Source organism: Pyxicephalus adspersus, chromosome 4 (assembly GCF_032062135.1).
Source record: "Pyxicephalus adspersus chromosome 4, UCB_Pads_2.0, whole genome shotgun sequence".
Classification (NCBI taxonomy): Eukaryota; Metazoa; Chordata; class Amphibia; order Anura; family Pyxicephalidae; genus Pyxicephalus; species Pyxicephalus adspersus.
This window is the reverse complement of record NC_092861.1, coordinates 123,753,098-123,825,186: the sequence shown is the minus strand read 5'-3', so window position 1 is coordinate 123,825,186 and position 72,089 is coordinate 123,753,098. Positions and strand designations below refer to the sequence as shown.

The window sequence follows — 72,089 nt, the reverse complement described above, 5'->3', positions numbered from 1 at the left end:
TGTCCCTGCTGAGGAAATTCCCTCTCACTATGTGTCCTGGTGACCCCTCACTTTGACTGTAAGGGGAAATCCCAAATTTTGTGTTGTCACCAGAACAGGAACAGGGGGGAAATCATTCAAATGGGGACAATTGCAATGATGACAGCTAAGAGAGAATTTCTCACTTTTAGCATCTCTATTCTGGGACTGGATTAAAAGACAAATCTCTCTAATGAAACACAGGCAGCCCCCCATATAAAAAAAAAATAAAAAATGCTTGAAATGTTAAACTTTTTGTTTAGGTTTGTATAAAGTGGCGAAGGGAGAGAACCTTTGTCAGTTTTTTTTCCCTTTTTATGTCCTGGTTGGGAAGATTCACTCTCTCTGTCACTCTTTCTCCCAGGAATGAAAGTGGGGGTACATCCAAAATTTAAAGATAATCTCCAAATCTCTACATAGGAAATATATCCCTTCACATCCTGTGCAGGAATAGAAGTGAAATCTCCCTATTGAGACAAAGAAAACAGAATAAAAAAAGTTTTCCCCCCACCACCCCTTTCCATTCTAAATAAAACGTTTTGGCTTTAGATCTTTGGATTTATTATGCATATTTGATGTCCTCTCTTCTTCTATAATGTAGAAAAATAGGAATATAGCGGGCACTTACCTGCCATGGTTTCTGCTGAAATTGTCTCCCTATGATGGGACAGGTAAATCACTGAACAGACAGGGATCTGATAGGTCCTGCAATGGTATCCTGATCAGTGTAGTCCTGCTCAGTGTTCTTCTACAGGGTGTTATGTCCAGCACTGACCTTGGATGGTCCTAAGGTACAGAAGACCTTCTTAGCAGTGTGTTCTCCATATAGGAAAGTCCCCCTTCATATAGACAGAGGAAAAAACCCCTTCTGTTCAGCCTTTTTGTACTGACATAGAGGCAGGGCTGCCTGCAGGGAGGAGTTGCTGCTATTGGGTGTATACAACAGCAAACTGGAAAGTCCCACCACAACCTATAATAGACAACACTCTGACATCACCTTACACACACTGACGTACAGTGGTCACTATCAGCACACCTTCATGCCCACTTTGATTTCACCTAGGAGTGATTCTTTCGGTGACGTTGTAGATATTAACCCTCAGCTGTCCTTTGGGAGGGAGAGCCTCATTCTTGTATCTACAATTCTCCCCCTCCAATTAGGTCTCATAGAGTATAATAAAGATTTGTTTTAATAACTTAAATAAAAGTTATAATAAAGCTGCCAATAAATATTGCAATTTTCAAGCAATTTTAATTGCACAGCAACTACATGAATTGAGGCAGCCTAAAAGATGTGTCAGAATATTAGGAGCAAATATGCAAGGTATGGTGGTCATTTTCGATGAACAACGTTGGGGGAATGCTGTACACATGCTGAGCACGACCGCCTATCTTGGGTGACAATCATCTGGTGGGTGTATGTAGCTTTACAGAGGAGAGAGGTCAAAACCCTAAAAAATTGAAAACACTTCAAGGCAGCCTAAAGCCGGTGCATTATTATTAATATTGTAATATATACACAATGTTTATATAGCGCCAACATATTACGTGCTGAACATTAAATAGTGGTTGCATATAACAGACAGATACAGTGACACAGGAGGAGGAGTGGACCCTGCCCAGAAAAGCTTACAATCTAATGCATGATTCTTAGGCTGCATACACAATACTGCACAATGCATGAACAAGTGTTGTACATACAGAACCATTCTGCTCTATGGAGAGGGGAGGGGGAGAATGACGGAGCGGCACTCCGCTGCACGCTCTCCCTCCTTATGTCCATTAAGATCGTTTGTCGTACGTTTATCCGCCAGGACGGTCATTCAGACGATTGACGACGGGCGCTGTACATGCACCAGATATTGGAAGCGGATTATCGGACAAGAACCATTGCAAGTGTGTACGTAGCCTTAGTGTGGGCTCAGACCTGCTTTAGGATTAAGAGATCTCGCGTGCCTCCCTCCCGCGGCTGGCACCTTATCATTCGCTCACTCACACTGCAGCACTGTTTTTTTAAAAACAGCATCTGCATATTTGACAGACATCCACCAGAATAAATACTGACCGATAGTGCGGCCACATGGATGTACATTGTTTTGTGAGTTGGTGGGGACAGCAGCCCATTCATTGTGCTCACAGTAGTACACACAGTGCAGGCACTTCCTTTTGTTTATATTTGCTCTGAATTTCATGGTACAGGAGGTAATGTGCGTTTGTGGTGTAATGCGCAACAGGTCGTAAGGCAAGGTAGACTGCGGTGCCATCAGGCCCATATCTGAAAAGATCACCCAGGCTGCGGCCCATGGCGGCAATGACCGCTAAAGAGCTCACTCAGACCTTCCAATTGCACTGTTCTGGCAGGTACAAAGGCAGCGGTTTCCTGGCATGAGGAAGCAATAAATGCACTGCAACTTCACCACCAGTCTGAACATAGTCTTAACAGCCTTCTTTCAAGACGGCTGGGGGGTCACATGGTTGCCGGCCTAGGGGAGAAAAAAGTCCAAATCCAGCCCTGGGTGTCATTCAGAATGAATTGAAGCTCTGTGCGCCAATGCTTGCCAGACGTGTTACTTCATTGTGCGGTAACATGAGTGGGGTGGGGTGTGCTTCCTCATGCCAGTGAACCACTGCCCTAGGGAAGACACTATACAAGTAGAATATACACATGGAAGCCCCATGGAGAAAGAATGGGAGCAGTGAGCAGTATAGTACCACTGACTGCTGTCCGCTATCATATTTAATGTACAGCGCTGCATAATATGTCAATAATAATAATATCTACAGACATTAATTCTTTAGGAATCAGCTCTGTGGTGTGAGAAACCGAGCATCTGAAATGACACACAGGATCGCTTGATACCGAGACAGGTCTGAACCTAGCCTAAGGCTGCATACACACATCCAATCATTGTTGATGAGATGAACGGTTGCGCTTGTCTGTGGCAAAAATCTGACATATGTACAGTGGTTCAACCACAAATGTGAGCGACGATACCCCCAACAAAGGTAAAAGACATAACAAAGTAAGGGAACGGAGATGACAGCCTAATGGAAGATCCGTACTACTAAGATCAACTTGATATATAAAGGTAAGACAATGATTGGCTGACAGCTTTCCATCCAAATATACAGCTGTCAATCACACATTGAGTGGTAATAATTTCTCAGCCTGACAGAATCTTCCCATAAACAGCAGTTTTTAGAATCTTCCTTTAGTAATGCCCTGCACAGACATCAGAAAGACATCACATTGCTGGAAATGATCTTTTGTGATTGTTTCCAGTGACAAATGTAGTAGCGCTGTACACACATAGTTGTTCTGTTCTTTGGAGAGGGAAGGGGGAAGAATGAGCAGGTGGCGCCACAAGGTGCTCCTTCCACAAGAGTGCACACCAGTCGATCCCACCGGTTGTTCAACAACCTGCTAGGGCACATTGATATAATACATGGGGCTGATTAATGAACAGGAAATGGTTGGACCAGTGTTTCCCAACCTTTTAACATGGAGGAACCCTTGAAATAACTTTCAGGTCTTCAAGGACCCCTTCTATAATTATTACAATTCACAGAATGTCTCTTACATTGCTGACTAATAGGAAGAATGTCACCCTTACAGATCAATGGTGTCAGTTAAACTAAAATGAGAGGGACAGACTTTGCTCATTGCTCAAGGAACCACCAGCAATCTCCGGAGAAACCCCAGTTGGAAAATATTGGGTTGGACCATAATCTATTCAAATAGAGAGCTGTACATATAGGGAAAAAAGAATTTTGTTTTTGCCATCAGTTCATCTGTCACTGGCACTTGTTCCCCACATCAAAAAACACATTCCCCCTCACAGCCAGAATCTTGATTCCACTCCTAGTGCCATTCTGTTTCATGGAGAAGGAGAGGCGAGGAAGAATGAATGGTACCCTGCTTTGCTCTTCTTCACAGGAATGCACAGCAGTGCTTACCAACCAGTTGCTCATCAACCTGCCATGGTGATCTAATAAACGACACGGGTGGACTACTATACGCATGCAGAGTTTTATCCATGTGTGTGTACGGTTTTTAGAGGAAAGAAATCAAAACCTGGAAAATTACAAAGAAAGAGTCAGCAGAGAGCTTCGACATAAAAACTTTAAAAGCAAAACAACTCTTTATCACCCTTATAGAAACAAGGGTTGTGCATGAGGAGGTGGTAATCCCATGGGGATACTTATTTAGTTTCTTGTCCCTAACATAATTTGGGATGAGTGATGAAGTATTTTATGTATTGTTTGCATTTATTGTTCTTTTTATTGTTTGCTACTTTGTGTATATGAATAATATTTGTATTTTGAAGCTTAAATACATTAATCTTACATTTTTTATTCATTTATTTTTTTTTTGTGTGTGAAGAAACATAAAGAAATGAGGCTCATCAGGTTGTTTTGGCAATATTTAGCCTTTCAGTTGCATGGCGTACTACCTACACGTTTATGCAAACTTTTCCTTAAAGCTACACTAGATGATTGTCACCCAAGATGGTTGCAGTCACTTCCGGTGAAAATTTTGTGTGTCTACAGCAGTTCCAAGTGTCGTTTATCAATCCATCCTAGTGGACTGATGAATGACCAAGCTGGAATGACCACTGTGTTTCCTAGGAAGTAGGGCACAGCAGGGATCCACTTTCTTGTCCTCCATCCTCCCTTCTCCATAGAACAGAATGGTGCTGGATATTCATTCATCTGTCGCGGGAAACAACCACGAAAGATTGTTTCCTGCAACAGAAATCTGGAATCTGAAGTCCATACAGGGCTTCTTCTTTCTCCCTCCATGATTCACCTCTCTCATGTCCTTTAAAACATCTGCCATGCCAGCATGCTTTTTATTTTTTGGATGGCTACTAAAGATGTAACTCCTGCATGCTGGAGTTAAATTGACTCAACACTCAACACTTTCAGAATCTTGAATTGTTTGCGTAATGGAAATTTTTGGGAAGAACAGACATGCAAAGTTTCTATTACTATTAACAGTACCTGCTACCAATATTTCAGTCTCACTTCCATGGTGTGGGCAGACACTACTGGCATTCATATTCGTTAAAATGGTAGTTCTTGCAAAAAAGTTTGGTTGAAGGTATTTGAAAATGCAAAATCATTGCACTGTGTGCCCAGAATTAGGTTCAAATGGGCAAAGGGAACAGCAGCTTCTGGGTGGCGGCTTGTACCTTGCAAACTGTTAGCTGCTCCCAACCACTGTTCTAGTTCTTATTCCACCATATTTCAACATTTGGCACCAGGCATTATTCACTACTGACCCTATTCATTCCCTTCATGTAATGTTTCACCCAAAGGCACATTTCACAGTTATGAAGAGTGTAGAAACCATTTGCTAGGCAGAAGTATCCCTAATTCAAATGTTGTCATATCTGTATACCTGAAGACAACTGAGGGTGCCATATGCGAATAACAGGGTGAATCTGTGCAGTGGGAGTGATCCCACCAGGGTCTTAGGCTATGTACACACGTGCAAAAATTGTCACTGTAAAAGATCTTTAAGGATCCTTTCCAACGACTACTGACTGCACGATGCATGAACCAGTGCTGTACATACAGCACCATTCTGCTCTATGGAGAGGGGAGGGGGGAGAATGACTGTGCTCTCTCCCCTTTCACGTCCATTACGATCGTTCGTCATCCATCATCCATTGATCCGCCAGGATGGTTGTTCGGACGATGAACAACGAGTACTGTACATACACGCGCAAGATTCTGGTCCGATATCAGCCCTGAGCCAATTATCATTTAAGAGCCATTGCATGTGTGAACCCAGCCTTAGGCTGTGAACCCATGTTGCCTAGTTTGGGCCTGCTTAGAGAGTTCCTAGATTTCGTCTGCTGAAATTGGGGCCAGGCTAGAGAATTCTATTCTAGGGACACTGAGGGTTATGGCACCAAGAGTCAGGCCTTTCCCCTCCAGAAGATTCAGATACTAAGACTTGGGGTGTCAGAGCTATGTCCCAGCACGAGGCATTTTGGGTATCAGTGGAAAAAAAAAGTGTTGCTTTGATGAACGAAGTCTGGATGGCTGAATTCACTAATGTGTGGAATAAGCAAAAGAGATAGAGAGGAAAAATGTGTACCCCTGCCAAACATAAGATTTCCAGGTTCTTGAAGTTCTTGGGCATGCTGCACCCTTTCAACTTCTCTCCCATAAACAACATATCATTATTAAATCCTGTTTATTTTCCTCATTTAAGTACAGGAGATGAGAACCTTCTTCAAAGCTGCAATGATGACATTAGTGCAAAGGGATCAGCTATAGTAGGAACTTCCACAGTGCCAGATTCCTGACCCCTGCATCTAAAACACTGATGTCAGGAAAAGTGGCAGTGCACATAAGTATGCTTCACAAATTAAAATAACAAAAGAACACTGAACAGGTGAGCAGAGGAAGGAGAGTGACAATCTGCCAGATAAATAGCATAATAATAGTACAGATATGTACCCTCGGTACCATCACATTGTTTTGTCCAACGTATGTGCATATTATGTCCTTCTCACACAAGTGCATGCATCTATATAATGTCCCCATGCAAGTGAACTAATAATATTATTACATAGTATTTATACAGTATAGTGCCAACATATTACACAGTGCTGTACAAAGCTCATGTCACTAGCTGTCCCTCAAAGATGCTCACAATCTAAAGTCCCTACTGTCATTACAGTTTAGGGTAAATTTAGAGGGGAAGGTAATTAACCTAACTGCATGTTTTTGGAATGTGGAAGGAAACTGGAGTACCCGGAGGAAACCCATGCAGGCACGGGGAGAACCTGCAAACTCCATGCAGATAATGTCCTGGCCGAGATTCAAACCTGGGACTCAGCACTGCAAAGGCCAGAGTGCTAACTACTGAGCCCCTATGCTTTAAACATTGGATGCATGGAAGACTTGTATGTAGCTCTTGTGCAAGTGCAATAGTTAAATCAATATGGTGCGGAAGCAATCTTAGTAATCTAAGATTGATCAATAGCACGCTTGCATGGGATGTTGCCACCATATTGAAGTAGGGAGTCCGGGAATTCCAAATTAGGCAAAACTGCCCTGACTTGATGTTAATTATTTTTCTTGCCGCATCTACCAAAAAAAGGACCATGCATGACCTCTCCACTGTACTGATGACACCAAATTACAACCCTAAAAAGCAACAGCCACCCAATACAAAGTCAGAAAATATAATTCTCATGTCCCTACTCTAACACCCTAACCATAGAGTGGAAAATAGAATGGTGAGTCCAGGCATGGTGCATAATGGTTCACTTCTTGGCATCACTGCAACAATGCACAATTATACACTCCCCAATATTGCACAAATGCACACTTCTACATTTGTGGGCAATACACCAATGCACAATTAGGCAGACACCGCCACTGTCACACTACAGCTGCTGCCACACACCGTAACAGATTCAGCTTGTTCAATGGAGGGGCACAGTTTTGCGAACATGTTACATTTTCATAAAAATACAGGGACAACATAATTTAAACAACATAGGATACAACTTACATGTATTTGAGATATAAAGCATTGCAATAAATGTGCACATATATGAAGCAGTATACTCTTAAAGTATTATACCTCAGATTTCTGTTTTACCTCAAATGGTTTTTTATTAGTTAAGTGCTAGATAAATGTCAAGAGAAAGCAAAGACACTTTGTATGGTGTCACCTACACTGAATATGACGAGAGTTTACATCACTGAGTGTATATTACGCTCACCACACATCCATCAACCCACACACGTGTCTTCTGCACGCAGCAAAAGGTGACGGGGTAGACCTATAGCAGACCTCACAATTCTTTGTAGATTATGCTCTATTTGAGCACCAAATCTAAGAAATAAAACATGCCAAGCAAAGAATTAAAAGATTAAAGTTTATTTAAAAGAAAACTAGAATACGTTTATAATGAAGCATACATGTGGGCTGGCATGGTAGGAAAACAAAATGTACATTGTTCCCTTTTCCTTCTAGCTGCCCACTCCTGAACTTTTGTGGGTAGACCCAGCACAAAAAGGGAAGAAAAGAAGATAAAAAAAAGTTTGTAGATTTGTGGGGAGTAAATGTTAGGTGTAAATTACACTTACATATGAATTGCCTTTGGTAGATCAGATGTTTAAAAAATTCTGTCATCGGCCAACAGCCTTCTTAGCCTTCTCTACAGCAGTGTTTCTCAACCTATTTATAATGGGGGAACCCTGATATAATACCTATATCCTGCTATAATTTCTATATCCTCAGCTCACAATACATTAGTGTAGTGGTCAGTGGAAAGAATGTCTCCATTACAGATAGCCAAGAAGATCATTGGTGTCAGTGGTAACTAACCTCAGAGGCACAAACTGCTAAATGTTCAAGGAACCTCTGGAGGAACCCTGGTTGAGAAACACTGCTTTACAGCATGCATATCCCCAGATTACCTGGAGGTAACATTTATGGTTCCTAAGCTCCACTATAAAATCAAGATAACCTTTAAAAGACTTGTTTTCCCCTCAAGATAAAGTAGAGTTAAGGTGCGTACACACTTCCAATTTTTATCGTTCCAATCGAACGACGAACGATCGATTGGGCAAAAAATCGTTCGTAAAAAAGTAACCAACGACGCCCAGAATACTCAGGTATCTAGGGGGGTGGTCGTAACAAACGGCAATATTCCTCAGTAGTGATAAAGTGGATCAGTGGTACCAAGTCTGTGCAAATTTTTCCGCTTTCTTAGCGTCAGTGGATATCATATCCTCCATGTGATATATATCAGGAACCCTTTGCAACCAATGTACTACCGTCGGGGGGGCAGTATTCTTCCACAAGGCTGGGATACAGGCCTTAGCTGCATTGAGAAGGTGTTACGTTTTGAGAGAAGTACTTAGTGACCACTTTCAAGGTCTCGCCAATCAATGGATGGGTATACATTGCCATCCTGGCCGCTGGTGTCGACCAGGCCAATGCGGCAATGGGGGCAGTAGAGCATGCATCCTCCAACCCAACCCACAGTTATTAGTGCACCAATCCAGCAGCCTAGGAAAGTGCACTGCCTGATGGTATAAAACTGGGTCAGGGAATGCAATTCCTCGGTTGGCTTTGGGGAGTCTCAGTAATGTCATCCTAAGCCTGGGCGCCCCATTAAGCCAGATAAATTTTACAAATTCCGAACGGAATTTTCGAAGGATAAAAAGTGGGATGTGAATTGGGAGTGCTTGCAGCATATACAACAGTCTAGGCATAACATTCATTTTCAGCACATTGCATCTCCCAAACCATGTAAATGCCATCTGTCTCCACCTCTGTAGATCACTTTGGATTTTATTTAAGCGAGGGATAAAATTGAGATCTACAATTCCCGTTAGATTAGCAGGAATCTGTATGCCCAGGTAAGAGATAGCTAAGTTAGACCACTTGAAGGGGAAAGAAGAGGCCAAGGCCTCTCTAATTTTTCTGGGAAGAGTAACACTCAGTGCCTCCGACTTTTGCAGGTTTATTTTGTAATTAGAGAGCGAGGCATATCTGTCTAGCTCTCGCATAAGAACCGGCAAAGTAGTTACCGATGTTGCAACATAAAATAAAAGGTCATCCGCAGAAGCAGCTACCTTATGTTCAGTGGGGCCAATCTGGACTCCCCTGATATCTCCATTGGCACGAATTATTCATAGGAGGGGCTCCAGGGTCAACACAAAAGGCAAGGGAGATAATAAGCATCCCTGTCTCGTCCCATTGGTAATACAAAAGGAGTGAGAGAGATTTTACCATTAACCCGTACTCTGGCGCTGGGGGAGGAATACAACATTTCTATCCAGCGCAGAATACGAGGGGGAAGACCCAAATGTGTCAATGTGGAGAGCAGAAACGTCCAGTCCACCCGATCAAATGCCTTCTCAGCATCAGTGGAGAGGAGCATTAGAGGGGTGTTGTGAGTATGTGCATAGTTAATAATATTCAGGGTACGGATTGTGTTGTCCCTGGCTTCCCTCATCAGGAGAATACTGCTTTGGTCAGGATGCACAATATCATTCAGTATTGGAGTCAGCCTATGTGCTAATATGCTGGCAAAAAGTTTCAAATCACAATTAAGCAACCATATTGGTCCATAATTGGAGCATAGGAGAGGGTCCTTGTCTGGTTTGAGTATCACTGATATGGCCCACATTTATACTGACATGAATTAGACAGATGCAACCTATAGTAATCCAAGATTCAAGATATAGTAATTAAAGATTCACTGGCCAAAATCTTTTTTACCCTGGCCTAGCCTGCACAGTCACTTTCAATAGACATCTTTGGTCTATCTTCTAAGCATCACTTGTATCAAGAGAAGGCCTCATAGAAGTATTTGGGGATTGACTGAGTAAAGCTGGGTACACACGTGCAATAATTGTCATTGGAAAGGATCTTTCACAATCCTTTCCAACGATTAAGGACTGCACGATGCATGGACAAGTGCTGTACATACAGCACTGGTCTGCTCTATGGGAGGGGAGGGGGAGAACGACGGAGCGGCACCCTGCTGCCCGCTCTCTCCCTTCACTTCAATTACGATCGTTCGTCATTCATCAACCAAGGATCCGTAAGGACGGACGTTCAGACGATGGACGACGGGCGATGTACACACGCTATTATCGACGATTATCTGACCAGAAGCATTGGATGTGTGTACGTAGCTTAAGTGTGGCCAACAGGAATGAAGACTTTATCCTGGAAGCTCTGACTACAGATAGTGGTTATCAGACTGAAGTAAATATATGCGACAGCTTACTGATAGGAAAAGGGCTTCAAAATGTTCATAGAAAACCATCAACAAGGTTTCCAGCACATTCTGCTGAAGAATTGTTTTTGCTCCTTCAAAGAGTTTCATTGTACAAATGGCATGGATAAAATGCATAATCCTCAAAGACACAAGATGAATAATTTCTAAGAATATGCCCTTGATGGGGGTGAATTGCGTCAATTGAAGAGACATATTTGGCTAAGAATGATACTTTGTATAGTAGTTCCAGAAGCTGAGTTGCTCGTTGTAACCAATCAAAATTCAGTTGTCTTTTATTAGAGCAGCCTTTCTCAACCTTTTAAATATAGCAGAACCTTTGAAATTAACTTTCAGGTCATGAATTAACCCCCGCTATAATGACTATATTCTCAGTATGATGGTGTGGTGGTCAAAAGGGAGAATGACTTTTATGTTGCTGGCTGGTTGGAAGAACGTCACCCTACATATAGCTAAAAAGACTAATGGTGTCATTGTCATTAAACTGGCTTGAGAGGTCTAAATTGCTCATGGCTCAAGGAACCTCTGGAGGAACTCTAGGGTTGCAAGCAACCTTGCTTGAGAAACACTGTTCTAAAGAAATCTAAAAACCAAGGATGTGAGTGGTTGATAAAAGACAATTAATCCTCTCAGAGTGGAATAAAAAAGTAGTAAGCGTTAAAACGTTTTGTAATGAAAGATTAGTTTTTTTTAAGACTAGGAGGATTGGACATTCCACAATTCATCTGCATTTTCATGTTTTCAACCTGATCCATGATCAATAGTATGCGATAAATAGGCACCATAGTATGAGAAACATCCCCATATCCTGATTTGTGCACCACCATGCTTCACTGTCTACACAGTATACTGTGGCTTAAATTCTGTGTTTGGGGATTGTTTGACAATTGTTTGGAGCACCTAGACTCAAAAAGAACAATCTTGCTTTCTTTAGACCACAGAATGTTCCACCATTTTTCTTTAAACCAGTCAATGTGTTCTTAACTGTAAACTGTAAACTCTTATGTCTTTTTTTCAACGTTGGGACTTCTTGTCGATAGCTTGGCTTCACATAGGTGTCTCCTAATTATAACCATACTCACAGGTACTTTTAGATTTTCTTTTATCTTCCTGTAGTTGATCGTTGGCTGAGTCTTTGCCATTCAGCTGGTTTTTTTGAACGTCTTTCAGGTTTTGGTTGCCATTTTAAAGCATTTGATATCATTTTAGCTGAACAGCTTATCACTTTCTGCACTTTTTTATATGTTTTCCACTCTCCAATGAGTTTTTTTTTTAATCAAAGTAGTCTGTTCTTCTGAACAATGTCTGGAACGACCCATGTTACAGAGAGAAATGCACTATAACACACATGTACAACATTTGCTGCCTTCCTTACAAAAGGTCATATAAACAAAATATTTTTTGTTACAAAATGAATGACCTCACTAATTGAACTCCTCACTGCTATAATGTTTAACTTTCTGTAAAGGAATAACACAAATTTGATCTTTTCTGGTGATTTTCTATGATTTGATTTGGAAAAGAATGTGCAGTGTTCTCATTTCATTTGTGTGTATGGTCATAAAAGCTAATAAAAGGGTTTTGAGCTTTATTCACTTTAAACACTGCCATTATTCTGAAAACAAGTATATGTATGCTTTAAAAAAGGTTTCTGTTTGTGGGATAAAAAGTTCCCATTGTCAGGAAATCCCCATGACTTTATTAAATAAATGATTTATAAATATTTGAACAAGGAAGTTTCTACGTACAATTAAAAAAAAATGTAATAGACATTCAAAAAGAAGGCCAAGAGCAATAAATATCATAGACAACTGACGCCTTCCTAGATCAACAGGAATTGAATACTTTGATATTTTTTTCAGCATGTTAGCTTGATTATGAAACAGTAGCCCAGTGTTTATTGGAGGACCAGGCCACGGACACAGAGAAGTGTGAAACACGCTAAGGAGTCTTTGACAGTCGTAGATCTTCAGCAAAGTAATGGCCTGAGTCTGCCCATGGCAGAGGTGGTAAATGTGATTACTGTGTGTTGGACATCTATGCACTACAGTTTATTGTGAAAGAAAAAAGCAAAACTATTATGGGCCTATTCAACTTACACATATGCATCACTAGACATACAACAGTCAAGCACTTATAAGATGCCTTTGTGATATACTTATATTTAGGAGACATTTGTTTAACAAAGCTTTAAACACAAGCCTGAGGGACTATTTTTTTTTCTTAAAAATTAAGCTGTGTACACACTTGCAATTATTGTCGTTGGAAAGGATCTTTCACGATCCTTTCCAACGACAAGGGACTGCACGATGCATGAACGGTGCTGTACATACAGCACCGTTCATGCTCTATGGAGAGGGGAGGGGGAGAGCGACGGAGCGGCACCCTGCTGCCCGCCTTCCCCCTCTCTTTTTATTAGGATCGGTTGTCGTCCATCGTCCGTGGATCCGGCAGGACGGTCGTTCGGACGATGGCCGACACCGACTGTACACACGGCAGATTTTCACCCGATATTTGGCCGATGCCGATTATCGGGCGATAAAAATCTGCCGTGTGTACGTAGCTTTAGAATCCTTATCCCTGGGTGTTAGCTTTGTGAATTGAGCCTATGGTATCCCAATTGGTTGCTGTTCACTAAACAAATTATTTTTGTCTTTGTTTTGAGTGCCATACTTGCGCAGGTGTATGCTTAATTTCTCCTTATCGTTCCATTAATAGTATATGCCCTGCCAAAGCGAGGCCTTTTGACATTTATTTACATACACTTATACACACCAGAAAGCACTGTTCTGCAGTAGCTGGAAAACAAAGTCCTATTTTCAAGTGACAGTAGGTTTTGAGAACACACACAGTGGCACATTCCTGGTTTTCTGCTGCAAGGTTAGTTAATATTCCCATTGCAAGAGGCATTTTACCAATTGTGAGCTCTATTTAAATCATTAAGTGTTCAAATAAAGAACAGACTATCTAGAAATCTTATTCGCCATTCCAGCTTGAAGGGGAAGGGTTCAGCTTTCCAGTAACCCAGCCAGTCACCCCCCTATACAGCTTGCTTTATTTGTGCAATTTGCATTAATGCCCAATTGAAATTAGGAATTCCCCAGATGAAGTCTCAATTTCACTTATACAGGCTGGAATAGAATACCTGTGAAGAAGTCCAGCAGAAATGGGGAGCACAGAGAGCAGCCCTGGAGTGAAAACATTTTTGAATTCAACCCAGAAAGGATGTACAGAACAATATACGGGTAGTCCCTGGGTTAAGGACATCCGACATACAGAGGACTCCTGTGCAAGATGGAGGCTTGGAGGGGGCGGTTTTCAAGACTTGCAGAAGAAAAATTTTGCTAAACACAGCTGAGGTTGTGGGTGATCTTAATGACAAACTCTGCAGTTGTTTCTTTTTGCATATCAAACACAGCTTGCTCCAGCAGTTAATGAATGTCTGGGCTCCATAAATGTTTTTTTTTTTTTTTTTTTTGTTTGTGATTAACGCACAGTGAGGATTTTATACAGTAATTGATACCAACACTGCCCAATATGTTGAGACAAACATCTGTCCTAATTACATTTATTAAAATAATTTACTTGTTCCAACTTGCATACAAATTTAACTTAAGAACAAACCTACAGTCCCTATCTCGCACGTAACCCGGGGACTACTTTTACTGGAAGTGGAGTGAGTGGCGAGAAAATATGCTTCACTGCAAAAAATGCCAGTTACAGCCATATTGCTACCCAGCCTTCCCTGCTTTTACTAAAGGCCTCTTAGCCAGCAAATCTGCAAATATTTTTAGGTCAGAAGGCAGACAAACCCATCTGCATATATTTTTGGTATAATAAAAAGGAACTTCCAGCACCTCCCCTAGCTTAAAGATAAGCAAGGATTTTAACATGACTTTTAAAGATGTCCTCCTATAAAACAGTAAAATATATAAATATCCTATAAAATCTGCCTTTTACCGTAATAAATGAGACTCCCAATGGATATATATATTCCAGATTCTAATGCTTCTAGACAAGATGTTAAACTATACCAATTATACAACTGTAATAGTAATATTACAATATACTTGCACAGTGTTATATATCTGTACTTTTACATTTCCCAAGCTATTTAACAAAAAAAGCAAACATTGGAGTTGGGGGTAGATACTTTTATTGCCATGTTTGGAAAATGATATACAAAATAAAACAGTCTGAATATATAGCTTACATTACAGTTGGATTTATTCAGCAGTACATTAATTTACAACAAATACACAAACCTATGTGAAAAATCCCTAAAAATAATGAAGTATAAAAAAAAGTAATCCTTACAATTTAGTTTTTACTTTGTTCCTGAGGCAATCATGTAAAAATACTTTTGCTCTGCTGATATGGAATGAGCATAGCAGCTGTTAGATAAAAAAAAAAAAGGTGTAATTGTTTCCAAATACCTTCTTGGTGAAAATTCTTCCTAATTGAAAATGACAAGCCAGGGGTTAACTTTCCACACCCTGCTTGTTTTGTGAATTAAAAGCCACCTTAAAGTCATTTACATAGTGGCCCGGCCATCAAATGATTCTTCTGGCACAAAGGCGAACCTGCAGGTTAGAGGAGACATCTAGAACTTTTATTTTCTGAAAATTATAAGAATATTTGTTTCCCCAATGGTTGTTTTAGTGGTTTTAGTTTTTCCTGACAAAAAGACAGTGGAAAATGTGTGGATTTTGTAAGAAAGGCGCAGACATGGACATAAGAAACAGACAGATAGTAATAGGATGATAGAGAATGCATAGCAACTTGAAATTACAATTAGAATTTCCTGATAAATTAAGGGGAGCTGGGGATATATCCAAATATTGTCCCGAATATAAATGTTAATTTACGCTATAAATCTCCACGGGAGACAGTTATACTTTTGTATTCCAGATTGAAATTAAAATTTTTGTCTGCATTGAAAGCAGATTATGAAGTGTCGGCAAGCCCACTGATAGCAAAGGCTTCAGTTTACCATCTAGTAAAAATCTACCAACCTAGATGGTAAATGAGGTAAAGTAAAGCAATACACGTTGGAATACTATTAAAGGGATCCTGTAAGGAAAAACAAAACAAAAGCACACAAAACAGAGGCTTTTAAGAGCTCTGTATACAAATAAGACTTTTTTTGTTAGTTTTTAAATTTTAAACAAATTTGGGAATACACTGACCGAAAAGCACAAAACCATACAAAAAAAAAATAAAAATAAAAAACTTTTTTTAAGCTTTTTAAAGATTTTTGCAAAGAAAAAAAAAGTGAAAAGGATTTTAAAAATACTATAAAATTGTGTGCAGAAAATGATGGCAGTAGACAGCATGAGGCTGGAAACGAGAGAAGGTTCACATTCTGACACAATTAATAGAAACCAGCAGCCATTTAGAGATCCACCACTAAATACTTGAGCTGCATTGTTATTGCTTGAGTCTTCCATAATAGTGAAGTTATCGGTTTAATGTAAGTCTAATTGAATTTTTAGTGACCCGTATTCTACTAGTTGGTATAGGTGAAGACGCATCAGGCAGCTCATTACTGGGTAGCCGCTACAAAATGAGGAAAGAAAAAAAGTTAACAGAGGTATCAGTGAAATACTATACACGGCATATTACAGTACCACCATTGTATGAGTTGTTTTTCGCACAAGAGCTGAAATTGTAGAGTCTACAAGTAAAACATGCTTGTTCAACACACCTGTTTCTTTTGGATTGTATACGGTTACAATACTTTTTTTGGAAGGCAATAAACTACACTAAATGATCAAAAGTGAGAAGAAAAGTGACCATCATTTCTACAGGTGCTTGTTATATTTTATTCAAATCCCATAGGGATTAACAAACATCTCTCTAATATAAACAAAATCTTAAAGTGGAGGGAGTAAAGGTGGAGCTGGCATACCAATTCATTCTACTGGTGTTCAAAGGGGATATCATGCCTTTATTCAGGCCATTTATTCAAGCACCGGCTAGAGCCGCGGACCATGTCTCCCTTACGGATTGTAGGCTCAGTCTATGCATGAGAGGTCCGCGAGTCCGTGCATTTAGTGGTCTCTAAGTCCAAAAAGGTTAATGACCGCTGGTCTTAAAATGTCTTTGTATGTGAATTTGAATGGGCTGCCCAATACACCACAATGGACAAGAAAATATAGAAAGTATCACAGCAGATGGTAGTAAAATACCTTGCGTACCTCAAGGGCAAAAAAAAAAAAAAAAAAAAAAAAAAGATACTGCAATGCACTAAAGATTGCATGGTGTGCAATAATTCATAGTTGTAAAAAGCCAGCTTTAATGAGTACCTGTGATCTACAGCGTTCAATAGTGGGAATTGGCATTGCTTCTATGGCACTCGTTCTCTCCTATAAAAAAAAAAAAAAAAAAAAAGGTTTAAAGTTTAAAGGTTTGTTAAATTTTTTTTTAAGTAAAATACAAAACAGAGCGCAGAAGGATATATATTTTATCTGTCTTACCACAGATTTCCTTCGGTCACCTTGTTCGATTAAAGAAGGCTCCACAAAGGTTGGCTCTGGCAATCCTGGAAGCTAGAATGTACCAAAACACAAGATCAGGACATAGAAAATAGTACATTTAATAATTTCTGGGAGTAAATTTTCTGAAGCCTTTAAGTTGCATTACTGACAAAATAAAAATTTGAGAAGGTCAGCCCTAGTCAAGAGATAATCTGCTAGCAAATTTAGGTGTCTAGATTTTGTTTTCAAATGTGAGCTGGAAGTTTGAGGTGAAGGATGGGGTGAGGCCAATTGCATTTTGTAGCCAAAAAGCTGTAAGAAAAAAAAAAAAAAAAAAAAACAGCTACCACTACTGAATTCTGTTAGATATCTCTAAAACCAGCCTATGTATAGTGTCAATTTACTAACCACTCCTTATAAAATAATAGTACCTGACTTTCCTGGTCTAAAGCCTACTCTGAGCCTTCACTAAGTGTAAAAAGACAAAAAAATAAAAAAATATATATATATTTTATTGTTCCAATTGCACACAAACCTTTTGGGTGTCCTTTATTCGCTTAGGAGAAAGCTCCACACTTGGAGAATGAGGCCTTTTAGCCGTAGAATTCGGGCTGATATTTAGTACTGCATTGTGCAGAGGTCCCTGAGAATGGTCCGATTGAGCATTACGGTGTGAAACTACTGTAGGAATACTGTAGCTATTCTGCACATCAGACGATATTGCTACAGCAGAATCTGGATCAGATCCTGAAAACAGAAGGGGGGGGGGGGGGGGGGGGGGGGGTTTGGGAGTAGGGATCAGTTAGGCCTTTTCATATTATCTTCCTTTGGCAATTTTTAAGCGTGGGTGCACAGCTATGTCATGGTAATGCTTACGTCTTTCAATAACAGGAATGCACTGCCCTGATCCAGAAGAGGGACCTGCATGTCCAAGGTTTGATGCACAGATTTCTGATTCAGGCCTCCTTAAATAAAACCATTATAATGTATGAAATAAAAAAGCTCAAAGTTTATCTCAGTTAATAAAACAGTATCAAAACAGTGCCCATTTATGTTAATATCTCAGGACCTATATGCATTTCTTTTCAATTGAAAATTACAGTAAATGCTACAGCTTTGTTTTTTTGAAAAAAGAAAATACGAGTTCTGCTGTCTACAAAATAAACTGTACTTCACAAATTGTTAACCTCCCACCCCAATCAAGTAACCAGTAATACAATTTAAAGCAATTTAAGTGTAAATTTTTTTTTTGTCAAAGTAGTAAATCTGTTCATAATTTCCCTTGCTTTTCTAAAGTATAGCCAAAACCCAAGAAATTTACAAGTGCTCCAAGTTTGGAAAAAACACATCTACAAGTAATTTACTGGTATAATGATAAACATGATCCTGACAACCCCTGCCAAATATATAAGTTGATGCCATTGCATTTACAAGCTTTCGCAAGCACTAAATAATGGTAATCTGGTTTCCCATTCAGTTTTCCTGTTCAGGCAGCTTAACAATTTATTATGGGGGACATGCCAGACAATATTCAGAAGGACTTGTCCCCCCCCCCCATTCTGCAAGGATTAAATACTTGGTTTTGTCCAGTACCATTATAATCAATTTGTATTGCCTTATCCCTCACTGCCACAGGTCTTCTGTGACTATCTTCTGTTTGGGACTTCCACCTCTTAGATTGTAAACTAGTCGGGACAGGGTCCTCTCCTCCTCCTGTATCACTGTCTATGTCCGTCATTTGCAACCCCTATGTTAATGTACAGCGCTGCCTAATATGTTGCCGCTACACAAATACTGTTTAAAAAAAATAATTGTCCAATTTAAATCTGCCTGTAGGCCACTAAAATACCTAGGGAATACCTACATAATACCTGACCAATTACACATACATTTTGAGCATATATCTTATACAGACATTGCCCACAAGCTGTTATTACAAACTGGATAATTTTACAGTTTTTGAAATTATTAATTTGACATCATTACATACAAAGCAGAACAAGTAGTCCTGAGTTGTAAAAGAGAATGTCTTGGACCCACTTATAACCCAAAGCTTTGAATGAAAGAAAGGGCAATGGCTGCCAGGGCAAGCAAGGGATCATTAAAGAAGGAAGCCTATTTAACCCCCCTAGCGGTATTCTCGAGTGTGACTTGGGGTGGATTTTACCTGCAAAAAGGGTTACACTCTGGGTAGCTTTCAACTAAAAAAAAAAAAAAAAACACCCACTTACCTTGTTCCGATGTTGTCCGCCGGCGTCCTGCTGGGGACACATCCTTCTTCCTCGATCTTCAGCTGGCAAATGCAGCGACGATCTGCGGGGTTTCCCGGCGATGTTGGTGCATGCGTCAGTGCGAGTGGGAGGATTGGCGGGAAATTTAAATATTTTTGTATTGGATTCAATACAAAATAGCTGTACCGAGTCCAATACAAAGAAATATTCATATAGTATATAATTATTTTATATATGCTACTGTACAGTTATAGTACATTTTACAGATTGTTATTTAAAGCTTATTAATAAATTTGTTAAATTTGATAAATAATCGGTGAGTTAAGCCTAAGAACTATAGCCTACAATGAAAAAAAAAATTTCCATGCAAAAAAAATTGTACCACTTTTTGCATGGAAATTTGAATGGAATTAAACCGCTAGGGAGGTTAATAATACCCAATGCAAAAATGAGCATTTAGCCTTTACACAGGAAAGATAAAATGTTCAGCTTTAAACCAAAGTTGAACACTACCCTCTTGGAAGGAAAAGGAACAGAACTACTACTACTTCCAGGTATGAAGCATGTAGCAGTACTGATACTAAGTAGCCCAGAGCTGTCCCATAAAAGGAAAGAATCTTTAGCCCTGTGTACGTGCGCTGACTGTAGAGATTTAGAGCTTACACAATGCTATTTACCCTTGCTCTCTGTCTGGACAAAAAAGAAAAAAAAAAAATGCTCTAACCTGTGCGATTCTGGCAGCAAAGGGCTGTTAGATCTAGACTTCTGACCCGATGCAGTGCCCTCATAGTGTACTTCAGGATCTGTGCTGTCCAATCCTCGAGTAGTTCTTGAAGGTACAACCAAGCTGACCCTTCTATGGGTTGATGGGGCCAAGTCCTCTGGTGTGGGATTCCTAAAACTGCTGTTAATATTAGAAGGTCATTAATTCTAATGAAGGAAAGTTTCTGTCTCAAATATGAAATGTAATTAGATTTGTAAAAATCAGTGGTGGAAAATCAAAGGAACTGGACTGACCTATGTGCCTCAAAGAAAGTTGGACTATTTGATCTAGAGGTTTTTTGGCAAGATGCAAGAGACTCCAAATTTGACCCAGAGTCTGTATCCTGGGAACTGTCAAGGTAGTTGCTATCCAGGGAAGTACGTTTGGATGACAGACCAGAGGTTGATTTACTGATATCTGGAATACTTTGCTGGAAAAAAAAAAAAAAAAAAAAAAGGACAGAATTGTTAATATATTATAATTTGTCAGTGAGTGTCAAACTATTTAAAACTGGTCCTTTTTTTGTGATGTAAACAAGGATCACCCAGCAGCTTCAGACATTTCTCACAAACTAGCACTTACCCAGCTCCATCTTCCTATTTAAGTGATTTAGTGGGTTATCAGGGTTTTCCCTAGACCCTATTTAGTCGAGTACACCATCAGGCACTTTTCAGTAACCACCTGGCTGTTTTTGGGTGGTTATTGAAAACGTGGGTCACAATACAGTGGCACAGAACAGTTGGGAACATAATACAAAGATAATGGAAAAATGAGATACTATAGGAGGGTGGGCATCAGAATGTAGGAACAAAGAAGGGGAATAAAAATCTGACCGAATTATAGGCGTTACCTCAATTTAAACAACAACTGGGAACAAAATATTGTGGTACTCCACTCAATTTTTGACCACTTGCCTACAGCTTAAAAACAGTTCTGGGGGGAACATTTCTAAGTTTTATTTATCACTGCAGACTAAAATTCTGCAACAGACTCTTAGTTATGCAGAATTGCAGTTTTATTGTGATTGATGGGGAAGGTGAAAAACAAAAAAGCGAGGTGTCTTATTACAGTTCAGAGAAATGTATGAAGCGGACAGTTCATTCAGTTTAATATCAACTCATGCATGAACCCTAAGTTTTTAGTGCCTTAACCGATTACAAACGGACATTAGGTGTAGAAGTAAACAGATTACCTTCTTTCTCTTTTGTAGCATTTCTGGAGGGAGGTATTTATTGAGCTGTTTCTTCCTTACGTGTGTGGCTTCAATCTTTACATCCTTTTTCAGCATGTTTATGTTATGTGCCTGTCTGTAAACTGCGATAAAAGAAATGCATTTAATTAAATTATAATAAATTTTATATAATAAGAAAAAAACCATAATATTCAAAAATGTTTGTTCCCAACCTACCACCCACACTATTACCACAGTTTTGGAAGCCATGACTCTTTGCTTAAATGGCAACTCTGCAGTAAAACCATACTAAAATTTACAGAGCAGGTAATCCATCCCCCTTTCCATAGAAAGCTACATCTACTGTGCAGGTGTTGCTGAATGAAACCATGATAAAAAGCTTTCTACCCCCAGGAGGTACATGAAATATATGTGGAGGAAGAGGGTGGTAAACCAGATAACTCTACTATGTTTCAATGTGCAGTTGTGTCATTTAAAAGCACAATCCAGAAAAGTACCAATTTGATATATTTTACCGACAAGATTCATGTTTCTGACCATCCAGATTTACACCGTTCTGCCACCACAAACACACACACACACACAAAACACCTACCCACCCGCAGCCAGTAATTGAAAGATGGGTAAACAGAAGCGATTGACATCCTCTGCGACACTTTTCACCCTCCTATGTCTTTAATGTTCGTAAATGAGCCAGTAGCTTCCATGATTGGCTCTCTGTTTCATCCCTTCCCACTTCTAGTGAAAGTGTGCAGCTTAGGGGAGTTAACAAATCTGGAGTATAATATGTAGTGATAAATACAAAATTACATTTGCCATTTTTATAATTTCTGGAGCCTGGGTTTAAGACTATTTCACAATTCCCAAAGCTGGACTGTCAAATCTTCATGGCATTGTAAAATCCTAATCTTAACAAAATCTGCATGAAACTACCAACACTGATGGTATTACTCATTACTGTCACAGGATTGCTTTTCATGTACTGATTGCTTCAGCTGGGTGGGGAAAAGGTGTAGCTGAATAGTAAAAAAAATGGGTAGAGCAACACAAAACAAAATTTAGTGATCCCAGTTTGTGCTATAGATGTCCAGAAAGCCATTAATCTATTTCCCCCTATACTTTTCCACCTTTTTAATGCAATATACATTTCGACCTTTTTTAATGCCCACTTCCTTAGTATGTATTTACATGGTCTTTGTATCATGCCCCAACTGTCCTGTGCACCTGTATTGTGACCCAACATCCTAGTGTTTCTAAAATGTGAAATAATTAATTAAGCCTAGGTTACGTTACCAATATAAAAACTGACATTACAGTTCTTCAAATTCAGAGCTTTACAGGATGCCACTTGTACATAAAACTCAGCCTGAGTGGTCAGAGAACAGCTGGGTGGCTACTGAAAAGTGCCAATGATCCTAGCAAAAAGGGGCTGTGAGAACTCTGAGGATTATGAAATAATTTTTACACATACACTCAAAAAAAAAACTTACCAGTATCTGTGAATAACTGGATGTCCTGAGTTAAATCAATGTTTACACTGTCTGCATTCTCAACTTTCTTAAAGATTATTCCAAGAAACCACATGGACATGTGTTCACTACTGGAAGAAACACATTTTGGTTATAGGAGTTATTATCCATACATCAATCACATAGATTTGTTCCCTGAATCCACAAGTGCAAAAAAGCATGGCTAAATACATGTTCTTTTCACAGGAGTATACAGCACTCCATCTACTTGAGTGATGAAACAAGTTATTGCTTCCCATTCAGACAAGTAGTGTATTCAATGGAGATATACAAGCCTAATGTGCACGCGCAAATGTATTGCCTATACTACTCCAGAACCAACATGTGCCTGATTCTACAAGTGTGTGATAGGGAAGGTGGCGGCTACTTAGAACAAGACTGTCCAACAATATTTATTTTGCCTTTCAGTTGGGACCCTTTACATTAACACTTTTTTTTTTAATCCCCTTAGTGGTGTTCCCAAGTGTGGCTCAGGGGAAAAAAAAAAAACAAAAAAAAAATAAATAAAAAAACACACACTTACCTGGTCCCGTCGGCATCCCCTCGTCCTTACAGGTCCTCAGCCCGTGTCCTCTTCTTGCGATCTTTTCCCGGAGTGCAGCAACGTTCCCCGGTGACGTTAGTGCATGTGGGAGGCACGGTGGGAAATTCTAATTTTGTATTGGATTCAATACAAAATAACTGTATTGAAGTCCAATACAAAGAAATCTTTATATATATATATATATATATATATATATATAACACAAATTTTATTAGTTACCTTATATATGCTACTGTACAGTTAGATTACAGGTTTCAATTTTGTTATGCAATCCTATTTTAACAGATTTTTTCTGTTTTTTTCTTTAAAGTTTATTAATAAATTTTGGACATATTTCAGTGAGTTATGCCTAAGAATTTTAGGCCTACAACATCAAATAAATTTCCATGCAAAACAACGTACCACTTTTTGCATAAAAAACGGACACACGAAGGTGACATCAGGCAGTATGCACAATAGTGGTGTGCAAATGTATGTGAACAGGTAGTATGTGACAGTTTCTTTTTTCTATGGTCATCAGTGATCTATAGGTACCCCCTAAAGCTTTCCCCATGTCCAAGAGAAAGATTAAGGACCGTGTCCACAATCCATATCTCAGCTATAATTAAAAGCACTGCAGTGTGTTGGTAAAGTGCATTTGAGTTCCCTCACCAAAGAATGGCAATTCAGTGCACCAACACATTGTCTTGTGAGTACCTAAACAGAACATGGGTGTCAACATAGTACGCTAATGTGAACATAATCTTTGAAGACTGCCAGCGGGAAAACTTGTTGCGCGATATTACATCTATAGCAACATTTAATGATCCTGGCATAGCTGACCATATGCAACTCTAAGGATATATTGTTTGCTACTGTAAAACAAATTATATAAATCTAAAATGTAAAATAACCTTGCCATAAGCAACAGTTGTATAGACAGCAGTACATTGTCAAAAAGTTGTGTGTAATTTGTGAATTACATTAAATACATTAAAAAGAAGGTGTTGGGGGTGGATTAATTGCTTTACAAAACAAGGGAAAGCACTATCACACAAATGACCCACTATATGTGGGACATGAAAATATATATATATATATATATATATATATATATATATATATATATACACACACACACACACATATATACACACACGTTATTGAATTTAACTGTAGTATGGAACCTGCTTGTTGCTACTATCCCAACAACTTTTTGCGCTTTTACATTTGTGAGGTTAAAAATAATTTTCATATATATATTTCATATGTATAGTGAAACTCATGATGTATTCTTACACATTAGCTTGGACACTTACTCTTTACAGAGCTCTCTGTTCCCAGGAAACGACTGTGGATTAACATGAGCGAGTGTAATGAATTCATTTCTTTCCAAATTTCCAACAAGGACACGAATTTTAGATTCAACCAAACCAAACCTACAAAGAAAAGAAATATAACTAATACTTTTTAATTAAAGGTTAATAATCAGTACAATCACATTTTTCAGTGGTACTTTTTGTTGCTCAGACTATGCATCAATTTGAATTTATTTCCTTATTTTGTGAGAAATAATATTGTAAATGCTGGAACATATCATACACTTTCCAGTATCTAATGCCAGCCCTGTTTTCTAGCCATTGTTGAAGCCCCCTGATGACAAATACAAACTTACTGAAATTTGCACAGGATTAGACATTCAACCCCCCTGCTCTATGTGAGAGGAAAGGCTTGATGATTAGTTTCTTGGCAATTTTAAATATTGGGGCTACAGTATTTGTTAAGGTGGAGAATAACATGAGGTCCTGACATTCTTCCATTTTATATAATGTTTTACTTCAAGCTAAGTGGTCATGTACACTACAAATCGACTGGCTCCCATAACCTGTACAGGTATAGTAAAACTCCTATTTAGATATATCCACAGCTAGAACCTCACAGGTTGTTGGTCTACACTTATTCTAATTCAAAGGTATATTTTACAAAGGACTAAATAGAATCCATTTAAACTGTAGGCATAAATGAAAAATGACATACCATTCAAGATGATGTTCTTCTGTGGATGTGGTAGCAATCAAAACAATATAATGCCTGAGAAAAAAAAAAAAAAAAAAAAAAAAAAAAAAATAAAAAACTACTTATACAAAAGAGCTTATACCTATATGGAGCAGTTTTACATGAACAAATAACCATATGTCCTATTTTTCTCAAAACCTATAAGGGTAACTTTATTGAATTGTCTGCTGAACTAAGTCAGAAAGAGAATGTAAAAGGCAGTTTGTGTACTCCTTAAAGTAATGGTGGTACCATAGGACCCAAAAGTATAGGCTATGAAAAATTCACACACTACTGCGCTTCTGCTTTAAACAAATGCACGTGTGCAGTTCCATTACAATAAAAAGAAATCAAGGTTCAAGGTTTAATGGGTAAAATAGCTTAATTTTACTAAAGATAAATACATTGCTATTGTACAAAGTAAATTGTTTTCAGTAACAAAAGTTAACTAAAACTTTAATTCGTACCAGATGAAGGAACACAGATTCAGGGGAGGAATTAGAAAGCCAGATGTGTCATGACTTTTCTGGATCATACTAGTAACTGATGCAGCCATACATATCTCTATATTAGTCATAACCAGAATGACTTACTTGTATTTCTGGAAAAAGTTGGGTGGTTCAAATAGTTTCATCCAGTCTGCTTTGCCTTGAAGGATTTCATAAGTGACAGCAAGACCTTTAAAGACAAAATAAATTGTAGGTTTTATTTTTACTGAATACATTTAGAGTGTCATAAAAACAGGAAACTGAAACAAGCTCAGTTGATTCATATACACAAATTTTTGTATAAACCATACCATGCCTGAACTCATCCATCATAACGGCACGGGTTGAGGTAGAGGTGTTGAATGTAGAGTTCTGCTGAGGATATGCTGGTGTAATTATAGGCATAAGGTGATACCGGTCAGCTGGGTTTACCTGCAAAAAAAAAAAAATTTTAATAGTGACTTTAAGCAAATAGTTTTTTTTCAACAGTATAGGTGGGGGAAAAAACATAAAAATCAACATAGTGCCTAAATAGGGATTCTAACAGAATAAAAAAAAAAAAATGAGGATTGGTTTTGGCCCATTGTTGAGCATTTCTGTACGCTACTACTATGTTACAGCTACTAGCCACTGAGAGGACCATGATGCCAGAAAAAAAGCAATGAAAAAATTGCATTTAACAAGCATTTTGGTGCCTTTGAATGGCTCACTTTGAAGAAGCTGTGGCTGATTAGTAACTTTGCTCAGTCCTTCGTGTAGAAATCCTCAGCTGGAACCCTACACAATTCTGTTAAGCAGATTATTCAACATAAAAGCTTTATCTGAAAACTCACATCACATTTCCCCACATCAGTTGAAATTCTGCAACTGTTGGCCTTAATCTACTCACCCTCAATCTCTTTACTACCACATGTAGATAAATCCTAGCTTCTCCAAAAGACATTTGAGAAATCAAACTCTTTCAGAGTCCATAACACAGCTTAAGACTTGAGGATGTGGTGTAAACAAGAACAGATGCTTAGAGCCTGACTGATGACATCCAACACCACATGTGTCTCCTCCATTCCCCTCACCAAACACCCTTCAATTAGAAAAAAGTTGACAGTGTAGAAGAGCATTTCTTAACCAGGGTTCCTTAGAGCAGTATGTAACTGCTCAGTTTAACTAATACTAATTATTTTGTTTGGCCAACTGTGGGGGAGGGATTCTTCCAAATGGCCAGCAATGTAAGAGGCATTTATCCCCTTGACCACCACACTAATATACTGCAAGTTGTGAATACAGTAATTATAGCAGTGGCTCCCTGAGGACCTGAAAGTTACCCTAAGGGGTTCCCCATTTTAAAAAGGGGGAGCAATACTGGTGTAGAAAAGTTAGGTCACCAATACAATTACTTTTAATTTTTTGGACAGCTGGCATGGTAGATTGTAAAGTAAGGTGTTACATACTCTTGGATCCCAAACTGGTAAATTCAGATTACTCTCTTCAGGGTGTTTAAGCAGCACCGGGTTAGGCCATTCCCTGCAGAAATAAATATAAAAAAAAATGAATTTAAGAACTTTTGAATCAGGGATTTTTAAAAAAAAAACAAAACAAAAATCAGCATTTTAAGAATTTCCTGTTTGTGGTCACTCACCATTTAGAAAAGACAAGGAAAAACTTGTGGACAAGTGTAGATGCAGCAGCGTTTGGGTACAGCTGACAAGTCCTTGCTACCAACATTGCCCAAGAAACACCACCAAGAAATCCCAATATGTTTGAATAAATTCCTCGTTCTGAAAAATGAAATAAAATAATCTTAACACGGATGTCATTGTACAATCTAATAAAGAAATACAGTGCCACCTACTGGCTATTAGTAATTACTACTTTTAGCCACATTTATTCCAAAAATATCAAAAAAACTTTGCTTTAGTGGCTCTCAAAGAAGTGAATGGCAAATAGTTTCAGCTTTTAAAGTATTTTGTAAAGGATTAGGTGTGATAGCTACCAAGGTAAAAAGCCATACTTACTCTTTGCCCATAATTTGATAGCTCTTAGGGTTATTCTAAACGTATTTCTGTTTGGCACTAAATGTAAAATCTCATCTGTAACTCTGCAACCTGAAGAACAAAAAAAAAAAAACAAAAAAACAAAAAACAAACATGAGCCCTTTTGCATTTAATTCCTAACATCACTGCACAAATGGTAAATAAAACCAAATACGTATTGCCCACTGAAAATACTTTGAGTCAGGGAAACCTTCATAAGGAAAAGTTTATAAAAGAAAATTTGAAAAGAACACAAGATAAGAGGCGGTCAATAGGCTCAGAAAGCCTGTGACAAGTTCACTTACCATTTAAACTCCGTATGCATCTTATATCTAAATTTTTTAAGCGTGAATCATCACGCAAATCTAAGTTATCAGGAATACACTGCAACGGCAGCCTAGCAAAGACTAAATCAATCTGAAATAAAGAAAAAAAAACACGTATATAGGTCAAAACATCATATAGGTATATAGGTTCACCACAATGAAATTGCTTCAAGCTTAGAGACCGCCTGTTGTCTTAAGCACTGGCAGTCTCCTTATCAACTGATGGCCATCAATCAATGTGCCTATCCTAATTTTTTGTTTCTGGAATATTTTTTTTTTTTTTTTTTTTTTTAGTAAAGTGAAAAAGAGTAATAACCAGCTTTCATTTTACAAAGCCCAACATAACTAAGCACCCTGCCTTCTGAAGGCACCAGGAGATTTTGTCTGCACACCTGCTACTAACTACCATAAAGCATTATTATTACCCACATTATCGGTTACTAATAATCATGTGTACACCAGTATACTACAGCAACTCCCAGCAAAGTAGGATAGCTAAAAAAAAAAAAAAAAAAAAAAAACTGGAAAAAAATGTTATCTTATGTTAAATAGAAATCTAATTTTACAAATTGATAAAATACATAAAGGCCTCATACCTCTATCCTCAGGAATTCAAATTTAATAACGGGTACAAAAGCATCCTCCACAGCCTTAAAAATAAAAAATAATAAATCATGTAATAAAACACAACAACAATGGGTTCTTCTATATTTTCTCAGATAGACCATTAACATAACTCCCATAAAAACTCTAGCTATGTGTATGTGGATTGTTTTCTTCTATGTCCATAAAAATCTTTACACTTTTAAAGGCTCATGTCACACTACTAAGGCTGTTAACTTCCCCCCCCCCCCCCCCATAACCTTTGGAAGCTGTTTAAAGCCCACTTCATTCTTAGAAAACATCCACAAATCACTTCAATTTTACATTCCCCTGCTCCAATGCATTTAGCTGAAATGTTACCATAATCTCAACATTTTTCGTGGAAATCTGCAGCAGTTACCAAAAGCAATCAGGATCTTTGTTCATGTTCCTATAAAGTAAAAGGGGTAGCCCGAGTGGTCATCACTAGGGGCATTACTGGTGCTCAACTTTTTATTAAATGCAGAATCAAGAGCAGGGGGGCAGATTGGGGCTAGCATTCCTATTCCTGGAGTCTTCTATTCTAGCCACTTAAAACATTTCCTGGCTTCTAAAGAGTGTTTGCTGTGAGACTAAATAGACACCGGAGCCTCAATTTCCTTATAATCTATAGGGAAAGTAAACAAGCATTAGGTGATGAGGAATATAGAATTCAGATAAAGAATCAGCATACCCGAACATTACGAATTCCATCCTGGACCTTGAGTTTTTCAACAAATGATTGAAAGAAATCTGTTCGTTCAATATGCCTTGGCGCAACACACAGGGCATCAATATCAGACCCTTAAAAAAAACACAAAAAAAAAAAAACCACACCATTTATTAAACATACGACACAGACAACCACATATGGATTACATTGCTAAAAGGAGCAGAGGATAACAAACCTTTAGTATGAACTCCAAGTCGATACGATCCAAACGTGAAGATTTTGCCTCCAGCTGCAGATATTACAGTGGGCGGGAGGCTCTGTTAAAGTAAATTAAAAAATAAAAATGCTTATCAATTATCCCTACAGTCATTTCAAATGAAGGCTTTTTTTTATATGATTGACAGTCATTATTTATGTGACAACTACCAACCAAGTTAGACATGATAACATTCTCTGGACTACAGAATTTTAGAGGAAGGTATGCCAGAATTGGAATAAGCCAGAGGTTGTTGGATTGAAAGGAAAGAAACCAGTGATCTGCTATTCCTTCACTATCCAATTGCAGCCAAGTTCCAATACCTTAACTGATCTTTGCAATTCTTTGTCAGAATTTTCTATAGTGTTAGGAAGAAGTGTAAAACAGAACAAACTGCACAGTTTTTGTTGAGTAGGATGGTTTACTAAAAGTGGGTTAACCTGAGAATTAAGTAATTTGTTTACTCATAGATTACCTTAGTTTCTCCTAGTTCAGCAATCCATTCTTTGACTATGTTGTTGAGTTTACCCAACACAAACATCCTGAAAAAGGAAACAGGAATATGTCATTATATTCATGTTGATATCACAATTAAAAACAGAACAATTTTCCAGCTGTTCATTTAGCAAACATTATTGGGGTCATTTGGTTTGGAGAGCTCTAACCTGTGACTGAGCTCCTCATCATCTTCAAATACTCCAAAAGGCTTCATGGACTCAATCAGCTTCTCAGTGTAGATGTGATCGCTCTCTTTGGGTCCAACCCAACTGATTGGTGAGGTGATGCCATAACATTTTTGTGTTTGGACCTCTAGGCTTTCATTCCTGCCAAAGAGAAAACAGAAAAACAACAATTTAGAAGTATGTTATAAAATGGTTTTATGATAAATATCAGGGAATTGCTCTATCCTCAATTTGTGTTATGTTAAAGCTAGAATTTTTTATGTTTTATTGCCTTCCTCTGTTCCTCAATATGGTATTGACAATTTAATAAAATATATCTTTATTCCATATTTTATTTAGGACTCACCAACATCAGTAGGCCCATCTGCATCTTACTGCAATGCAGGCAGATCAATGGCTGGTGAGAGGGAGCAGCAGGAAGCTGTACAAAGCTTCCTAAAAACATGACCACATCCTCCCTTCAGACCCTTGGCACCGATGCAAGAAGTGGTTTGGTCATGGAATTATAATATCATGGATGTTATAATAAAAAAAATCTAACTGCTTTGATAGGTGTCATCCTGGCAGAGTAAATATTTGCATCCAGATTGCCCTAGGTAATGTCTATGTGATGCTGAGCCCCATGATTAAAAGGACTGAATACCAAAAATAAAGAGATGGGCCAGGGACAGCAAGGGTGTGGATGAAAGGGCTACATGTTGCTGGAGTCAGGAAATGTGTTGAGTTAGTCAGACTTTCTACATCCTCTAATCCACACTGGGGGACACTCAAAAGAATGAAGTGAAATCAGAGTGAACTGCAAGACTGACAGCAAGGCTGGAGGTCAGCTTCAAGTGGGTGTCAAATAGAAACTGGAATGCATATACAACTTGCCCGCTAGCTACTTTGGGTTATTAGCACTGCAGTGAATAACAGTGTTCTCCCCAGCCCCTTTTAGCTGGGTGCACCACCCGGCACTTTTCAGTAACCACCAGGCTGTTTTTGAAAAGTTTATTCACACTACAGGGGCTGCCACCCACCTACATCTTTTACCCAACCAGCTTAAAAACATTTTTGGGGAGAATACCAATACCCCATCTACTACCAATACCCAAGTAGTAATTTTATATTCATAAACTGCTTAACAATATCATATAATACAACATTACAGAAAATAAAACTATTTTCTGTAAAATAATAAATGGTGTCATTCGTTCTCTTATGTGTGGTCACCTCACAACACGACACATTATTGCCTTTAGGTAGATCTAGGTAAACAAATGCTTAAAAAATAAAAATATTTTGGCTCTACTATTGCACTATTAGAAGACAAACATACCACCACCCTGACTGTCATTCCCATCCAATGGCTATCGTATTTTTATCCGGAACTAAATTTAAAAAACTGGAAGCAGGCAGATTTTTTATTAAAGAAGAAACATGCAACTGAAATTAAATCATTTCTTCGATTGCAGTTTTTTTAATACATTCAGCTTTCCTTGCTCTGTCACGTCATATACTAAGGTGTGCACATTCCTTTTTTTTTTTGTACCGATGAGAGGATAGCAAACAGACAGATTTATGGCTGAAGGGAGATCGTCTATCCATTCATGCTATAAAGACCTGACTGAGAGCCAATTTTGAAATACTTTAAAGCCTTTTATACAAAAAGTAAAAATTCTGTTTGTTTTCAAGTGTTTTTAAGTGCAACAACCTTTTTTAAAAAAACGATCTAGATAAAAATGGGAGCGCAAAGCCTTCTGGGATACCTACGCCACACATCAAGGGAGCATCTCAGGCATGCGCAGAAGGAGCCTTTTGCGCACGCATGCACAGTGAGTTCAGCAAGTTTTTCTCCAACCTACGTCAGCTGATCTCACCCGGAAGAGGCGAAGATGGCAGCGCCCGGCACGCTGGCTCAGAGACAAATGCCGGGACGGCGCGGGACCCGATGGAAGACACCAAAGGACCTATCGACTGCGCTGTGGTATTGAACGTAAGTGAATTTCTTTTGTTTTAGGCATTTTTGAGTTTAGTTCCTCATTAAGTAATTGACCCACAGCAAGTGGGGACAGACCGTGATACAGGAGGAGTGAAGGACCTTGCCCAGAAGAGCTTACAATCTAGGAGTAGCTTGTATTATAGATCTTAATTGTCCTTTCCTCATCATGGCCATATATGGGTGATCCTAAATAAACATAACAATACACACACGCTTGCTAAGCTAAATGCTATCAGACATTTTCTGTACAATTTCCAGGAGGAAAAGAACAAAATTTAGCTGCAGGCTGAAGATGTCTAGGGCAATGCAATACATACCAATGAGTGAGATTCTTTCCAAGAATAGCCATGTATATCTGTCCTTACAAAAATAGATCCAACCGCCCCCTTCCTGCCCTCATGTAGCTATTTATGTAACCTGTGTACCCATGGAACTCAGATTACTGCTTGTTTCACTGGGTAGTGAAAAGTGCCAGAGCTTGAAACGTAACAGGGACATTAGTAACCAAAGGCTAAATTCACACTAGCGCCAATTTGTACCGAGTCTGTCATTTCTTTTTTTGCAGGCTGTTCTGGTAGCACTTCTGCATGTTTATTCAGATAAAGTGTGTAAGGGCGGTTTAATCATGCTGGCGTTTATTGCATAAAAAAGCCAGGCAATATTGCTTCAGTAAAAAACTGTTCTCATCCGCCTGATCAACACCCAGCTGTCAAATTACACTGAGCTGCTTGATGCCAGGAATACCCGACAATCCTGGCTTCACTCAATATCCTCGCATGGCCAATGAAGACGGCTGAAGATCAGCTCCAGGAAGAGAAAAAAGGATATATAGCAGTGTTCAACACAGAAGAAGTTGTAGGAGGGTGGTAGCCCCTGTAATGTGACCCAACTGTTAGGTAATCACCCAAAAACAGCTGGGTGGTTACTGGAAAGTGCGGGTGGTGTGCCCAGTGGCTGGGGAGAACACTGGAATAGGGACAGGGGAGTATTGGGAATTTAGTTTTCGGCTTACAAACACCTGAAATAGCCCAGTATTACCGCTCCTGGGTAACGACAATAAACCCTGCAGGTTGTTTCAAGCCATAACTGAGGTATTTCTTCACTGCTAGTTTGGTCTTATTATACAGTATTTTTATAGCGCCATCATTTTATGCAGCGCTGTACAAAATTCATAGCCATGTCACTAGCTGTCTTTCAAACTAGCTCACAATCTATTGTCCCTACCTCAGGTATATGTCTTTATTACAGTTTAAGGTCAATTGTTTTGGGGGGGAAGCCAATTAACCTAACGGCATGTTTTTGGAATGTGGAAGGAAACCGGAGTACCTGGAGGAAACCCACAAAGACATGGGGAGAACCTGCAAACTCCATGCAGATAATGTCCTAGCCGTGGTTCAAACCTGGGACCTAGTGCTGTAAAGGGCAAAGTGCGAACCTCTAAGCCACCGTGCAGACCCCTATACTTGTCTGCAATTGCAACAGGTTCAGTTTTAGTGAAGTGGTGCAGGCAGCTGCAATGCTTTACATTTGGGGTCCCCAATTCCTATTTGCCCAAGGTGTCAAAAATCACCCCTGCCATGACTTTGCAGTGAGGCCCATTAGGAGTTTCCAATGAAAAGTCCTCTGGCCAGGTAATCCAGGTAAGAAAAGCCCCAATTTATTCTGGTCACGGACATGGGCACAGGTTTATTGGGGCATGTGCAGAATATGCATCGGAAGAGTGACTACTAATGGACGTTATAGGAAAAAATATGCCAGGAGAAAAATGGGTATGTGAAATGCATGAGGATGGGTAGGGAGATTGCGGTCATGTACAGAGAGACTCTGATGGCTAAATGAATGGACTGGTGACAATCTTCTCATAGGATAAGTGTATTTAAAAAATGTTCTGCATGTGACATTCCTAAAATAGTCTGTAGACTTTCCAAAGCCCTGTGACTGCTTCTGGGCATCACCATCTTGGATGTGACGTTAGAAGCCGGCTGTCACACACTGATTACTAAAGTGACCGAATAGAAATATTCATGGAAAGGAAAACACAAGTCATTTAACCTCCCGGGGCGGTATTCCCGAGTGTCTCAGGTTTAATGTTTAGTGCCAAAGGCAGTAACCCCAAGCCACACATGGGGTGGAATTGCCAGGGAGTTTTAAAGTCCTACCTGGTTCCGACAATCCAGCAATGCCCACAGTGTCCTCCAGCAATGCCCAGCATCTGCTTCCCCTGGCAATGTCAGCCGAGCATCACCAGGCTACACAGATGGCGGGCATCTCCTTGCGAGCCCCAGGCTGGAGGTTAGGACCTTGGGGCTGGTAACCAGGAAATTTAAAATAATGAGTATTTTTAAATGTATTATGTACTGCGTATAATGTACGCAGCGCTGTACATTAAATTGGGATTGCAAATGACAGACTAATACAGACAGTGATACAGGAGGAGAGGACCCTGCCCCGAAGAGCTTACAATCTAGTAGGTGGGGGAATTTCACACACAATAGGATGGGGTACCGCTTTAACATTTAAAAATACTTATTATTCAGACCGCCAGAGAGGTTAAAGTGTAATTAAAGTTTGGGTACGATCAGGCTGGTCATTACTGCAGAAAGGAAGAGGCGATGTCCCTTCTGTATCTGATCGCACCAAGTTTCTGACATACCTGCATGCGCATTGTCGGCTTTGGTTGCCAGGCATTCCTTATGAGCACCAGCATGACGTATGATTATCTAATCCCTGCACGGCCAATCATAATGGCTGAAGATCGTCCGGAAGTGAATGAACAGAAGGATGTAGTGGTGTCCGGCAGCGGGACATGGACATGTGAGTTCCGCTTTAGATGAATTTAATTTTTTGGTGCTTTAAAAATGTTTAAACTAGTGACAGGTCACAAAAAAAAGGGTCACACCATTTCCTGATCTTGATGCCTGTGGACAATGCCTGCCCCATCCATGTAATAAAAGACGAGGCATCAAAGTGTATGTGAAGCCAGAACTTTGTGCGGGTTCACACAGATGGTATGAGTGCGACATAACGCTGCCTGACCGCAGGTAACCATGGGTACGGTCAGCAGCAGCTCACCCGCAGGACTCCATGGTGAATGAATGGGTGAAAGTTATGAAGCTTACCACAATCACACAAACACTAAACAGACAGCGGTGGTGAATGTGCTGGAACCTTCCAGACTTCAGGGCTAAGGGAAGGTTGTCATTGCACTGAGAGATTCAGGCCTCAGCCCTGAAGTATATGCCCCAGTATATACAAAAGAGATGTCCCCAGGACAGAAGGAAAGGGTGAATGATTCACTGAAGATATTCACTTTCCTCCCTTTGGGGTCACTTTGTCTTCATTCACGATCATAAAGGAACCAATAGTCTGCTTTATGGCAAACAACATTCACTTCTCAATACACTTTACCAGCCACAGGCTTCCCATAATGAGACTAAGTGTGAGAACCACAAGTCCCAGCACTCTACTCCACCTGCCACACAGCTATGGCATGCTGGGAGTTGTAGTTCCCCAGGCCAGAGAGCCCGGTGAACTCACGTGAACTCTCTCATGGCTCCCGCTTCCTCGGGTGAAGTCAGGTCACAGCAGCCGACACGTCAATCACCCCCAGAGATCAAAGCGTCTAGGCAACCATCCAATACACCGCCTGCCCGTCTGCCGATATTTTATTTATAAGATACACAAAGCCGCCAACATGGCGTCAATCGTTCATATAATCCCCGGGGGCTCCCAAACTTTCCCGGCCTGCCCTGCGTGCGGATATTGCAAGACTTCCGCCCGTAACAGCTGACCGGGGTTCCTGATGAGGGCGCCACAATGACCTCTAGTGGTGGGAGCTGAGTATGACAGACTACTAGTTTCAGAACAAATATTGTTGGATCATTAAAACTAAACTCTGAACAAAAAAAGTGGTGAAGCACATCTCTTTTTTTTTTTTTTTGCATAAGAGACATGCAATGTTCATTCTGCAATAGAATATCTTGACTTGTCTGATTGCAACTTTTTAAATACACTCACATGTCCAGATTTAATCATGAGTGCCACCATCTTTTCCCGCTCCTCGTCCTGGTTTTGGTTTCTTCAGCCAATGTGATTGGCTTGGCCTGGGGATGTAACTCCTGTTTGGGAATTCATTCAGTCCCGGCAGCCCTGGGGAGGGGGATGTGGCATACCTTGCACATCCCGGTATCATGCCCCTATGCAATGATGAGTGACATCGGAGAATTGCTGTACACATTCTGCATTTATACCCAAGATGATGACAAATGTCCTAGGACATAATTATCTGGAGTCTGTACATAGCCATGGTGGCATTTCTTTTCCGTTTTTACTATCTTTCCCTATTTAATGTAGAGCGCTGCGTAATATGTTGGCGCTATGTAAATCTGTTTATTAAAGCGTACCTAAACTCAGAAATTTCACTTTACATAAAAGAGTAGACAATCCTTTTATTTAAAGTAAAAATTATGTTTGTTTAGGTTTTTTTTAAGTGCAACACCCTTTTTTTAAAAAAAAAAAAGGTACAGCACCGCGCCCCCTAATTCTCGATCGCCTAGGTGATCGAGAATGAATGGGAGTGCAAAACCTCTAGGGATACCTACGTCACATATCCTGGGAGGGTCTTGGGTGCTCCTTCTGTGCATGCCCGAGCATCTGCATGCGCAGAAGGAGCCTTTTCGTGAAAAGAGAAACATTTGCTGATCTCATGCATGCGAAGTGAGATCAGTAAGTTTTTTTTCCAACCTACGTCACCCAATCTTGCACCTGGGTCGAGTGACGTAGGAAGAAGAACCCGGAAGAAGAGGGGAAGATGGCGCTGGCTCAGAGACGGATGCCGGGACGACATCTCTGGATGGATCGGACTGCCCTTCGGGATTAAAGGTATTTTTTGTTTTATTTTTTTTTAGGAGCTTTTCAGTGTAGTTCCTCTTTATTAATAATAATAATAATAAAAATAATAATATTTAACCAGCAACACATATCCAATATCTTGGGCTAACGGTAACAAAGACGACGTTTACCAGTCCTGGGTACCTACTGTAAATCAATAGATGCCTGGGAGAGGTACCAGGCAGCAACCACTAAGCTTTTCAAGGCATTTGTTAACATTTGCTATGTATACTATGAAAAGTTAAACTTTTCCAACCATACATAACAAACGACCATTTAGTTTGTTGTCAGTGACTGTTTATTACGATTGTGTTTCCCCTCATGTGCTGAAATCATGAGAAGTTTAAAAGTTGAGCAATAAGTCATTTTGAAATTTGTAGTAAAATTTCACAGCAGAGCAAAAACAGTACTGCAAGAAAATTTGTGCTGACATTCTACAGCAACTTGAGGTGGGCCAAAACCATTTTCAAAACCTTTCATAAAAAGGCAATACAAACCTGGTGTTAGGAAACAAACATCCAGCTGGCAATTGCGTGCTGTAGCCCACCACAGGACAGCACTCCCTGCTTATTCTCTTCATTTGCGTTGTCTGCAGCAGCAGAGAAAGTCAGGCAAATAGCCGTCAGTTCTCTGCTCTGCAGCCTGCGGCATCCCCAGTTTCCCTTTGGCTGTGAATGGCATCCCCCTGCTCGGCATCCCCTGCTCTGGGACTGTGCAGCTGAAGGCATTTAGAGTTGTACTGAGACTAATGAGCAGAGTAGTTCCTGATCTCAGTCCTGCGCTGCCATTGGCTGCTGGTGCTTTATAGCCTCTCTGATCCCAGTGTTCTATGCCTGTTGTAGCATTTAGCTGGGCTGATCTGCTGCTTGTGTGAGTATGGGTTGAGTTACCGGTGTTGACTCTTGGGTTGTATGCTGCCTGGACTGACTTTTGCCTGTGCCTGTTTGTGCTTCTCCTTTGGTACCTTGTCTGGTAGACTCATTACCTGTGTTGGACATTTGACTTGTTTTTGGATTTGTCTTTGTAAGAACCTTGTGCTTCTTATCTGTGGGATCCTCTGCCAGTTCTTCCCCAGATGCCATGCCTTGCACACTAAATCCTGGGGGCAACCCTGTGCTGGAACATGCAACCAATCTCCCAAGGCTGAGCAGGCGCTTGGTATAGGTGAAGATTGCAGTGTTAGATTGGGGGATTGGCATCTGATGAGTACTGGTGCTGGACTAGGACCTTACACCAGGATCTTTCAGTATAACCCTGAAACATATGGACAGTCATTGCACTGGAAATTACCATCATCACCAAGAATCAAAAAAGCAAATCCAAATTCAAAGCCATGCTCATTGGGTTTTTTTTACATAAAGGTGGTAATTATGACAAAATGTGTTCCAGAAGTCACAACAATGAACCAACATTATTATAAGGAAGTTTTGACAAATGCTTCTTTTCACATGACACTAACAGTGAACAGACAAACCTAATACTACACTGGAACATCTTCCATATTCACCTTGTGAACAGCTGACAAAAATGTATCTCCTCGCCTTTGACCAGTGGAAAACAAGACTATTGGTGCTTAATTGCAATAGGAAAGTATAAAAGTAGACAAGCATTAGAATTGTCAGATACATAGTTATTATCAGACCCTGTGTATCATTAGGGCATAAAACAAGTATAGATTTTGTTGCTTTTGCCTTTCTTTACTGTTTATCATGTTGGGAAAGGGTTCCCATTGCAATAAATTTAGATCCACCAAATGGTGAATGCAGCATTGACAAAAGTATTTGTAAAGTTACGCTATATGTCATTTACATAAAATGTGTCCCTAACAGTAAACACAAAATCCTCATTTAAAGCGGAACTAAAATACCACTTTTTAAAACTCTGGCTCAGGAAAGACAATATTGCAGGACAGGAACAGGCGATGTGCCTTCTGCAATAGGCATTCTTATCTGCCTAATTGTACCATGGGAAAGTTGAGCTGTGCATGCCGATAACCTGTACTTGCCGGGACTGAATGTCACCTGTGCAGGAGTTACGTCATCCAAGCCCGGCCAGTTGAGATGGCCAAAGATTGTACCTAAAAGGAGGAAGAAGATGGTAGAAAGAGGACATGTGTGAGTATAGCAGGTTTAGTTCTGCTTCATCTTAAATACTCAAGCTAAACTTTTCAAATATTGCTCTATAGTAAATTTGTGACCATTCTACTAAAGTCTGCTGGCATGATGGTGAAGGCTGCAACAGTTACCCTGCCATGTGCTTATGAATTTTAAAAGCAATGTTTATTTTTATTTAATGTTCATACATTTTTTTTCAATATTAATTCAAAAATTCTCAATTTTGAGAAATAAATATACCCATGGAACCAAAGGTGCTGGTTTTGCCAACCATTTTCTTTATAAAGCTGACATGACATTCTTTATATATCCAGGATGAAAAATTGCAAGGAGTCCTTGAAGGAAAGTCAAGAACTACCATATGTGGCCTGCCCTGAGATTGATTTCCCTGGTCAAAGGGGTACACTTCGGCATACATGACATGGTCTGGTGCTGTAGCTTGTAGACCTGGAGGAAGATCATGTTCTTCATTCCTGAGTAGTCCGTGTATTAGAAGGTGTACTGTGGTCAGGTTCCCGATTCCCCCCCAACCTAACTGAGTAGAATAAAGTTGGTTGTGCTCCAACTGTTGTCGAGCATGCTTCCTCTTTGGAGAGGCGGAAGAATCCTTAGTCTTCCATGTATAATGGTGATTTACAGGAAGTATTCCTTCAAAAACTGCTGTTTGTTCTGCGCAGAATAATGGTTCAGTAAAGATTTAACTCAAGTTGTGTGAATATTGTTAATATCTTATACTTAAAACAAAAAAATACTTTATGGCGCCTAGACATTCATTAAATTCTGGAGCAAGCTGTGCTTTGCAAAAAGAAACCGCTGCAGTTTGTCTTGGTCATTAAAGAGTTACAAGATGTTACAGCTCAGCTCTTAAGATCACGCATAACTTCAGCTACGTTTAGCAAAAGATTTCTTTTGCAAGTCATGCAAACCGCCCCTTGCCCCCTTCAAGCCTCATCCTGCACACAAGTGAGCAGGGAAGCCCCGTTCCTACCTGAGAGTCATCCATATATCAGATGCCCTTAACTCGGAGACTGCCTGTACTGCAATTAGGGAAGGGAGTTGACACAGGATATAGAAAGAGCTACGTACAGTGCAAAGGTGGTCAGGAGCAATTCAGAAGACACAAGCTATAGAACCTACATGTAGTTGACCAGATGTTGGCAATATTCAAATAGGGATATGCATGTTTTCCTCGGAGAGGGGGCATAAGGTCCAATGTAGTCCTGTCTATGAACAAAAAAAATATATTTGGCTTTCCAAGATGGTAGTGTAGGCAAAGCCCCTTTCAGATTTGTTGTTAGCACACCTCAGCCATCCCTCTTCAATACTGTCCTGTTTAACTCCCTGGTTATTGGGTCTGATTTATTCAAGATCTCCAAGGCTGGAGAGGATACCCTTTTATCAGTGAAGCTGGGTGATCCAGCAAACCTAGAATGGATTTCTTCAAATTAATTTGCTAGCAAATGTTTTGAATCCTGGACCAAATCCATTACAGGTTTGCTGGATCACCCAGCTTCACTGATAAAAGTGTATCCTCCCCAGCCTTGGAAATCTTTAATAAATCATGCTCATTGTATCCGTTCCAGTTCAACTACAACTGCTCCTCTGTTTCATGCGGATGAGGGTTTTTAGAATGTGGCTGCTGGTGAAGTTGCAGTTTGCTGCAGTGGAATGTTTTTAGGAAATTCTAGGTGTTCTTCCTCCATCAGCAACTGCTTTCAAGTGGCAATATTTTTTCAAGGGCAATATTTTGTGTTTAACAATTGCAGCCGAAATCCACTCCAACCACATTAAAGCCTTCATGAGTATAGGAGGCATGGTGCGATTGTGCAAGTAAGAAGACAACCTATTTGTCCTTTAAGTTAAATTTGTGTAGAAATAACTTTCTTATTGATATGTATTATTATATGTGATAACTGTTAGGTGAAATGCTGTATTTATTTTGTACTGTTTGTACTTTATTTAGGTAAAACAAGGGCCACTTTGTGATATAATATATTTACTTATAGAATATTGAATTTTACCGTGATTGTAATTTCTAGATTCTCTCTACGTGTCTTTATTTCGGTAATAAGTCACAGACCAAATAAGACTATTTCTAACACCATGCCTGCCCAGCTCTCTCAATCTAGCTGAGCTGCTATAAGTTGGTCATCCATTTCCTCATAACACTTGAAATTGTAGGAGAGATTAATTAAGCGACTCACCTGTCTGTGGATCAGGTTTACTCATGGAACGTAACTGTGAGTTTAGTGAAGCTGCACTAATTTTCCAGCCTTCAATCAGGCCATTTCTTTGATCAGCTCATTCCCTCTCAGCAGGGCAAGTGTATTGCCACAGGACACAAGTGCTTCATTTGAAGTCACATCAATTTTTCTTTCTGTTTGTCTTTAGCGGCTGGAGATTAATGAATAGAGGGAGTATTTGAAATTGCCACCTCTTCTCTTTTAATCACCATGTAAGAACACTCCTTTCGGTTTACTTTTGATTACTCCATATGGATTGGTTAGCCCTCTCCATGGAGAATGTGCCAGACTGGTTTATATTTATATAGCTATATAACTAGATGTGTGAATGCTAAATATACATGGCAAACACAACTCTGCAAACTCACACATACTCACCCCTTCCATATGTCTTGCATGATTTTTCAACAAATAGTGGATTTCAATAAATTGTACAGAATGTAAGCCCTAACAATAAGCTTCTTTTATTTTCTCCAATTTGGTTTGTTAAATATGCTTTTGAAAGCGTTTTGTTTATACAGAAATTCATACAGAAACTTTGTGAGCTGATATCCCAAGCCCTGTATGGATGTCAGATGATTATTGCTGGAAACCAATCTTTTGTGATCATTTCTAGTGACAGGTGAATGAACTGCACAGGTATTCTCGATCAGCTATTCATCAATCTGCAGTGGCAGGTTCTTACCAGTGCAATATGCATGTTGCATGGTGCAATGTCATTAATAATAATAATAATAATAATAATATTATTAAACAGAATTTATATAGCGCCAACATATTACGCAGCGCTGTACTTTAAATAGGGATTGCAAATGACAGACTAATACAGACAGTGATACAGGAGGAGAGGACCCTGCCCCGAAGAGCTTACAATCTAGTAATGTCATGCAACTTATTCTGAATGGCACCCTATTGCACTGTACCAACATCCCTACATGGCGGCACACAGCTACCTGTGGTACCACACTAATGGGCAGTGTTGACAAAAATGGTCCAAGCTAGAATTTGTCCCATTGTATAGTGTTTTACATGGCATCTTTATTGCACCACAATGGATCTGAGCGGTGTAAATGCAACTTTATTGGATACAGAATGGTTATTTTGTATCTGCTTAGAATTTGACTTTAATGTAATATTTTGTACAATATCTGGAATACTATGACCTTAATAGTCATAGATTATAAACATCTAACTTATCTAAATAGTTACTAAGTGGTATGACAGTTGAGATGGTATACAAAAAGTAACACTTTTAATTAATTCGATCATATGAACACCTTTTACCATAGTGCTACATGTTACCATAATGATAATGTATTGTTATTGGTTCCATGGGAGAACAAATGGCCACCATGGAATAATCATTCTTACAGGTGATGCTTTTACTTTTCCTATTATGTTTGAATTGATTGAATCTCATAACATGTCTACAGTACATACCTGAACTACAAGCAATGTGCTATGAATATGCAATGCGTTTGATTACAGACATGGGGAATGTTCAGATCACTTTTTGTATCTCATATAATGAATAAATTTATAATATAAATTATTTTTTTATATAATTTGAAGCTAATATTTTATTACACTTTTCTATTCTATAGAACATTTATAGTTTAGCAATAGTTAAAAAAAAAAAAAAAAAAAAAAAAACATGGTTCCTAGTGTGCTATGGGTTTGTCAAAGTGGAAATACAGCAGAAATTGGGTCTATACTAAGATAAGGCAGTAAGATGAATGAGTTTCTGCACTGATTCTGTTTCATTACAGTTTAACTTAAGCTACTGAGCACTGTGTTTTTTCAGCAGAAGGTAAGAAGCAGCTGGTAGGCATTATAAGGCGCTTAAAGTTCTACCTGTTTACTCTATATAAGAATAAAACCTATAAACATGCAAGGCTTCCGATTTACCCTCAAAGATATCAAAGACTCAAAGATATGTCTCCTACCAAACTTTTTTTTTTTAAAGTTTTGGATAGAATGAGAAGTAGCTAGAATGCTAAAATGTATTTTCTTCTTCTGCAATAATGACAGCATTTGGTATAATCTGCTTTGCCCAATAGTTGAGCTGGTGTGACCGGCAATGCTCCAACACCTCTAGTGTTAGAAATTCTTGATAAACTGCTCTTGGAGTCTGAAACTTATGCTACAAAAATTAATGGAAGGTGGAGCAGAATACAAAGGAAATGTTAGGAGAGTTCAGATATGTGACCTGTCAAAGTTACATAAGTAACTTTTTTCAATAATGGAGCTTTTATTGCTGCATTAGGTAGAGGAAACTGTAAACTTACTCGGCCCATATTTTAAAAATGGGCAGCAAGAGAGGAATGGGCAATAATGGAGCTTGTAGTTCTGCAGAGTATACCTGTTTTTAAATTAAACCCTTACCTTGGAATCCTTTTGACTGTTTTACCCTTTTAACCCTAGATATCCCTAACAGCAAGCAATAGCCCACCCCTAATTTGCCCCCGAATTATTAAGAGCTAGGGTTAAGGGGGAAAGCAGCTCTCTATTACTCAATGTAAATTCTGCCTGTAACAAATCACCTTTATTCACCACTGGCTTATATACCATCATGATTTATAATGGAATTTGAAAAGTGAAGCTACTTTTTGAGATAAATTCTTCTTTCCAAGCTTCTGCCTTTTGTTAGACAAAGCCTGCAGGAAAGCATATTTTTATATAAAGAAGTATACATTATTAACAAATACATTGCAACAAGTGGTGAAAGCTGAAGGCATGCTGAATAAATAAAATACCAGTAGAGATAAGTAAAGCCAATGGGAGACTTGTGATGTAAAATATTTAAATCAGATTCCCAATTTAAAGACAGGTAGTTTGCCGGCAACACAACAACCTGTGTCAACCTTCAATTACAGTGCAATGCCAAAAAAACATGCTGACATTTGTTTGTCCGTAAATAAAAGGACAGAGTTTGTGCAGAGGACAAGAGCTGTGAGCGTATTCTTTGCAAACAATTTGTATATATATATGTGTGTGTGTGTATATAATGCATACATTTTTTGTCAACTCAGGTCTACCCATTTCTGCCCATCCGACAAATCAAAGCTTTCTGAACAACGTTTTCAGAGAGAATCAAGATGAAATATTAATATTCTGTATTATACTTAACCCTGATGTAATTACAGCTTCAGGGATTGTCTATTTTCGGGACAATGTGGAAAAGCGAGGCAGCAGTTAACTTATCTGTAGAAAGTGAACAATCTCCACATTGCTATGAATTCTCCAGCTCATCAAACGCGAGGTTGAATGATTTGTTAGTGTAAAAGGCTATTGTATAGGTTTCTGTCCATATTTTTTGTTGTTAGAATGATCTATTATTTTGTATCTTCGGCTATGTGCTTATCTCTCTTAGTCCAGACCTGTCTGCCGACTCTGCAGGTTATTCATATATTTGGTATTATTCTGTATTCAGAGTTTTCTAGGTCTGCTTTATTTGTTTATTTATATTTTAACACAAATTTCTGTTGTTAATTTACACAATAGTGTCACAATATAGGAAAGTAAACATAGTCGGGGCTGGTCTTGTATACTCTGGTTTCAAAATTTGTGATCAGGCAAGTCTTTATTCCAGAAAGGGACAGGTGATGTTTTTGTAATAAAACATACTGTTTACAATTACCTGCCTGATCGCTGTCTTCCTGAGGAAAAAAAACAATCCCCTGGGGGGGGGTTAAAGGGTTATTCTTAGCCTAGTCTGTACAGTTCTGGTAATACAAAGGTAGAAGCAAATCACTGCCTGGTGGATTCGTTTTTGGGCTTTGATTTTTTTTTTTTTTTTTTTTTTTTTTTTTTTTCTTTTTTTTTAGGCGGATTTCTGTTACAAGGTAAATATCTGGAAAATGGAGGGGGGGGGGGGTCTGACTGGGGCTGGAAGATTGCACTACTGAGGGGATAAGTGTAGTTCCCAGTAGTTATGATCCCAGCTTTGGGTGGGGATAATCCAAAGGGATAGAATGGCAGAAGAAAGGACAGGATCCCATTGGTGCTGAATTTGAGACTCTTGCCTAAACGACAAACCTATTCCAGGGGAGGGATGCCTTTCTCCCAGCTTGCCATGGATTTGGGAGCTCAGTAAGGATGCTCAAGGTCAGCTGTCTGTGTTGGCTCATTATGGCAGAACCTCACCACTCACCGAGTTTAGTTCCGCTTTAACCAACCTTTATAAATTTGAACAAAAGAAAAAAAAAAAGAAAATGGTAAGCCTGGGCGTAGCAAGTCAAAAGAAATATTGCCAATTGATAGAAAAAAAAATGAAATTACTAATGCATTGTGGTAACTTTGTTTGTTGAATTGTTTATCAGTGTGATGTACCGGTATAAGCAGAACAGACTGGCACTCGGGGATTGCAGAGGAACATAAAGTACATATCTACGGTATAAGCTTCTTTGCGCAAGAAATTTATTAAAGGTAAAATAATAGAAAAGTAAATGAAATTAGGTTGACTGTCAAAAACTACAACTCAAAACCAAAACAAAAGTTTTAGCCAAAAAGAAAAGTTTAGTAGAGGGCTGTCCAATGCCAGATCTGTACAAACTTTTTTTACTTCTCTAAAAGACAGCAGTATATAGTACACGAACCATGAGGGAAACATGAATTGATCTAAAGGTTGTACATTAGTGTCAAAGCCAATGCTTTTGTAAGTGGGCATTGAGAAGCAAGGACAAGAAATTCTCTTGAACAGCTTAATTGTTGTGTAATGTCCCCCTGCCAGAATCGGATTGTGTACTTAGATTTTAACGAACTAAGGATCAAGATCATTAACCCAACCTAATCTCCCAGTGAGTATAATATTCTCTTCAGGCTCATAAACAAGTTAAATAATCATATTAAGATCAAAGTATGCCATTTAGCACTAAGCCAAAGCATACAGGGTCCGTATTACATTATTTTACTGTCAAAATCAGTAAAATTGCAAGTCAGGTCATTTTTCTTAAGGACTAATCATTTTAGGCCTATTGTACTAAATTTAGAGGACATTCATTAAATCATTAAACTGCCTGCAATAAAACTCACAAAGTCATTACCCAGTTATTCCCAAGCTAGGAAGGTGGTGTTGCCTTAAGCACAGTTTAATCAAATTAGATAGTGTGTTATGTCTTGGGGTTTTTTCCTATTGATATTCATTAAAATACATGATTTATCGCTAATCTTTGTAAGATACACCCCTCCCCCTATTTTGCAAATGAATTTTTGAAATGTCAAAAGGGAGAAAAACAGAACATTTTATTGTTCTAATAATTCAGCATTCATGAGTCACATTTACATTCTATATACAGTGCAATTTACCAGCAGATAATAGGTCTAATCCTTCTGTATGATTTTTCCCTTACTTTAAGTATTCACAAAAAGGAACCCACAGGGATAGTTAAGTTCTCCAAGCTGACAGGCACAAGTTATTACAAGGATTAAGCAGCCTCCTCATTATGTTTGTTGGATCTTACAGCCCAAGTAGTTCAATCGTAATGCAGAGTTATGAGGGGGCCAGTAAATCAATATGTGGAGAAATGACACTTTATTGTGTCTTTTAGGCATTGCAGAGGCCTTAGATTAAAAAAAAAATGATAGTGAATTTTTACAGAATACATATCTGAAATAATATTGTAACATTTATTCAAGTTCCTTGTATGTGGCATTCATTTTTTTGTTTTTTACATGCTTTTTTGTTTTATATTTTTGACTGCATTTCATATGTGCAGCTGCTGTCTCAAATGGCCATATTATATCAGTCAGTGTAATAAAGGCAGTTTTGTTATAAATAACTCACAAAATTTAAAAATGTCTATATATAAAATGTATGGTTTCTAATCAGAGTCCCCAAACTGGTAGACGTGGGCAGAAAAGCACAATCACTGTCACTAACAGTAATTACCTATATTGCTGATATCAGTTAGTTTGGGTGCTGCTTCTGATAGATAAAAGACCATAGAAAGCATTTTATGTAAAGATGTTGAAATGTAAATAATTACAATGAATTTTAAAGACATTATGGATTAGGGGTTTTGGGGTCATGGTTAAGGATTAGGATATGACACCATGGATGAACAATGCTGAAACCAGGGTAATTGCAAGAAAATTAAACTAAAAATAGTGAAATTTGATTTGGGCTAGTGGACCTGCAAATTAGGTAGGCCGGTTTAAAAAAGGTTTTTTTTTTTTTTTTTTTTTTCCATCCCTGTGATGAAACTTGAACCCCAGCAATAAAAGAATTTGCATACATTGTATAGGATGTAGATTCTGAGGTTTTTCTGCAACATAAATGTAGAGCTCAACAGAAGATAAGGAGGAAACGGAGAAATATATATTCTGCAAAAAACTCTTCATTTTATACCATGGCTATAATGGATGACTTTAACGTTAAGCTAGAGTGAGAAGAATTTACCTAAGGAAAGTACAGGGAATCGGGGAATTGTTAGGGCAATTTGCAAGTAGAAATAATTTAATTTTTAAGAGGTTTTTTTTTTTATGAAAGAATACATTTGTCAATTTAGGAAAATTCAAGGGATTTTAACCAAATCAATACTTTCTAAGTACACACATAACTTGGCAGAGGTAGGTAAACCAGAGCTCACCTTGTTGTACAGTGGTCCTGCAAATTTGCAAATTAGGAAGGTCAATGTGGGTAGGATTTAAAAAAAAAAAAAAAAAAAAAAATTTGGAAACTTAAGAAAATTCGAAGAAATTGAGTTTTAAACAAGATAATTAATTTACTGTATAAGCCAACTTTTTCAGCACCCAAAATGTGCTGCAAGTCAGCCTCGGCTTATACTCCAGTCAGGTGTATTGGTCCCTCCAGAAAAGCACCCTCTGCCAGGTGATTCCAGCTCCTGCCCCCACAAACCCCCGTTGACACAATAATAAAATGTATCTGGCAGATTCCACCATTAGTAACGGCATGGTGGTGCCCACCAGACCCCTCAGGTACCTGCCGCTTGTAGTTCTCTTCTGTGCGCCACAGTAGCTTGCCCCAGGCGTGAAGGAGTGACATCACTCACCCTTTTGTCAGCTAAAAGGTACACTTACCGCAATACCCCATTGAATATACTCCCACTGAATCCAAAGCACTTTTGTTCCTAAGTGCTCTGGTTCTTGAGATCACAGCTGCGAGCAGGGCTTACTGTGCAAGGAGTCTGTCAGTTTCATACAGTTTCAGATAAGGCTGCTCTCTCTACTGAATGTGATGAGACCGAACAGCATTATCTGAAACTGTATGTTGCTCTACATCACACACATACTCCTGCACAGTGCGATCTGCTAGTAGTTTCAGATCTTCTGAACCAGAGCTAAAAAAAAAAGGTGCTCTGGATTCAGTATGAGCAGATTGGTTATAAAAAAAATAAAGTAAAACTTGCCAGTAGCTGCAGCATTTCTCAACCTCGACTTATTCTTGTCAATCAATTTTTCCTGTTTTCCAAGGTAAAAAATGGGTACCTCGGCTTATACTGGAGTATATACGGTACCTGTAAACACAGATAACTCATCACCCATTATACATATCAGGTGTTGCAGTGGAAATAAGTTGCTATCCTATTAGATACTCAGAACAGAGGGAACAATGAGAAAGAAACTGGATATAGAAAAACTTAAAAAGGATACAGACCTGATGATATAGATCAGCAGTCAACAACCTTTCGGACCGCATGGACCACTAAGGTCATAATTTTAAATTCCACGGACTAATAGTTTAAATGTTTTTTAAAAAGCTAAATAAATTTGTAAAATAATGATCTTCCTAATGGTGCATGACAAGGACTGTGGAGGCTCTGATTCATTGATCAGCTCACGGTTAAGTGAAGTATTAATATTGGTAATATTATCATTAGTTGCATTATCTTTGGTATTACTAAAGAGATACAAAATATTTGTTTGCTGTTTCTCAATAATTATGAAATTAACCCATTCGAATCTAACACCAAACAAGAAATGATAGTTATGAAAGTCAAACTATTTTTGCCATTAAATATAACAGTTACACAGAAAAAGCACAGTTAAGGTCATACTTACCTAAAAGAGCATCTGAGAAATAAACAAATAAAATAAAACAATCGGATGAGAATCGGTATTCACGCAGCAGGGTGACTGTTGGTGGTGGAAACAATACTGAAGCGTTCGGCTCAGCAACGGTTGCCTCCTACAACTTAAGACTACACTGACGTCATGTTGCGCCTACCTTGTTTTTCCGTCTCTAGTACGTTTGTGAATTTAGTGCAAAATAAAAGCAAAAATTGACAATCAGAATATAAAAATTTATTATATTATTTTTGTTTTATTATTAATAAAACCTAAAAATTGCAAATGTCCAAATTTTTCTGTGGACTACCAAAATTTTCTCACGGACCACTGGTTGGTGACCACTGATATAGAGAAACACTGGAAACTGTAAATGTAACAATTAAGAAAACGGCAAGGAAATAGGTAAAGAGGAGGTGATAAGGAAATGCAGGACAAGAAATAAGACTGTAGGGCAGCAAAACTATCAAACAAAGCAAGGCAAAGAATATTGCAGAGACAAACAAGAGAAAGTCCCAAGAATTAAAGTGTACCTGAACTCAGGATGTCCCTTTTAAATAGAAGGCATGTGTTTGTTCACCTCTATAGTAATTTTGCCTTTCGGTAGACTCATTTAACAGATAATTGCACTTTCTGTTTCTCAATTCTCCCACTGCAGACTGTCTTCTCGGCCATTTCCACTTCCCTCCTGTGTAATTAGGTAGAATATCAGTCACTCCTCATTTGAAGGGTGCAAAAGTCAAACCTAAATAAATGAAGAATTTTGCATATAATGTTAGCTTTAGCTCGTTATAAGCTCCTGCAGGCTGCATATAGGTAATTCTTCATTTGGTTACATTTAGATGTTTGCTAGGAAATTCCAGAAATATCTTGTTCTGATGATGGAGAGTGACTGACATTTTATATAATTACGCAGGGGAGGGAATAGATTCAGAGCTTGCTCGCGTGAGGGAGACAACCATGCAGACTTTAGCTTTGATTTAAGGAGCATGGTAAATAAAATATGTAAATGAAAAAAATAATGCTTTCGAGAAAATAAAATTAAAAACCCAAAATGAAATGATATCAATTTTTCAAAACAAAAAAATGCAAACAATATAAATGGATAAAAAGACAATGTAGGAAGACTTTTAGGGCAAGAACTAGCACTTGGAGAGAGTAGTATTGTAGTTTAAATGTAAATTAATGAAGGATGACCCTTTTTATAAACAAAATACTTCAGAATAATATTACTAAATGTTATATGTAGAGGGTGCCTGGAGTGATATATCTAAAACTCATTGATTAGGTAGAAAAGAGAGGTATTATTGTAGGCAAATAAAAGCATAAGTGATCAGATATTTATATTCAGGCAGATACTGGAGAAGTTCTGTTATTTTTTCATGTACTGATCTTCCTTATACAAATACATTTATTAATGACAAAGCTACATTTTTTTAATCTACATAAAGTCACAGCTAATACAGACCATAGAACCATACATGAAACATATAACCATAAATAAAAGCCTGTGTCTGCTTTGTCCAAAATCAGTCACAAAATTTGCCCTGACGTATTGCTATTGTGACCTATTCCAAATGCCTACCTATCTTATCAACTAAATTATAATTTTTAATGTTATACCCATAAACATGACAAAAAAAACCCTTTTTGAACATTCTCATTATGCCCTGAACATACCTTCTCTGAGGTGCATTTGCTGAATTTAGTTATGTTTTTAAAGATGGACAAAAAAGGTAAATAAACTAAGAAAACCAAAAAACTGATGTTTGTAAATTATAAGGTTTGGTGCTGCCCTAGGCCCAAGACTGCCAATATGGTAAATATGGTATTACCTATATGTGTTTCAATACTGAATTGATTTGCATCTGTGTCTCTCTGTCATCGTCATTAGTTGGAAACCAAAATATAACAAAGACCAAAGTCAATATACATACATATATGCAGAATAACAATCACACACCCATCATAAATGTTGTCTTTATTTGCAATGTTGTTTTTATTTTATTTTACATCTAATAAAAACGACTGCGCCCTGTAATCAGACCTCTATCATGAAAACAAAGATATCAGTCAATTCTGTCATTCTAGTCCTGAAATAACCATATTCAACAAATGAACCGTCATTATCACAGACAAGACTTAGCCCCCCTGCAGCACAATCACAGCTGACATTCTGGACAGAAAACAGAAGAGATTGTCTAAAAATGAATTCATATCACTGTATCTATATTCTATCTGATGTATACTTGCTTATTAATTTCACTCTGCATTGTGCCTTGAGATTGACTTCAATGATACTGCTATTTAGGGCCAATTCAAAATAGGAACAGCAGTCGAATTGGCATGAGTGAATAGCTTTAATCAGCTGTGAAGCATCACAGTGCACTTCGGTGATAATTTTAAACGACTTATAAAAGGCAATTATATAATAGGCTGAAGGAGTGTTAAATGTGCCACCATACCAGAAGCCAAGGAGTTTTATACAAGTGTTATTAAAACAATCAAAACTTGTGAATTATCGTTGGTCAATTTCCAAGGGTGAAAATTATCTAGTTTGAATGCAGAGTGGAGATAAAAATGATCATTTTAGATAGGTAGAAATATATGACTCTTTATTATCCAGATTTACATCAGTTGGAACCTATAATGTCAAGCAGGAATTCTCTGGATAGCGAGTAGAATATATCAATGACTCATTCTTCCGTGTATCTCTTGAAACTTTGGGATTAAAAGCAAAATAAATGGAAATTAAAGCAGGCAGGTTCTTTATTGCAGAAGGAACAGGCGATGTCGCTTCTGCAATAAAATCAACTTACCTGCCTGATAACATTTTTTTTAAATGCACCAACCAGTCCTCACTCCATTGCAGGCATCCCCATCTTGATCCAGTCTTTTATTAGTTTCTTGATCTTTAGCAATCTTGATTGGCAGCCCAGAATGAGTAATTTATTCCTGGCTGCCAGGGAGGATGCTGGGATACCTGGCATAGTACACCGAGCTGCACATGTGTAGCTTACTGTACATAGACTAAAAGATTGCAAGCTGGCAGGTACATTTATTTCATAATAATAAACCTGTTTGATAGGATTACTTGTGTTTAGAAGAAGTGGGATTAAATGATGTTAGCTAAGGTGAACATTGCTGCAAAATATTTATTTCCTTATTAGTCCTGGTAACCACTGTCACCAAAAATTTTACAGTTGTCAGCTTGCCACTAGAATATTGTTGTATCACTTTCCCATACCATAACTAATTGCAAACTTTTCTTCCCTTTGAATGTATCCCAGCCATTGCTGGGGTAACTTACCAGGAACATACTGAAAAAGTAGGAGGTGAGACCTGCAGCAGTACTGGCTGGCTTCTTGTGCTGCTTTCCCTTTCCAAGTCACATTGCCATTTAAACTTAGGTGCTTACACATCCTACATTTAACAAAAATGCATTTTTTTGATACATTAAAGCTGACTTTCCACTAAAATGGAAAGTCTGCTTATACAGATTTCCCCAAAAATACTTTGCATATAATATATACAGGTGATAAAAATACCTATAAATGGTAAAGTTAGAAATATACTTACCTCACAGTCCTCTTCTGCTTTACTGTCCTTCTTGGTACAGTCACACGGATGCGAATCGAGCAATATCTCCACAGAAGACACTTTAGTCTGTTGCAAGAGCATCTTCTTGTGACATTTCCCTGTTATGTGTTCCACCAGACTCTACACCAGGCATAGGTGTAATAGGTGGAGGATGGGGGTAAGGTAAGCTTAATTCTAGCTTAACTCCTTCCAGATTGGTTTCTCACTTTCATATAGTAGGTTTTTGGAGAAGGAGGGAGGGGGTCTGGCCCTTGTTTGCTTTATTGAACATAAAGCTGCATTACTTTGTCCCATTATACCTGTCTGTTAAAGTTAGGCTTTATTTAATAACCCCATTACTGGTTTATAAATTTATTATTCAATTGTTTTATTTAGTTTCAAAAATAAATTTTTCTGTGTTTAGGTGTCCGGTCCCCTTTAAAACACAAATGTAAAAATTGGTTCACGTTAAATGAATTGCACAACCCTAAACTTTACTCATTTGTCTTATTGCTTAAAAATAAATCATGCTACTTAGTGTTTTAGATTCACTTACACTTATTCACTTATGTGACAAAAATTCTCCGTCATTCCTATGAGAGGTACTCTTCCTAACAGAGGTTTAATATTTATTCAATTAATGTGTAATGAATTCAATTAAGGCCAACTGGTTTTCACAGCAAACTTAGGTGATGGAGTGCATCTTAATTAGCGAAATCCCAAAACACCGTCAAGAAAAGTACTTCTTGCAGAGTTGGATGGAAACTGTGACCTGTCATATCTGATGCATCTATCTCCTCTGGCCCCTCTCCAGACTTTTACTGATAGTCTTTTTATGGCATTTTACTGAGAAGAACATGAAAATCACAGATGAAGTTATTACTAATTACAGTATTTGTACTTCTTCATCTGCAAGCACAATTTTTAGTAATATGCATTGTAATTGCTTATTAATTCATTTTTGTATTTTTAAAGTTTAGGTTAATTCAAACTGGGCAGAAGCTATCATATATTGTTTTTTTTTAGAATTCTCAGCCCAAGGATATTGATATTTGATTTTAGGTAACACTGACCCTTACGATTTTCTCATCCAGGAGTGTTACATGATTGTTGATTAGAGAGGTAAGCAAGCAAAGTTATATTTAACTTGTATAAATATATAAATGGTCCATATAGAGAAATCTCTTCCCAATTATTCACTTTGAGATCATTACAAAGAACAAGAGGGCACTCTTTGCGTCTGGAGGAAAAGAAGTTTAAGCTCCGGATAAGGAAGGGATTCTTCACTGTAAAGTCTGTGAAAATGTGGAATCGGCTCCCTCAGAAAGTAGTTTCAGCAACTACAATAGATTGCTTTTAGAAAAAGCTGAATGCTTTTCTAGAAGCACAGAATATAACTGGGTATTAAGGATTTAAATTAAAGATAACAGACTGTTGATCCAGGGAACATCTGATTGTCTCATGGAATCAGGAAGGAATTTTCTTTCACTGTTGAAGCAAATTGTACCAGTGTTTTTTTTTGCCTTCCTCTGGACCAACTATGTCTTATAGGGTTTTATATCTGGGATATGTTTATTTCCCTAGTGGTTGAACTTGATGGACTTATGTCTTTTTTCAACCTCACCTACTATGTAACTATATCTATGGTAAAAAGCAGGGAGGGAGGCAGAAGCAATAATGATTTGGAAGATGTTTGTAAGCAACTGAACTTACCTATCGTATGTCTGCCAGGATTTACATACTTTGGACAGTCTTTTAACGACTTTTGTTGTTAGCTTTCTACCTTTGTGATTGAGGGCGATACAGGTTTATTAAAGATTATGGCATGTATGTAGGTAGCTCATTAGATGGTTGTTCTGTTATTCTGTATTACTTTCCAGAAATCTATGCAATATATCAATATGCCTAACATTTCAGGTGTCTTCTATTCCCAGGTGGAAACAATGTGATAAACATGCTGATTGATCCTCTTCAGTCATCCTTATTACTCCTACTGCTAGCTTATCTTTCCCATTGTTTTAACACATGTTCTGTTCACTGATCCTCCCCAAGTATCTTTGTCAGTCCTGTTCAAATTCTTCTAATTGATTCTTTTAAATAATCCCTATCACTCTTCTCTCTAAATCATCCTTGTGTGCCTTTATCAAACGTTGCTTCCTATCTTCTTTAGCTGGGTTAGCTGGGATGTTGGGTATTGCGTATTCCAACTTCTGATGATTGATCTTTTTTCAGGTTGTCACAAACAAGCAGGAAAGTCTGTGTTATCTGCACAAAGAGGTTATAAGCTGAAGCGAAGAGATCTATGGAACAGCCCAGTTTTTACCCTGTATAGATAGCAGCTGACATTGGACAGAACCAAAACAAGGTACAAAGGAGACAGGCAATAAAAATCCAAACAGGCCAATAGTCAAGGTGGGCAGTTACATAGTCAGTTAAGTTTAAGTTCAATAAGTTCAACCACTAGGGGAAAAAAACCCATAAAAACTCTAAAGACATAGTTGATCCAGAGGAAGGCACAAAAAACTGGTTCAACTTGCTCTAACAGGGGGAAAAATGTTATACCAGATCCCGTGAGGCAATTGGATGTTCCCTGGATCAACAGTCTTTATAAGTGAGCGAGCCTATTCGTAAACAGGCATAAATTGGTAACTGAAGCAACACCAGGGCTGGGTCCAGGATCACTGGAACTCTTGGGGTACACAAGAAATCTCAGGGACATTGAAAGGAACTAATGTGGACAATGAAACTGTTACACAGGAGTACACAGAAATTCTATGGGACACTGGAAATCTGGAGGAAACTCCTAGGACACCGCAACCATAGAAGGAACTCTCATTAACAATGGAACTATTAGGGACACAGGAAGGAACAGTTTGAAACACAGAAACTCTTAGTGTGCACAAATATTCTCAGTGACACTGTAACTGTAGTCAAAATTCTTAGTTCATGTTGGGTGTCTCAGGGAACTCTAGAAGAAGCTGTTAGGGTCATTGGACTTCCAAAGGAAAAAGAAAATAATTCTTGAGGACAACAAAAGAATTATGGAAGAAACTGTCAGAGACACTCCAATAACTCTAAGTACCAAAGTAGGGTTGGGGAAACAATGGAACTCAGTAGAAAATCATCTGGAGACACAGGAAATCTCAAACACCAATAATTTGGAAGCAGCTATCGGTGATACTGGAACCCTAAAAGTAACTCTCGGGACTGCAGAACACAGAAAGTAAGAAAGCTGTGGACTAAGGCATGCAGAAGGAAATTAAACTTGTATTCATGCAAGGGGTATTTGGTCTGAGCATTCTCATCCACAGTCATTGTCATCACTTCTCCTTCACACCAATTCTTACATGTGTATTACACTCGCTGCCGACTTATCTCGTTAAGTCATCTTGTCATTCCTTTCTCACTCAGCCTTTCCAATCATTCTTATCAAACTTCATCAAACTCACTTGTACTTTCTATGTATGCTATTCCCTTCTATTCAGAGACACTTTTCTCTTTTTTAAGGTAATCATTTTCTGTGTAATATATGCATATTGAACAAAAAATGGTAATAAATAAATGTAATTTTCTAACAGCATGAAATAAATCCTTTTTAAGATCTCATTTACCAAAAGAGTGAATAAAGGTGAATTCTTTGTTAGGAAATATTAAACAAACCAGAAAGCAAAAACTAAAATTTGACATAAAAGTAAATTCTATTGATAAGTACAATATTGTGTTGAGTCACAAGGGATTGCTAAAGCTTGTGTAGTAACACCACTTGTACTAATTTTTTAACATTGCATGCTTTACATGTGGTCCATTTTTATAAAATGAAACAATTTTTATGTGTATGTTTTTTGTCATTTTCAAATTTTTTGTTGTGGTATTAGTGATTAAGCAAACTATGGCTAGGCAAAACTTTTCATTTTTAGTGACCAATCAGGTTTGATCTTTTATTCTTTGAAAAACAATACAAGGTATATGATTGGTCACTAACAATAAGCTCTTCAATGCGTCTTAAGTTACAGAAAGGATGCAACACCTGTGCACAAGGGAGCTGTCAAAAACAGACCTAAAAAAAACTGGACTGAAAATAACACAGGCTGTTTAAAGCCGAACCTCCTCAGGGGGTGTTTAATGGTGCAGCAGGAATGAAGGAATACTGCAGAAGCAATGTGAGCTGACACCACAATACATGTCCCAATATGCCATTCCTGCAGCCAGTGCTAATTAGCAATGCTTCGCAATGCATGTCAGATGCCCTCTCATGGCATCTGCCTCTACATTACCTTATGACAAGGTCAAGTAAAACATTCTAGCTCTATATTTTTCTAGCACCTCCAGATAAATATCTAAAAACATGCGTTTTTTCCACTTAGATATTTCTTTATAGGTCATTAATTCAAAGCTAGCCTGATATCTGCCTGTACACTGAGCTACCAACACACCAGCATGCACAACTAAATTAAATCAGGCTTGCAGTGTAAGAAAGCTTTCTTTTTATTTAATCCACACATTAGCAGCAGATACATCTTGCTTTGGCAATACAGCCATCTCTTTGGTTCAGTAATCACAAAATATTATACTGATGGACAAAAATTGGAACTGCTAAATGGCAAATCTTGAACTCTCCCCTCTGAGTGTAGAAATCAACTAATAACCCATAGGTGTTGGTAACTTGTCCCTGACGATTTTGAGAGATATTGGGAGCTAAATAAATGATAATAATACACACATTAGAAGTGAATGTGTTGTAGACAACCATAACTTATATGTACTGATGAATCATGACTTGTTGGCAAGCGAACATGCGTAAATGTTAGAGACTTATTTAGATTTGGTGATCTAGGCTTCAGTGGTCTTTACATTTATCTTGGGTAAACTAGTGTGATTGTATGATCATATGAGCTGGATTAAGAAACATATACAGATCTGTTATTCCAAAGAAAGAGCTAGGCTAAGAATGTCCAGACAGGCCAAGGTCAATACCTAAGAATCAGAAACTGCAAAGCCAAGATGCAGACCAGAAACACTGCCAGAATTAAGGTAAAGGTCAGTGCCAAGAGACACATTAAAAGGAACTATACTTTGTAAGATATGCCTAAAAAGAAAAGTATTGGATGTGCTCTCCATGCGGGTAATTGTTCTACAATGTATCTTTGTATGGAGGCTGCCATCTTGTTGGAGGCAAGGTTTCTCAACTCGGAGCCTCTAACAAAGAGAAAACTGAGCAGGACAATAGTGACATCCCCAAATCTCATTCAAAAATTCTGCAGATCAGCAGTCAGATACAATGGTGCCCTAGGGGTAATACACACTGGGTGGTTTTCAATTCCCAAATGATTTGGATTTGTAAGATCTTCTGGGCAGGATCCTCTCCTCCTCCTAATGTCACTGTCTGTCATTTGTAACCCCTATTTAATGTACAGCACTGCTTAATATGTTGGCGCTATATAAATACGGTTTATTATTAATAATAAAAAATCATAATAATAATTTCTGAACCATGAAAGAAACTTAAGTGGATCTTAAGTGAACGCTAAGGCACTTTAGTACTTTACCTAACTAATTGTAAGAGATTGTTGTTTTTTGTTTTTTTTGATTGGTTATGGATTAATTGGATATGTTTCAAATATTGACACGAGTATTGTGTGTACGAAGGACTAAATGTTAGGAGACAATTATCTGGCGGGCGATCCTGTGCTGTAGACCAATGCAGGACAGCACTCCCTGTTTATTCTCTTTGGCGTTACTTGCGGCAGCAGGGAAGATCAGGCAAATAACTATCAGTTCTCTGCTGCGGCAACCCCAGTTTCCCTTTGGCTGTGGATGGTCTCTCAGCATCCCCTACTTTGAGACTGTGTGCAGCTGAATGAATGAATGAATGAATGGGAGTTGTCCTGATCTGTTGCTGGTGTGTGTTTCACTTGATTTACTGTTGCTGACCTATGGATTGTACTCCGCCTGGACCAACCCTTTGCCTGTGACCCAGACTCTACTTGTGCTACTTCCTGGGTACCTCATCTGGCCGACTGGTCTTCTGTGTATGACCTTCGCTTTATACTCCCTGCACTGCTTTATCTGTCATATCCTGGTCCTCTGCCAGCTCTTCCCCAGACACCATCCCTTGCGCATTAAGTCCTGGGGGCAACCGTGTTCAAGGGAAACACAAAACCAGTCTCCTGAGGCTTGAGCGGGGGCTGCTATAGGTGATGACTGTGGTGATAAATTGGTGTCTGGTGAATACTGGTGATGGACCAGAGCCTTACACCAAGTACATCCTATTGAAATAATATTCATTTGCATCCTGGAAAAAAGTGATCAGAAGAGCAGAATCCTGTACATGTGTGTGCTGTGTTTTGGAACGTCTGCCAGACATAATGAACTGATTGGTTAGTTGAATGCAAATTGACCAGTGGATCTGTTTGTGTGTGCTAGGTCTTAAATATCACACAAAAGTATACAGCTATGGGTGCAGAAAGGTGCAGGAATGCGTAGGCACACTGGCATAGCTGGAAGTGTACTGAAGTGGAATACAAGACAAATTGTAACATTATAGTAGTACTTTAAGCATGTGTATGATTATTCCAGTATTTATATAGTGCCAACATATTACGCAGCCCTTCACAAAGTCCATCGTCATGTCACTAGCTGTCCTTCAAAGGGGCTTACAATCTAATGTCCCGACCATAATAATATGTCATTACTACAATCTAAGGTCAATTTGAGGGAAGCCAATTACCCTAACTGCATGTTTTTGGAATGTGGGAGGAGACTGGAGTACCCAGTGGAACCCCATGTAAACAAAGGGGAAACATGCAAACTCCATGCAGATAGTGTCCTGGCTGAAATTTGAACCTGGGACCTAGCATTGCTAAGGCCAGAGTACTCACCTCTGAGCCAACTATGCTGCCCATTTAACATTTCTCAATGTAACGTACCAACGTAATAAATCTTCCCTTGAGTTTAGGTCAGCTTAAGGAAGCATTAGAAGGCAAATATGAATTGTTGCAACCAAGACAAGGCAAATAAAGTTTTATCAAACAAAATAACTACTTATGTTAAATACTGCATTGATGGAATTAATGCACATTGGTTAACATTTATATTTACTTGTATTAGTTTATGAATACCAGGACCAGCCTGAGACTAAATAGGCATCTGCCACAGGTACTGATTGCAGGAGGTGCAACGGAGGCTGGTGCCTCACTTGTATCTGCATTGCCCAGCCACACAATGCAGGACTAAGATGTCAAACTGGTAAGCCAGCCCTGTAGATTACAATTGGAAATCATTGTTGGTATACACGTCACCAATTAGGTGCCTGATTTATCAAAGCTAAAGCCAAGATAAAATACCATGGAAGAACCTGGATGATATAGCAAACCTGGAATAAACATTTTGCAATTTTTGGCAAATGTTTTCTGTCCTGGACCAGATCCATTTCAGGTTTGCTGGATCACCCAAGTTTCACACATTTTGCACCCTAGTTACTACATCATTCCTTAAATACATCTCCTTAGATATTCTGTATATTTTTAATTGTTAATGTTTAACCTCTTTTTTTTGTTAATTTTGCTCTTCAAAACTTTAAACTACATGGTAATAAAAAGGTAAACTATTTTTTATTTCATTTTTTCTACAGACAATATACAATATCACTAAACTAAAATAAAAAATATTACTATTGTAATATTATTATAATACAATTATATTTTTGTAATTTGTTTACAGTGACTGTATATCTGTAATTGCAACACATTTTTTTTGCATTTCCTAATATATTTGATATATATATATATATATATATATATATATATATATAATCACACAGACATACATACATCCTTTATATACAATAATGAACAAATAAAAATTGTAAAGCAGTCACAGATATACAGTGAGAACTCTCTTTACTGCTAACAAGCAGTTTGCAGTTAGTGGTTCATGGGACCTGTCAGACTAAATGTAAAATGTGTATTACTTTTAATTATGTGGTTTATTGCTCCCTCTATGTAATGCTGCATGCACTCAATTTCCCATTTAATGTTGACATTATTATTTGATCCAAGAGGGCAGCTACCACATTCTAGCATGTTAATAAGCATGCACAGTATGAGGTGTACATAGCAGAGTGTGACTGCTGAAAATGAAGACCGACAGCCTTCAAAAAACCTGGCAACAAGATACAACCCACACAGCTTGAGTCTTTAAAATAGACCATAATAATAACAACTGAAGAACAAGAACTTTGCTTAATAGCTATAGAGATGATAATCTTAGGCTGCATGAAAGGGCAATATGAATCGTTGATTGGTCAGGTCCGGATGAAATCACAATTATGTATGTGTGGCTTAATGTATACTTACACACAAATAATTGCTTTTTGATATATTTTAGTTTAGTTCCACTTTAAAGGAAAGCTGTGCTTTAAATGTAACCTATGTGAATACCTGAATCCGACTTGGTATCAGTTTGCTGGGAGGTAAAGCAGGGTGATGTATACTGTGTTTAGAATATAAGTAGAATTTATTACAATATTTATTATCAGAACTGCTGGCTAAAATAGACAACCCCAGTGTGCTGGCACTGCAAACATTTTTCTACCATAGAGTCATTGGGTTGATTTACAAAGTGGTCACTGTGATCATTTAACCTGATGAATTGTTAGGAGTGATATTTTAATCTTCCACTGGTATTGAGATCCATTTGTGTTTGCCAATTTGCATTACTCCCTAGGATCCATATGAATTCTATAATGTCCACAATAGGTATTTGACTGATAAGGGGATCTATCATACCTACAAGGAAGTTCTTAAGGTGCGTACACACTTCCAATTTTTATCGTTCCAATCGAACGACGAACGATCGATTGGGCAAAAAATCGTTCGTAAAAAAGTAACCAACGACGCCGACGAACGAGGAAAGTCGCTGGAAACGAACGACCGGACCGACGGATCGGATTGGGCGACGATCGTTGAACATCGTTCGTGTGTACGGTCGTTCGTTGATCGTCCATGTTCAGAGCATGCGTGATGAACGAACGTCCGTTCACTTTCCTGTCGTGCACATAGTTCCTCTATCGCTTAAACGATCGTATCTATTGTGTGTACAATATCTACGAACGATCGTGTCGTTACCTCTATGTGCAGGATCGGTGCTATACGATCGTTCATATATATCGTGCATGAACGTTCGTCGTTCGTTTTTCAACGATAATAATTGGAAGTGTGTATGTAGCTTTAGTCTGTATGTCTCAGGCGATAATCATCTGATGTGTTTACATAGACCTAAACGGATGCTTGGGAACCAATCCAGCTGCCTCCAACCACATTGCTTTTTTCCTAGCAGTTGACAAGCAGCAGGAGGAATAGAAGACTGCCAGACATTGCAGGTTCACCAAGTCCACTGTGAAAACCTGAGATCTACCATGAATGTCTGTAGCGGTTTATAACTGAAACATACTAATTTGTTTCAAAGATAAGAGGCATGGGGCAGCAGTAGAATGGCGAGTGGCAATGCAAGTTCCAACATAAAACAAACCAAAAAAGCCTGGGTTAAAAGATCCTTTAAAGGGGACATAATATTGAGAGATTACAACAGCTGCCATTGCTGAAATCAGTCTATAGAATGCTAATTGCCTAGACGCCTCCGCAGTATCAGTCACACACATGAAATAAGCATGCAGATAATCATGGGACACCTTGTGTGATATTTAGAGGAACACCTGAGCTGCAAACCCATTCTGATTCAGAAGGAATTAAAGAAGAACTAAAGCTCTCCGTGAGCAGGCATGTCTTTATTGCAAAAAGGGACAGGCAATGTTCCTTCTGCAATGAAACATATTTACCGTACACTGAGTTGTGAATGAGTAGCTCAGGGTTTGATGATGGGTATGTTAAAATTCCCAGGAGCTGCCAGAACTGAAAAAACCCATGTGTGGAAGTTATGTCTTGAAGGTCCAGATAATGAAGATTGCTAAAGATCAGTAAACCCAGAGGAGAAGACAAAGATGGCGACAACCACAATAAAGAAATCAGGCAGGTATGTTTTATAGAGCAGTATGGCTCAGAGCATGATGGCCTTTGTAGTGCTCGGTTTCAGATTTGAATCCTGACCAGTACGCTATCTTCTACACTCCAAAAACATGCAGTGAGGTCTATTTGCTTACCCCCAAATTGGACTTAGACTGTCTTAATGACAGATGACATTGGATTGCGACCCCTTTCAGAGACAGCTAGTGACATGACTATGGAATTTGAAAAGCGCTGCGTAATATGTCGGTGCTATATATAAATATATATATATATATATATATATATATACACAAGATTGCAATAAAATTATTATTTTTATCAGAACACGCCCTGTCCTTTCTGCAACACAGGACCTTCCTTGTCACAAATTTTTAATTTGTGCATTTAGTTTAGCTTTTTAAAGGCAGAAGATTAGAACACCAACCAGGCAAGCTGTCTTTTTTTAGAACCAGGTCAGCAATGGCAGCACATAATCTCTCAGTGATAGGTCCTCTTTAAACACAGCTCTGGAAAACATCAGCTCTCCTTTTTCCTTCTATAAGACCTAATACGTGTCTTTTTTCATCTACATGAGTCCTACATCTGGTGCTTGCTGTCCATATTTCCATCAATTTAAAATACCAGTTAAAACTAAAATATGTACTGCAAGATCTAGCACTTGAGAAGTGATTGAAGTGAAGCTTTATTTTCATGGAGCCAGAAAGGATCTTTGGGTGTTAGTTTGCTGGCAGCCTTGACACTGATGTGTTTTGGCTCTCACTGAAGACAAACTACCCACATTAGATGCAATGGCATTAACATATGTTAATGGTGTAACAAACTCAGCAGATGTTGAATGCACTTTCCCATTGCATAAGCTGATTTTCATTTGCAGGAGGCGCTCACTGTGAAATATAAAAAGGGAGCTGATGTTTCTTTATTCTAATCAGCATATTTCTGTGTTGTCACTGGTGATGAGAATGAATTACCTTTCGGCTCTTGTGATATGAAGTAGTGTAGCGTTTAGTAAGTAACAAGCTGACATTTCTCAGATGTGAATATGAGGATCCTGGCATTAGCTCTCTAAAACAAGTTCTGAGAGTGGTGTCGGAGGATAATATTTTGAGTGCCACTGGATGGGGAGGCACAAGTCACGATCATGGCATCACTGTTGTATCTATAGGAATGATGATCCCTTAATTTGTAGGGATCCAGCCATTTATCATCAAACTTATTACTCAATAATTGCTGCAAAAATATAAAATAGAATGTGCTATAGTCTACTGGAATGAACGGTGTAATTTTTAATGAAGTCTCTGAAAATTAAAGTATATTACATGGACTCCACAAATGCCTTCCTTATGGGTTAGATGAAAGGTGTTTCCAAGTGTCCCAGGTGGGGAAAGTCTAAAGACACTTTAATGCATATACACTGGTATTTACAGTTTTTATTTACCAGTTGACACTCTGAAAAATTATACGAAAGATTCAATAAAGCAGAACCAAATGTTAAAATAACACATTGTGAGCAGGCAGAGTTTTTACTGCAGAAGGAACAGGCAATGACCCTTCTGCAATCAAAAAAACTTACCTTCGTATTTGCACTAATCTGTCTTTGCTCTGATGTCTTCCTCAGCTCTTCTTCTGGGTGTTGGATCTTCAACCATCTTGATTGGGCAGGTTGGTATGACTTAAATCCCATATATGCACATGGGAGTTCATTAAGTCTTGGCAGCCAAGGGGAATGCCAAGCTACCTGGCACATTCTGCCATCCTGCACTGAACTACACTTTACAACTCTGTATATTTAGAAAAAAGATTGCAAACGGGCAGGTAAGTATGTTTTTTTGCAGAAAAGACCTCACCTGTCCCTACAGAAATAAAACCCTGCTAGCTTGGGATTTTGCGATGCAGAACTTTAGTTTGCCTTAAAGCATACTTTTGCCTAGACAATGGACATCAAACTGCCTAGAAATTCTTAACTCTTAATTCTAAAGCAGTAAAGGATCTTTAAAACACGCCATCCCTGTCTTCTTTAGCCTTTAAGTTGTTCGCTCTCAGAGATATACATAAATTATAAAAAGAAAATACTCTACAGGCTGGTTTTTAGTTGGTTTCTAACAGGTTAGAAAAACCTGCTCCTTGAGTCGGTGCCTATTTTTTTTTGCTTTTAATATCTCCTTTTTTATTTTCCACACCCCTTCTTCCTCCTCAAAGTTTTATATGAGATTTCGTCCCTCCTCTCCCTACCACCTAATTTCAAACGAAGACCCTTATTGTGCTTCTGATGGTACTACACTACCCTAATATTGCTGGAAGCCCTAATGATATCCATATATAGAATGCTGATATAAATGAATCCCCACAGTTATTTTAGACTAATTCAACTTTTAATGAAAGCAAAACACTTTTTTTTACACCTTAAATAGTGTCATTAAAAGATTGAATAACCTGTATAGTGCCTCCTAATCATGCGATCAGTATCAGTATGTGCTCAGCCCTGCCATAGTGGTCACGATCAGGCTAGAGACTTTATTTGATAATAAAGAATTGATAATAAAGAGAGGCACGTAGCCGTAAGAATTAGGCGCAGTGACTACATGACCGGGGGCTGGGCCTAGCCCAGAGCTTTTAAGGGGTTAAGACATGGAAGCCTTTAGCCTGCAAAAACTGACAACTTTAAGCTGCAGTGTCCATCTGTGGTGCCATCAATTGAATAATGTAATAGTATTATACAGTTGCATTATTATATATGATATGATATTAAACAATAATTCAAAAATAGAAACATTTTAATTAATGGCTTTTTTTTACATGCTTGCACATTTTTAGCATATAATAAAAGTACAACAAGTTTTTTTTTATGTTAAGAAATAAAAACTTGCTATGTATTTTAAAATGTATGAAAATTTAGGTAACCTTTTGAGGGACAGCTAGTGACAAGACTATGGATTTTTTGAAGCACTGTGTAAAACATCAGCTCTGCATAAATACAAGTTAATAATAACAATATTCAAACTGATCATTGGGATCTATTTTTAAAGCTGTGAATCTGACATTCACTGAAATCTTCCCTGGTGTAGAATCTTTCAGCTCCATGTGTTTCAATGGCAATAATTGATCCTCTACCAGGGAATGTCAAATTTGCTGCCTTGAAAGTAGTTCCCATAGAGTAACTGTTTACCAACGAATGCTAAATTTAGCCTGGGCATCTAGGTATTGCCCAAATATTTATATAATCTATATATGGGCAAAGTGACAGGTAGGTATATGCGGAGTAGGTACAGGCTTTTTGCTTTGATACATTGCAATCAAATATAATTTAAAAAACACAGGAGGGCTGGTATTTTAAAAATAATATTTACATCTAAATTTAAATTGTTATAAGGATTAGTGAAAAACAGAAAGGTTGTGTAGAATATTTTCATAAATCTCCTCATTCCCTCCTGTTTTTCTGTTTTTGCTGCCTTGGTCACTAGGAGACTTTAGGTACATGGAAACCCTAACATGAACTTTTTTATTTGGCTTTTTCTTTAAAATACATGAAAAAATGGTTTGTTATTGTTTTATGTGGAAAAATAACCTGTTGATCTTTGGTCAGAAATTTAATGAACAGAAACCTTCTTTCTGTGATAATGCTGCAACTTCTAGATACAGAACATCGACTGAACGTTGTCACCCTTGTACAGGAAGTGTGTTACTGGCAGCGTGACCAGATAAAAAAAATGAAACCCGAGGAAAAAAACTAATCCCGAGTGTGGGGATTCATTGAAGTAAACTTCGCGTTTAAGGACTGGCAGGCTGCAATTATTATCATTATTGTTCATATGTTTATTTAATTACACCTTCAAGATGTTAATGCTATTTGAATAATATTAAGGGGTCATTGATTGGTAAAGTGTTCTTATTTCTGCTGAAACAGCAGTAGTACTTTATGTAGACAAGCACTGGTCTGTCATGGAGGACACCACAGAATCTGAAGATAGTGTTTATGTATTTGGTATTCTGTTTATGCACTAATTCGCACTGGCCACTAGATGGAGCTATTTATGTATATTGCTGCCTTCTCTAGGCTTCTAGGATTCCAGTCAGAGGGCAGCCATTTTGTGTAAGTCTATGCATTTTTTTTATTGGTCTACAATGTTCCTTTATCATGCAGGCAGCCATCATGGGGGAAGGCTTTGCTTCTTAAGCTGGAGCCCTGTGGAATTCTGGGCTACTTTCTTGAAGTACAAGGTAGGAACATAGACCCCACTGGTTAGGGAATGTGACCTCAGGCCTTGTAGCTTTCCATTTTGCTGCGGGACAGAGAGGACAGATAAGGACTTGCAGCCTGAGTTTATGTGAACTTTTCTGCTGCTACTAATAATATAGTTTCAAAATTTGTTTCAGTAAATAGTGAAGGTGTGAAATAAATGTTTGTGATATGAATTGTTTTTTTTTTTTTTTTTACTGGCGTACCTAAACTCAGAAATTTAATTTTTATGTAAAAGCGTAGACAACCCTTTCATGTAAAGTAAAAATTCTGTTTGTTTAGGTTTTTTTTAGGTGCAACACCGTTGATCAGACTGCCCTGCGGGATTGAAGGTAAGTGTTTTTTTTTGTTTTAAGCACTTTTAGTTTATAAAGTTCCTCTTTAATTATATATAAAGATTCTTGTTTGCAATGTTCGGTCCTGTGAGATTCCTTCAGGCCTCCAATATTCAGAATGCTCAACACTGTCGTTTGTTTCCAGTGTTCATCGGCGTCATTGGCCTGTCGTTCACTTTTTTTGTTAACGATCGATTGTTAGTCGTTCGTTTCCAATGTTAATTATTGCACATTGCAATATTCAGGCCTGTGAGATTCCTTCAGGCCTCCAATATTCAGAATGCTCAACACTTAAAGCGGACCTAAACTAAAATTTACCCCACATAATAGGGTGGACAATCCTTTAATAAAAGGTAAAATTTCCTTCTATTTTTTTTCGGGGGGGGGGGGGGGGGGAAAAAACAATTAAAAAAAAAAGAAATAGGTAATTGTTTGCTTTTTCTCGCTCATTATGGGTCTATTTCATTCCAATCTAAGACCAAACAAGAAATGATAGTTATCAAAGTCAAACTATTTGATGCTATTTAATATACCGGTTAAAGAAAATACACAGTTATGGTCATACTTACCTAAGAGGGTATCTGAGAAATAAACAAATAAAATAAAACAGTCGGATCAGAATCGGTATTCCCGGAATGGGGTGACTGTTGTAATGATGGAAACAATACTGAAGCGTACGGCTCGGCAACAGTTTCCTCGTACAACTTAACACTACACTGACGTCACGCTGTGCCTCCCTTGTTGTTCCATCATTAGTAAAGTTCGTGAATTTAGTGCAATATAAAGGTGAAAAATGTCATTCAGAATATAACAATTTATTATATTAATATTTTTGTTAATAATAAAACATAAAAATTGCAAACAATGTCCACATTTTTCTGTGGACCACCAAAATTTTCTCCCGGACCACTGTTTGGTGACCACTGGATTAGTGGGTGGTGTGGAGGAATTTTACATTTTTTTTCTGGAGATAAACTAAAATTTTTCAATGTGCACCACTAATATTCTACTAAAAACTTCTTCTTTGTAACCATATAGATTTGTTCAGAGTAGAGAACCTGAAAGTATCAAATTGATGGGTGCAATCTCAAGAAGTACTAGAACTGCTCCATACCTCTTAGAGATAAAATAGGAAAAAGGAGCCAAGTATCAAGGTAAATGACATGCCGCTACCATACTTTTTTTTTTGAGACCATGAAGTCTTAATATGCAAAAATTGATTGGCCAAATGCAATTTTATTTTAACTCTTTTTACCACAAAATTTTATACTGGCCTTTCAAATTTAGAAATGCAATTATATACTGTAGAGGTGAGATAGGTTGTCTAGTAGTTAAATAGCTTTGATTACTTACTATTACTTTAATAATAAAGATTTATTTACTGTAACATTTTTATAGATGTCTATACATCAGACCAAAAAAGTGGGATAACTAAGTTAGTAAAAGGGGGAAGTAAGGGGCCAATCCCTTGTAGTAATGGACATTTATTTGGGAGTTCTGCTGCCCCAGTCCATGCTATTTGTTTCATCTACAAAAATGTAAGCATTATTTAAGATAAAGAGTATCTATTATTATTCTGTATTTACTAGGCACAGGAAATGACAGGCCATTAATCTAGGAACAAACGGCTGTGCCAAGCTGCACTTATGACATTTACATCCTTACCAATAAACCGACTGATCTGAGCTTGTCCATCTTGCTGGACAGGTGGACCACAATTACACTGAGAAAGGAAGGAGTCTGGAGGAGCAGGAAGTGTCTGGTGATGTTGCTTGGACCATGTACTATGAACTAATCACTCCTTGGATTAGTAAGTAGCTTCCTCTTTTTAAATATACATTTATGAGTGAAAGACAGCAGGGTTTTCACCATAGCTGCAACTCTTTAACCGTTTCAGCTCTTCTACCGTTCATGGACCAGAGCACTTTTTACATTTCTATTATGGGCCGGTAAACAATGGATAAAAAGATGTAAAAACTAGAACAGGCCTTTTTTAAAGGTACAAAGTACAAAGAATGTCACAGTTATTTGGAAATAAAAAAAGGCTTTGCTTTTACTTTTGACAAAGTGTAGACAAGAACAAAGATGTATATTTTATTAATCAAAAACTAGAAAAAAAATTAGGTCTCTACGTTAATCTGATCTCTGTTCATGCTCTATATAAATGCCGCATAGCTTGGAACTCAGAAAGTTCAGGGAGCACACAGATATGCCATGATGGGGACCTTCTGTAGTGTATATTGCTCATGTGCACCTTTGCCTTTTCTTTTACTAGTTTCAAGCAGATTTGAGCATTTTCCATTACTGGTAAGGACAAAGGACGGTATTATAAATCTCTCCTAATGGGTATTAATTATTCTTTATCCAAAATTGTATTTTTTTTAGACTTTCATACATTACTGTATTAGGGTTAATCTAATTGAACTGGGATTGATTTCCTCATTTTTAAGAACGGATAGGGTAGCGGTAACAGGGTAAAATATAAAAGGCTGTAGAGATTGATATGTATAAATTCAGGACCTGACCTTTTATCTTTCTAATACTAGGTGCAGTCTTTGAGTATCACAAGGTGTTCATAAATACCCCTCATTTTCAGAGAGGTCTCTTCTATGCCCCAAACACTCCTAATGGCGGTGGGACATCTTGTCACAAGTGTGCAGGGCTTATACAAAGAATGATACACTGGACATCAGAGGTTACAGTACGGTGCCCCTGGTTTCCCCGAGACTCCAAAAGACAGAGGTCTTCTAATATAATATTGGCCATTAAACATGGAAGCTGACTAAAACCCACCCCTTTCTGTTTAGAATTTCAGAACATCTTAGATTTATGAGGTCTCTGGGTGATCTACAAAAACGGCAGGCAGCAGCCCTGGACGAAATCTGTAAAGTCTATTCTACCTAAATCATACCTAATCTGTTTGCCGATTCATTATTCTTGTATGTGTGAAGAGTTTATGCAAAGTATGGTATACCAAAAGATTACAACAGGCTGCCTATGGAGTATGGTGTCCATCAGCACTGACTTCAGAATACCCTGAGACAACAGGTTTGTGGTCCACAACTGGTATCCTTAGGCTGTGGTCATTTTAGAACACCCCAAAGTATGGGGTATATATATATTATATTATAATTGAAAGAATGCAGAATCCCTGATGCCTATCCTATGTATTTAAGCTGCTGGTTGATTCATCATCCTTGTTTGTTGTTGTTGCATTATATGGTTTGAAACTTCCTTGCAACTGAGTATGCAGGCATTTGTGGTCAGACATTACTAGGTGGGAGGCTTTCTTGGTAGATCAAACATTATTGTGTGTATTGGCCAAATAGAGTCAAAAGCAACATCACTTAACTAATAGGTTTTAATTTTTTAAAACGTTAAAAGAACACAATTTTTTGTTTTCCAACAAGAACAATACCCACAAACTCATGTTGTATATTTAATTCAGAATTTTTGTTTACCTTCAGCTCTCCTTATCTGCTAATTCTTGGCTAGATATTGATAAATAAAAGAACCCGGTTGTATAGCTTAGTGTCTTTTAAGCACGTCTTTAAGAGCCAGTAGTCCTTTTGAGAAGTGTAGCCATTACTAAAATTGCCTTTCCTAGCAGTAAATTGTAAACAGGTGGTGTTTCGGAGCAGTACGGAGCTTAGATCTGTGGGGAGTATTGGATAGTAGCTCATAGATCCCACAGAAGAGGCTCTGTTTCATGTACGCTGACATTTCAAGGCTGTTTAGAATCATCCCCTTAATTCTTCCTTTATTGTTTTTTCTCTGTCTTCTTTACAAATTTTTTGCTTCATTTTGTTGTTGTCTTTTATACTTTGTGAATACTACCTATATATTTTATACACTACATGGTCCGCTTTTACCATCGCTGTAGTGCTAAATTTTGTATTAGATTCTAGGTATTTAATTAAGTGATATTGACAAGTACAGGACACTCCTGGCTCGTTATTGACTGGCAGAGGAGGTAAGAGAGCCTGTGGTGAAGCCCAAACTGCTTCCC

At 38.3% G+C, this 72,089-nt stretch overlaps 2 protein-coding genes and 1 non-coding gene across 6 annotated transcripts in view; all 3 read right to left on the bottom strand.

Moving 5' to 3' along the window:
- The window catches only part of REL (REL proto-oncogene, NF-kB subunit), a 34,963-nt gene extending 34,061 nt beyond the window's left edge, over positions 1–902 (bottom strand). The window contains exon 1 of the mRNA XM_072409523.1: positions 647–902. Coding sequence (XP_072265624.1) covers positions 647–653 — 7 coding nt within the window. The 5' untranslated portion in view covers positions 654–902. The remainder of the gene's footprint in view (positions 1–646) is intronic.
- A 12,539-nt stretch (positions 903–13,441) lies between these two features.
- On the bottom strand, positions 13,442–13,547 carry LOC140330210 (U6 spliceosomal RNA). The gene has a single exon (XR_011920679.1). It is a non-coding gene; the product is annotated as a U6 spliceosomal RNA (small nuclear RNA).
- Positions 13,548–14,944: 1,397 nt separating this feature from the next.
- On the bottom strand, positions 14,945–36,401 carry PAPOLG (poly(A) polymerase gamma). 4 transcript variants are annotated; one of them, XM_072409520.1, is made up of 23 exons: positions 36,173–36,398; positions 30,637–30,795; positions 30,447–30,513; positions 29,951–30,032; positions 29,737–29,846; positions 29,018–29,071; positions 28,401–28,512; positions 28,078–28,167; positions 27,702–27,840; positions 27,514–27,586; positions 26,377–26,497; positions 26,171–26,255; positions 25,560–25,613; positions 24,842–24,961; positions 22,961–23,070; positions 21,471–21,592; positions 20,533–20,708; positions 20,240–20,416; positions 18,161–18,249; positions 17,820–18,031; positions 17,285–17,356; positions 17,114–17,173; positions 14,945–16,364 (listed from the first exon to the last, which is right to left on the bottom strand). In XM_072409520.1, exons 1-23 carry the CDS (start codon positions 36,184–36,186, stop codon positions 16,266–16,268), a joined length of 2,397 nt encoding a protein of 798 aa, XP_072265621.1. In that variant the 5' UTR covers positions 36,187–36,398; the 3' UTR covers positions 14,945–16,265. The 4 variants fall into 4 exon arrangements, with proteins under 4 accessions (XP_072265621.1, XP_072265622.1, XP_072265620.1 ...); XM_072409521.1 differs by having other exon boundaries at positions 20,240–20,419; positions 22,961–23,067; XM_072409519.1 differs by having other exon boundaries at positions 20,240–20,419; positions 36,173–36,397.
- Positions 36,402–72,089: the final 35,688 nt, after the last annotated feature.

Coding starts and splice junctions, on each gene's coding strand:
- PAPOLG (XM_072409519.1), bottom strand. Junction 30,033..30,446: donor CTGAACTAGGAGAAACTAAG/GTAATCTATGAG, acceptor TTACTTTAACAG/AGCCTCCCGCCCACTGTAAT. Junction 20,420..20,532: donor ACTTTCTTTGAGGCACATAG/GTCAGTCCAGTT, acceptor TAATATTAACAG/CAGTTTTAGGAATCCCACAC.